This window comes from Crinia signifera, chromosome 2 (genome assembly GCF_055691185.1).
Source record: "Crinia signifera chromosome 2, ASM5569118v1, whole genome shotgun sequence".
In the NCBI taxonomy this organism is placed as follows: Eukaryota; Metazoa; Chordata; class Amphibia; order Anura; family Myobatrachidae; genus Crinia; species Crinia signifera.
Window position 1 is genome coordinate 194,979,840 of NC_139218.1, and position 69,415 is coordinate 195,049,254.

The window sequence follows — 69,415 nt, forward strand, 5'->3', positions numbered from 1 at the left end:
TCCCGAAAACTGGGTAGCACTCCCAGCCAACGAAAGTAGGCAAGTCTCTTACATCATGCTCCCCCCACCAGCATCTCCCCCTATTCCACCAGCTAAAACCACGGCTTTATTGGCCAAATGGCTTTATCATATAATAGCTTCATCATAGCACTGCCCCCCACATTACTATGCCGGTAATGTGATCATTGTAAGATGGGGGCAGGGCTACAATGAGTAAATTGCATCTCAATGCCCCCTCCTGTGCAAGAGGGAGCATCCTTGAAGTAGGGAACCATGCTCCACACTTCTCAGTCTCTCAGGTAACTGCTACATTCTAAAGCATTGTCTTTACCTTCAAGTAATTGGACAAAATATACTACAACTACGTCTCAGTCGTATTCTGTATACGACTGTGGAGTATTTAATTTACATTTTTATATTCTGGAGCATAATTTACAAAGGTGTCATATTTTTCAATGTCATATGGAGTCGTATTTTTTTACAACTTGTACTAGGATATGCCTAGTATACGTTCGTATTTTGAAATACAACTTGAAAGTAAATTTCAAAATGAGTAAATTACAAAAATACGAACAGGTGCCTGAATACGAACGCACCAATTCCTACCGTATTTTGCTTACTAAATTTCCTCCATTGTGCGGTAACAAGCCTAAATAGAACTAGTTAAAAGCACATCAAAAAGATGGTTTCTACAATGTACTTTCACTTTGAGCTGTGTGTTTTTAGCCCACAAACTCTCCACCCCATACCCAGTCCCCATGTGCTCCAATCTCTGTCTTTACAAATCCCCATCTCCATATCCAGCAAGTGAGAAACAGCTTTCACTTTGTTAGCACACAAAGGAGTAATTTGGTGCATTGAGTGACCTCTAGTGGTCAGTGGCGGTACTTCACCTCAGAGGTGAGGAGTCGTTAGCAGATAGATAATGGATACACAGGTCTGATTTGGCCTGTTTTCATCAGATTTTGACGGATCGGGCTGATGGGTGAATTGAAAACTGCCCAACTGATGCGTTTTGACGTCCATTTGGATGAGCAACGCCGTGTGCACCGGATCCAAAAGATATTTGCTGCTCAAGGTGGGGTGTCAAATAATTATGTATTGCCACCTTTAGAGTAACTGGCCAATAAGGATAGCGAGGTGCTTAAGCTTTATAATTGTATTGGTTCTGGTCTATGTGGGAAGATAGATGCTGGACAAGTTGAGAGATCTACTTGTATTCCTCAGGAGCCTTTTTTGTACAATAATTTCCTGTATGCTTTCATTAGCAAGCCACTGGGAAGGATTTTCTCTGCCTGACATACGACTAACATTCTCCTTAGCCAATATTCTTCCAATCAAGGTAAAGTGAAGCCTGGACTAGAACTTAATACACATAAAATTGTAAAAATGACAAACACAATTTTTGTACTTTTTTTAAAGCAGTAATTAACCATCTAAAGAATCAAAACAGAAAAGATGCTGTAAAAAGTTTTTTATATAGTTTCGCAGCAATGATAGGATCTCAAATTTAAAACACTGATGTTTAGATATAGCGTATTAGAGTGTTATATCCCAGCATTCATTAACCCTAAACCATAAATACTGAACCACACATCGTGAGTTTAACAGTCTGTGCTAATCTGTATTAAATTAATGAGATGTTAAGAGAATTAGGCAGCAGTTATAATGTACGTTTTTCACTGCAAACTGTGGGGAAGTGGGACTCTTGTGAATTAACCAATTATTATCTGCATTTTCTCTTCATAGCTTTAGGACTAAAGGTCACACACTAGGCGATATTAGTAACATCTTTCAGCAAGGGCTTTTTGAGTGATATTGTGAATATCGGCCAGTGTGTACTCTGTGCATTGTTAGCAAACCCTCCCTCATCCAACATGTTCGGACGAGAGATAATCTCTAACAAAGTCCATGCTACAATGGCAATGTGGCCGTCACTCCCACACCTCGGTCGCCCCCTCGTGTGCAGCATCGGCAAGTGTGTATGCATGGCTGCTCTACAATTCCCTAAGTCTGTTACATGCTACTGCTCTATTCCCCCCCTTTCTCTGCACATGTTGCGGATTCTCTATTCTCACCCCTCCCCCTGGTCTGCTGTATGGCTGATTCTCTCTTTACCCTCTGCCCTATGATTTTATGTGGTCTTCCACTTTGTGCCAAAGTTGCCGTTGTTCCTAAATGCTTTCACTATCAATTTCAGGGATGAAATGTCACAGTCTTATTACAAAGACGGCATGTCTTCTTAGAGTTAGTTGAATTTAGTGACCTTAATTGTCCATCTGTACTGTGAATCGCTGTCCAATAACCAAAGTAAACTTAATACAACTGCAACATAATATTGGAAGATATCCAGCATTTGGAAATATCCATGGGAGGAGGCACATGACAGTTGTAAACTGGACATGTTAAGGGCCCCATACATCAGCAATTAATTGTGACAATTTTCAGATATGGAGATGATTGCCACAATTAATTTTAGATGTGTGGGCTCCCCCTTTTGGCAATCCCAATCACAATCGCCAATCGATTGCTTAATCAGGTTTTTAAACATGTTTAATAATCTGGTATTATCTGCAGATCTTTTTTATATGTGTGGGCATTCCCAATTCGTTTTCTTCATCTATTTACATTATGAACAGCTGAAATGACAATCGATTGGGGCAATTTCCAGATATGAAGATGCAATCTTTAGATGGAAAAATCTGCCGATCACTGAAAAAAACTGTAATGTGTGGGCAAAGTCAGATAGATCTGAAAATCCATTTATCTGGCCAAAATATCCCAATATCTGAAAATCCTTAAATTGTGATTGCTGATGTATGGGGCCCATTAGTATTTGTAATGGGTTCTTTTATGTATCATAGACCTTAAAGCCAACTGTAAAATTTACAGTACACAACACCATGGTGTTTGATTTATAACCAAAGTATGATCTGTGCTATTGAAGTCCACATAATTGCTTTTTTTAATGATCACTTCTATATGCTATAAATTGTAAAATAGTAACCAGATTACAATTTATACTTTTACAGGAATGGGCATTTCTATTACATATTGGTTGATAAGGGACTGCTCAGACAGGCTCTGTAAAGTATAAAGAAGATCAGATATGTTCTAGTCTTCTAGCTGAATTGTTTTATACAGTCAATTTTTTTTTATTTACAAGAAGAAAAAAAATGACATTTCGAGTTCGTATTGTTTATTCGGCTACTCCCCATGCATGTTACACACATACAAAACTTTTGCCGTAACAAATCGTCTTCATGGCATATTTTAGGGATATTAACTTTATTTGGAAAGCAGAAATAAACACTTGTTTAGTTCTGTGTAAATTACATGATGTTGATGAAAATTTTGAGAATGCAGCCTACTATTTAATTGGGTTATATATAACTTATTAATGGGTCTGTAATGCTGTTGATTTTTCTCTTGATGCAAGATCTAAAATTATACTTTTCATAACTATATTATGTTACAGTTCTAATTCTGAAAAACACTGACTTGCTGGTCAATGTTACCATACTATATTTGCCTATCAATTGTTTAGCTGAAGCTCCCTCTAGTGGCCTTTCAAAAAAAAAATAAAAAAAAATAAACATAAATGGACAAAACACAAATAACTTTATTTTAAAAAAATCACAAAGATACTTTCTTTACAATAATTTACATATATTTTACACAAGAATACACATTTGCAGACATAAAATACATTAGATAAATATCCCTTAAGAAAACTTTATGAAAAGAATACAGAAAATCAAACCTAAGATAGCGCATTTGTCTTGAGGTCGACACTTACACGGTGTACAAGGAGTATGTCTCTGTTATAGAAGAATGGCAGGTTTGATCATGCAGGGTAGCTATTTAACAGGACCAATAGTAAACTACCAGCATATTATTGGTGGAGAAAATATTTCATAACAACTGAAATACAAGCGAAAATGAACTGAACACAAAAATAAATAAATAGAATCTGCAAGACAGAGTGGTAACTAGAGATCAGTTTTAAGATGATCACCACATTAACTTAAATTCAGAGACTAACAAAATAGTAGAAACGCACAAACTATGCAGTTTATCCTCACATTTTGCTACCATACCGGACCCATTCATTTCAGCTTTTACAGACCAAACTGCAAGACAAAGACTGGCCCTTAAAATATACATACATGGAGCATTATGACAAACTATTTCACAGACACTTATATCACAAGGCATAAAATATCTACAACATAAAATGGTTTAAATATGTACATAGAAATGCAATAAAGTATATGAAAAGACAACATCTTGATGTAAAAAAATATATATCACATTCAAGTAAAATTCAGCACTGTTCCCTGTAGACATCCATGAAGTGCATGGGCATTGTCTGAACATCCACAGCTTTATACGTTCTAGCCTCCTCCATCATCTCTTAGTAAATAATCACCAGTAAATAAAGTGCAGTACTCTAGTTCTCTAGGAAAGGGAAAATACTGCGATTCTTGCTGTTCGTAGAGTATTTATCAGTCTTTAAACGCTTAGGAGAAGGTGTGGCAATAGCGATGTTCTTTCTAACCTGCAGGGAAAATAAGCAGATCAGTCCAAACAGCTCATAGGCTTATGAAGCACAAATGAAATAATTACTTACACAGAACCATGTTAACCAGGTTTAGAAACTGTAGGCTGAATACGTAGCATGGAGGGGATGCATTTGCCATTCCAATAATCAAGATGCTGGTGTTGGAAGACTGGCACCAGAACCCAACACTGCTCAGAACCCAATCAGCCAGCATCCCAAATGCAGGTATGACTGGGAAGATTAGAGCTAGGCACTAAGAGTAGGGGAGGGTTAGAGTTTAGGCTGCAAATAGGAAAGGGTATGGAGATGGGTTAGCATACTTTCTAAAATGTGTTGGGATTTCTAGCATCTGGATGCGGCTGTCAGTATACAGAATTGGGAAAGTTACAAGGAAAGGTGGTTGTTTCTTCAGAATGGTTTCCATTGATCTGATTTATCCCCATTCCTTGTAACACAACTCTATAATACAGTGTGAGGCTTTGTACACAGTAACTACAAAATATACCCTTTCCCTAAGTGCAGCTTCGCAAAATTACCAAGATTCTTTAAGTACGTGAAAAAATAAAAGATTTTTCTAGTTATGTTAAATCACTCAATTAAATAACTGAAGAAATAATAATAATAATTAAAAAAAGTTCTAAAATTATGTAAATCCTTTTACATTTCAATTAGAGTAAGCATGCGGATCTGTAGTTTATGTACCCAAGAATAACTACAGCAGATACGGTATATTACCTTTGAGGTAGGTTTCTCTGTAGTGACTTCTTTCTTTTTTGGAGACAGAGTTTGAAAAACAAAATTCCTGGAGTTTCTTGGTGCATTGGGATTCAGTTGTGACATTGTAGCCAGTTTTTGAAGTACAGCCATTGGCTTGTTTAACAGAGAACCAGTCTTCATCTGCAACAAAAAGGTGCAAGGTGATTAGGTAAATCTGGCATGCAAATACTGTCATGGGCCATATGACATTGTATATTATGAATAGTTTTGCAGCTGCAGTCACAAATACTTTATGTAGCAAACAAGAGCATATTATAACATTAATGTCAACACAACAAATGGTTATATTGTTATTTTGTAATATATTCAATTGAGGACACTAGGGTCATCAACTACAGGCACAATTTATCTTCAAAATTACAGAATGACATACATTGTTAAAAAAAAAAAAAAAAAAGCACACAAAATCACTGGATTTATTTTACTGTGAAGTGGGTGCCACGTGCACCTTGCAAATGTATAGTTAACTTAAGGTTGGTAAACAATGTAGACATGTTCAACCTTTGCATTTTTAATGTGACAATTATATTCAGAGGTACTTGTTTCCTAAACACCCTATGGCAGTCATTTAATGGGTTACTCCCTTTCCAGATTATACAAGCAGTTTAAAGATACCACCAGTGATGGTATAAAAGAAAGCGCCTCAGTTTCCTCAGGTAAGAGTGCCTTCCAAAGCCACCTCTATCATCTTAAGAAACTACATAGGTGAGAACCCTGGCTACAAAAGGGGCATTTCAAAAAAGACAATGAATTATTGGAAATATTCTGTTATTTTCCTTATTTGTGTACTTTATCTAGAGTTCCCTCTAGGCTTCTTTTGCAGGGAGCTGCACCCTGCCCATTTTCTAGGCTTCTAAATGCACCCTGCCCTTTTGTGTGCGCCCCCAGTCACGCTTACATGCCACTGTCAGTTCAGCTCTTCTCCCTGCTGCCTCACTGCCTCTCTGCTGAGAGCAGTGTGTCACCAGCTCACCGGCTGCTGGGAGACTGACCTGGAGGAGTTGGTGGCACGGAGCGGCAGAGCAACGGCTGCCCGCAAAGATGCCTCTGCTCATTCTGGAGCACTTTTCCTTGCCTAGCCTGCAGACGCAAACTGCCCTGCTGCTGGGCCTCTGGAGCATGAGCGGGGAGCCCAAGGAGGGTGGCCTTGGGGCAGGAGATAGGTAGCTGGAGGTGACATTGTTAAGCAGTGTTCAGGCAGGTACACCACTCTTTGTATGCATGTGTTGTGGAGAATGAACATATTATATCTATCTATATCTATCTATATATCTATCTAATATCAAGAAAGGGTTCAGAGTGCGCTAAACCTTAAGGTACACAAACAGAATACATTTAAATATTATTTAATAAAAAATGCCTTCAGGGCATAATACTGTGCACATAGGTTTTTCAATAAGTCAGTGACTCAGATAAACAGAGTTTAAAACATCCTCTTATCGAGTAAACAACAACGATCAGTCATTTAGTTGGCCCAACACGTTTCATCAACATGTTGACTTCATCAAGGGCAGACTGTGTACATCAGTTGTATAAGTTGACCATACAATATTCTTAGGGGAAATAGTGTTCTGCAAAGATAAATACATGGTGCAGATGCACACTCCATATTATTAATCAATAATAGAGGCTCTTGGTATATTAATTGGCCAAGAAATATTTGCCCACCAACCAGCTTCATGGTGGCCTCATTTCTGGTGGGTCCCTAATACTAAGTTTGAATCTGGGGCGCAGAACCACAAAAAGGTTGGCATAGGCCAGTCACCCCAGGGCAGCACACAAGTGAAAAACTAAGCTATAAGTGTATTTAATAAGAAAGAAGCGGGAGCTAGAGGTTAAAAAGTGAAGTGCTAGAAAGTAGAATATATTAGTGGAAAATAAATAGTGCTAAATAAATGTTAGGGTGTGCCACCCTGAAAGCAACTCAGCCACACCAACCCAAGGGGAGCCGCGCCCCAAATCCATCCCCAAGACTAGCAATTAAGCTTCAAAAGTGATAAAATCCAGAGTGATAAACAGCCAGCCAATCAGCTCCTACCTGCCATGTCCCAGACTGTGTTTGAAAAATGTCAGGGAAGAGCTAATTGGCTGGCTGTTTATCACTTTCTATTTTATCTCTTTTGAAGTTTATAGAATCTGGCCCAATATCACTTCACCAAGCTTGATAAATCTAGCCCTGAATCTCCAGATCTTTTGCTGCACTCCTACCTCGATTTGGCAATCTTCTGTCAGAAGTGTTCACGCACTAATCTGTGGACATTATGGGCGGTATTCAATGAGAATACCTGCGAGGTGCAGCGAATCCTTTTTAGGATTCGCTGCACATTCGCCACGTTCCGGAGCCTCGCCGGCTCCGGTATTCAACGAGTCAGGGGCTCGCTGCCCCTGACTGGCGAATATGAGCTCCTGCGGCGAACGCCGCAGGGAGCCTGAGGACGGTGGCAGGCAGAGAGATGGAAGTCTCTCTGCCTGCCCCAGAACGTTTGTGGGGGTGGGGGGCTCCCCGGGTGCCAGGCAGCACAGGCTGCCCCCTGGGGGTGCCAGCAGGGGACCGTATATTCACTAGACCCGATGGTAACGATCGGGTGCAGTGAATATATGAATATGTAATGAGCGGCTCAGCTCCGGCGCCCCCTGCTGGCTGCTGTGTAAAAAATAAATAAAAAATATATATATATTTTTTTTAATTAAATATATATTCATGTGCTTACAGCACATGAATAAAAATAGCATGCCCCTCCTCAGAATAAAATTCCTGATTTTTTTACACCAAATGTAAAAAAACAAAACACTTTAAAAGTTCACATTCCACTTCTCCATAAAAAGATAGCGATTGCTACTCGGTGAATCATGGCGAAAAAAACCTTCAAATGTATTCGCCATGTGGTCATTGAATAGGGTGATTCACCGTTTTTGTCAAACAGCACAAATTCGCCATAAAAACATGGCGAATCAGGCTCATTGAATACCGCCCATAATGTGTAAGGGGTACTTACATCGTGTGAGCATAAATGAATAAGGGAATCTACCGTGTGGTGTAATATGAATGGAGTACTATGGTGGTGTAACTTGAATAAGGGACAGCACTGTAGTTAATCATACATAGGTGATTTGTTCTATTTTGGTGGGTCAGTAATGACCTCACCCATTTACACAGACAGATACTCAAAAGAAATGACCTGCTGGGAGTACCTGATGACTGAAGTGGAGAACCACTGCTCTATATTTAAAAAAAAAAAAAATAAACACATTTACTTCAGATATATTTTGTAAAAACACACCTTTGGAAGACTGAAAGGCCTGTTCACTTCAAACGGATCTCTGGAGACAGGCTTTTTTGGCTCGCTTGTTTCTACTGTAAAATAATAATAAAAAAAAAGCATGCCAGTTTTATTTTTATTTGAAAGTCTTAATTACCAGCAACATTTTTACATTTTCATGAATAATCTGAACAAAATCACGATCTAATCTCAAATCTCATCTGCCACCCATTAAGATACATTTCTCCACCTCATCCACAACCTCCATTTTTGAATAATCTCCCAGCCAAATACCGCCAATAGCATTAGAAGTCATGTAAAGCAGAACCATACATATTAAACCAGTGGTCCATGCTCCCTCACCAGTTTAGAAAAAGATAAAATTAAACAAATATTCATAAAAAAAAAAAAAAAATGATAAGTCATTTATGGTTCAAAGTTTGATATTAATGCAACTCACCTCTTTTTTTAAAAGCCTTTTCAGTAGCTTTTTTTGCCAGCTTCATAAACTGACTATCCTCTCCAATCTCCTCCTCTTCTTCCTTGTTAATTTTACCACTTTCAGACTGGAGTACCACCACAAAAAAAAAGGAAAAAAAAAGTAATTCACAAACGCGAATGAAAGAAATAAATGACAAGTTTAACTGCAGCAGACCGGCAGTGTTCAGTGACATGTATTAAATATTGTTTCTAACCACAAAACACCAGTGCTGGCTCCAGGCCTACTAGCACCCTGAACAAGAATACTTCAAAACCAAAAAAACACAACCCCCCCCCCCCCAAGTGCTCTTGGAAAAGCGGGCTTGGCCTCAAAACTTTATACCAAACTGCCAAGCCCCCAGTAATGCACATACAGTACTGCTCACTGTTGCTGTGTGTGAGGAGAAAAGCGCAGAGCACTCTCCTTCCCCTCACTCCAGCGTCCTGCTTCTACTGGCGGCTGACTTAAAATTGTAGCCAACTGTCACCCTTAGGAGTCGGCGCTCAGCACAGCCGCTCCTAAGGAACGAGCCACGAGCCGGCCCTACTTAGCACAATGCCTGCACAACCTATGAACAACCACCCAGATCAGTTTTACACTAAACCATGCAATAAAATAATTTATAAAAAGTATGCCCAGCTGCCATATAGCACTTGAAATACAATTTCCAAGACATCGCTTCCTCTCCATGTATTAATACAGCATTGAGTTTCGAGGGACAGGGGTGAATATCTAAAGCAGTGATTTTCAACCTTTTTACCTTTGCGGCACACTAAATAAGACTTTAAAATTGCCAAGGCACACCATGAGATCCCCACAGGGCAAAACACATTGGCCACCACAGGAAAAAAACAAACCTATCGGGCCCCCACATTAAAAACAATCACACTGGTCCCCACAGGTAACAAAAATAAGATACATTGGCCCTTTACATGAAAAGAAGAGACCAGTAAATAACATTTGAACTGATGGTGACTGTAAACTGGTTTGCGCATCTCTAGATGTGGGGGCACACTTGAGAACAGCTCAAGGCACACTAGTGTGCCACGGCACACTGGTTGAAAAACACTTATCTAAAGGATAGCACACCCATATGCATGGCAATGTATAAACAGGGTAATGCGCTGACCGCCCTGACACCTGCAGGCGTTGTTGCCCTATACATTTACCCCATTGTGCTTTACCTGCTGGCGGAGCCACTGCTCTCGTTCAAATCTTTCCTTCCTTCTTATGGCTTCCGTCTCATCAATCTCGTCGTTTTCTCCCTCTTGATCTTCAAGCTCTGAATCTCTGCGGAACATGTCCAATTGAGAAGCATCATCTGTAAATAATAATTCATTATTAAAAACTTACAAGGCTTAAGATTTGTTTGTTTTTTTACAAGGTTCATTCAAGCATTATATAGCTGAATATTGTGAATACAAAACTCTCTCATTCTTGGGGAATGGCATTACGGCTCAGTATTCACATAGAGCAGTGGCTGCTATAACCAGTATTTTTTTTTTTTTATTGAAACAGTTATGAAAGTTAGATTTAATAAAACTAGGCACTCACACACAAAAAAAAAAAAACCTGTTCATAAAAGCCTTTTAGTGTGAATCCATGCGCAAGTACCATAGAGAATGCGTGTAATGTTTAGTACTATGCACACAGTGTCGGTATAGCACCTTAGTTCAGCCAGATCGACTGAATCAGCCTCTTCTATTGCATTCTCCATGAAAAGTCTCCCAGGGAAGGGAAGCAGGGGTTGGTGTGGGCCGAATACAGTACAGTCAACACTAATCCACAATGGGAGTGTCTGAGACCCTGTAGCGTATCTTGTTCCTGGAACAGCGCTATGGCTGCCTCTGAATGGGAGCACTCTCTACATACACACCACCAAGTGGCGTAGTCTAGTGGACAACTGCACCACTCTACACACTTGAAACTAGTGTTCGATTACAGTCATTTATTTATTTTAACACATTTATGAAAGCTACATTCAATAAAACTAGGCACACTTTTTTTTTTTTTTTTTTTATATACATAAAAGCTTTTTGTGCAACTCCATGCAGCACGAACCACAGCATTTGTTACAGAGGCGGTAACATTGGTGTAAAAGCATGCTAACATAGCATTGCTAAAGCTTAACCCTATGGATAAATTAAAATTAGCTTAAAGCTTAATTTCTCTGGTTTCGGTGGTCCAATGGGCTCAGAACTTGGTTCGTATGGAAGAGGAGACATTTAGCTACCAGGGAATATGAACCTCAAGTTTCTGAGACCCCCAAAATGCTAACTGCAATCGTCAGATCCCATAGTGAGAGTCTGAATTAACAGGTCCATTCTAGTCAATGGGAAAAAATGTGTCCACTTTGCACCCGGATATCTCCAGTTCTGTGTGTCCTAGAGACTGGAACCATAATAGGAGACTCTTGGCTTTCAGAGCAGACTAACTAGTAGTTTATATCATATCAACAAGGGAAGCGGCAAGCAATCGTATGTCGGGTACCCTCCAATTGTCCACCTAGCTTGCAGGGGTTCTGGCTTCCCCTGCAGCGAGGGAGCCATCACTGGAATGCGGGGAGGGGACAGTGAGGAATCCTGCTCTCTAGTGGGTCAGCTTCTACTTGGTACTCAGCTCCCTTTTTCACATCAGGTGCACACAAACCTGGGCAGCGGTGTGGGAAGAGGATCGGAGCTGCGTGTTCAGCATTGCAGCATCTGTGCCTTTGTCAGCAGCCCATTTGTTTAAATAGTGTAATGAGATGCACCTTCAGCATTTCCCTTGGACATGTAAACTCTATGCCGTTGCCCGCTGCATAGATGTTGACTTCCATAAAGCACTGGTTCATGCTCAGAAGCCATTTTGTTAACCCGCTCTGTGCTTGAGTCTGGCCTGCCTGTACAGTATGTCATTGAAACTGTAGCGCAGTGGTTTCCAAACTTGTTTTAAATCATGGCGCCCTAGAGTATCAAATTTTTCTTCACGGCACCCATAGGTCAAAAGTTTGAGAACTTTTGAAGAAAAAAAATAAAGTTAATTGTATTTAGAGGTCATCCTAAGATAGCTCCCATAGTTGTGGGCTCCCATGAAGCCCCGTCTGACACCCAGTAGCCATTTTGTTAACCCCCTCGGCTCTCGATTCTGGCCTGCTGGTACTGTATGACATTCCTACTGTAGTGTATCTGTGTTTAACCAGTGTAGCCAAATGAGATGCAGACAGCAGAGCCCTTATTCAAAGTCAAACCTAAAGTATGGATCTGCAGTTGTCTTTGCCGCTTTCCCACCACAGCAACCCATCTTGGCACACGGTTTGCTGAAAATGGGACGCACGAGCATCTCACATGCAGGCTTGCCCCATTCTCAGTGAAAGTACTGTATACTCACTCACTTATCCCCATAGCCTACTATAAATAGCATAATGAGACATGTCTATGCAAGAGTACTTTTAGAAAAAAGTGTCTATCTTAAATACTGAACGGTACAGTAAAGTAGTTCTTGCGCTATACTGCATTTCAATGGACAGTTCATGCACACGCAATCCGGATCCTTCCGCTATAGCTTTGCATTAGACACATGCGCAGTGGTGATTTTAAAAAGGGACATCTGGTGGATGATCCCTGGTATTGCATTCATCCGGTAACACCATCACCAAGTTGTGATTCTTATTGTGCTGCCTTGCGACTAAGCACACTGTGGTGGATCAATCACCATAGGCAGGCTAAACGAGAGCGGCTCCATCTGTCCAAAGAATGCGTTTCCTGATCTGATGCTGCCACGGCGCCGGGTGTAATGCAGTTGCCCATAGAAATTTGTTGTGGCCTGTCAGAGGGGGCATGGCCTAGCCAGTAATATTATTTGGGGCAGAACAGCACCCTGCTAAATCAGCCTAGCGTGAACACTAGAAGATATCTAGAATAACCTTCATATTTTCGTTATCACAAATGGTATAGAGGACACTGGATTTTGTGCTTACCAGTAAATCCTTTTCTCCGATTCCACAGGTGACACTGGAGTTCACAGTGGGGAATAGAAGGGCGACTATCAGGAGCATGGGAACTTTAAGAAATTAAAGAAGTGTGGCTAACTCCTCCCCTTCTACTTCCCCTTGCCAGGCAGTCTGAGTAATTGTGACTGGAGGGAACTGGAAGAAAACATACTTCCGAAGAGGAGGTTAAACAGCACACATCCTAACATACAAAAAAGAACAGGAAACCGTGAGATTAGAAATTATAAACAGAAGAACCACACACAAACGACAAGGAATTTCCAACAGACAACCGGAATCAACCCTGGCAGGACGCTTTAACTAATAGGAAGGTACCCTGAATGCACAGAAGCACTGGGTGGGCATCCAGTGTTACCTGTGGAATCGGAGAATAGGATTTAACGGTAAGTACAAAATCCCGTTTTCTTCTTCATCCACTAGGTGACACTAGATTTCACAGTGGGGACATCCCAGAGCTCCCATCATGGGCGGGATAGCACTGAGATCCTCCAAACACCGAGCAGCCAAACGGAGAAGCCTGTGCCGCAAATGTGTCAAAACGGTAAAACTTAATAAAAGGTTCTCAGACCATACCAAGTAGCAGCCCTACAGAGTTGTTGAGCAGACACCCCTCAGGCAGCTACCCAGGAAGGACCAACGGAGCACTTTGAATGTGCTGAAATAGGTGGCGGCACTTGCGAGGAAGCCACATATGCCTGCCGAATAACGAGGCGAAGTCACCTAGCCAAAGTCTGTTTAGATGCTAGCCAAGCAGGTTTTTCTAAATTGCACAGCCTCATAAATTCTGCCCTATCCTCCTGGAAAATTAAGAATGATGGACGACAGGATAGTGCACTTAAATCCAATATCCTTCTAGCCAAAGCTAGCGACAGGAGTAGTACAGTTTTCCAGGTAAGGTATTTGAGGTCTACTGATGGCAACGATTCAAACAATGGAGAATGTAAGAACAAAAGCACCAGATTCAAATCCCACAAGGCCGAAAGGGGGGTTGAAATCACATAACACCCTGAAGGAAAGTTTGCACTTAAGGGAGAGAAGAAGAAAAGAAACAAAATGGCAGACACCTGCACCTTTAAGTATCCCAGGCACAGACCCACAGTCCAGTCTGGAGAAAAAGAAAGAGGCAAGCCAATTTTAATGCCCCGAGTGAAACACGGCGACCCTTGCACCATGAAATATATGCTCTACACATATGGTAATAGTGAACAGAAGTCACCTCTCATGGCATGCAACATGGTGGGAATTATCGGCAAGGGGATACCCGCCATCCTGAGGATGGACCCTTCAGTAGCCAGGCCGTTAAATGAAGCACCCTAAATCCTGATAGACAAAGGGACCTTGGTACAGCAAGTCATCATGCAGTGGCAGAGGCCATGGCTCGTCCAGCAGAAGAGACGTTATGCTGGTGTACCAGGACAGGCGCGGCCAGTCTGATGCTATGAGAAGTACCGTCACTGCCTCTCTGCGAATGCGTAAAAGATCCCGTGGCAACATTGGAAAAGGTGGGAAGAGGTAGAATCTGGTAGCACCAAGAGATTGTGAATGGATCCCTATATGGTGAGGAGAGTCCAATCCCAAACTCTTAATATCTTCCCCTGTAGGAGCTTCCTGGAGTTGAGCCACCAAGCTAGGGTGAATCGAGCCCTTGGTGTAAGAGTGACTTTGAAGGGGCGTGAGATGAGAGCCCGACCACTGGTGACGCAAACAGAGCTGGAATGATTTGGATCGGAATCGAACATACTGGATTGTTTCGAACGCGGACACTATTTTTCCCAGAAGGCAGGTGTACAGGTGTACAATCACCATTCAATATTGCAAGACCAACCAAACTAACTGTTGGAGTGAGGTGATTTGGTTTGCCTATCTTTCTGTGAGGCTGATAATTCAGAGGATAAATGAGAAATTACCTCTGTAAATTGTGAGGCCCATGCAGGGACCTCCAGCTGGGGTGGTAGCACAAGAGGTTCTGTACAATTTTAACAGACAAGTGTATCTTCTGATTGAAGAGTAAATTTGGTGTTACATCTTTACCTTGTGAGGTGTTTTTGAGCTACCTCCTGCCATAGAACTCCCCTCACAATACCCTCAATAGAGGAGCAATAGGGTACAGAAAGAAGTTCAAGGACTGGACAGGAGAGGTAGAAAAAGTCAGTACTGCGCTATGGCATATAATACAGAAGTGCTAGGACTTACAATTTTCTACACAGCCTACTCTCCTGAAAATGATTTCAAGTCCACACTGTATAACGCACAGATCCTGGGGCTGTCTTGTGAAGTCAGCGACTAAGCAGACCCCCTCTGAGGCTAGTAACAACAGATTCAGGTCCTGTCCCCTGCACAGGCTTTGGAGCACATGCAGTGCTAATATGGCCGCCTGTGTGGGGAGGCTGGGAGCATGCAACGTGTCTCACAGCACTGAGGTCATGGGTTTGAATTTCACCATAGCCCTAACTCCGGAATTTGTATATTCTTCCCATGCTTGCATGGGTTTCCTCTAGGTACTCCCTGTTTCCTCTCAGAATCCAAAATAACACTTATATAGGTTAATTGGCTCCTAAACGATTAACCCTAAAAATGTCTGAATATAATTGTAATCGCCAATGGGGCAGGGACTGATGTGAATGTTTAAAAATTATTTGCACTGCGGAATGTGTGTGCTATAAATTGGTAAAAATAATATATTATATAATAACCATTGAAGATGGCAAAATATAGGATAGTGTTTGCTGAAGAGGGGAATGAAACTACCCCCTCCTGTGATACCTGATAGATGCCACACACTCAGTGCATCAGCCTAGTGCAACTGTGCTGCCTCCCCCTCCCAGATGGCTTCAGGCTGCATGCGAGATCTTACAAGGGCTCATGCATGCGTACTGGAAGATTGATGCCCGGCAGACATAGCAGCAACCACAGTGGTTGTGAATGAGCCGTCAGAACTGCCCACATCATTGCCACGCTCTTGAAGATAGCATTGCAAATAATGACAGGGGCCACAGAAATGCATGGTGAAGCGGTATCAGCATGCGTAGATACCAGGGCTATTTTTCAGCCGGAACGCCGTTCCTGAAGCTGAAATTAAAAATTATGTCATCAGGAACGGCGTTCCGGAACCTGCTCCAGGCCGCCCGGCATCGCCTGCCCACTCCCCAGCCCGCTGTTTATTTACGCACTCCAGGAGAGAGACGTGCTGCTACTGTATGTAACAATCACATCTCACGCTGGACCGCTAGCCAATGGGCGCTTGTGGTCCAGCAGCCAATCAACTGGTGGCTGCTGGACCGCGAGCACCTATTGGCTAGCGGTCCAGCGGGAGATATGAATAGCAGCACGTCTCTCTCCTGGACTGCTGAGAGACAGGAGAAGCAGCAGCACCCATACAGAGCAGCGTCTCTAGCACCCGCCTGTGTGCACATCACTGCCGAAGACGACGCCATGCCAATATGCACATATTAAATGTGGGCGTGACGCTGTGTGTGCCGGGTACGTGTCCGGTGTCGGAGTGTGTGGATGCCGGAGCGGCGGTGACAGTGTGAGGTTGGAACTGCTCCGCGCACAGGACCCTGAACCAGCGGCGACCACAGGTCAGAACGGGGGGGAACAGTTGTCACAGTGGGCAGCAGCACTCCCCTGTCCTCACATGTGTGTGTCTGCATGTGTGCCAGGGTGGGCTGCCCTATATGTGTACAGGGGGGGTGCAGAGTGTGTCCCGTGTACATAGGCAGCACCCACCTAGTCTGTGTGTAATACCGTAATGTGTCTGCTCATTGTATTGCTGGGTGATCTGTAATATGTGCATGTGTGTATCTATCTATCAATCAATCACATGTTATTGGTGATGATTATATATCTGTATAAGTCAATACCATCACAGACGTATGGGCTTGGCAAGTGTATGGTCATCATGAGACCGACCCATAGCTAAGATTGGAAACATCGATCCTATCTATTGGAAAACAATAAATGTTCCATTTGGTTGTGGAAATTGTGTTACTGTCTCCAGCACCCGCCTGTACTCTGTGTATGTGCACATCGCTGCAGCAGCTGCGGGCGACATAGTAGCATCCTCTCTTATAGACTGACCTGCTGGCATAAGCAGCGAGGCTCCATCTGCAGCTAGGCTTGGGGTGGTAGCAGGGTCCTGGATCGTCTCCTGCCCTCTCAGCACGGTACCTGGAAATATGCTGGCCCTATTTAACAAGCTATTGGACTGGTTCAAGACTCTGTTCTGGAAGGAGGAAATGGAGATGACCCTGGTGGGGCTGCAGTACTCCGGGAAGACCACCTTTGTGAAGGTGATTGCGGTGAGAGATGGGGGCAGCAGGAGGCCCGTGCGGGATGCTGGGAGACGGAGTGACAGCCCAGAGCTGGGTTACAGTGACAGCGCCTTGGACAGTGTGTGTGGCATATGTATAATGGGCATCTCTGTGTGTGGCATATGTATAATGGCCATCACGGTGTATGGCATATGTATAATGAGCATTACGGAGTGGGGCACATGTACAATGGGCATCACGGTGTGTGGCATATGTATAATGGGAATCTCTGTGTGTGGCATATGTGTAATGAGCGTTACGGAGTGGGGCATATGTATTATGTGCCAATTCTCGGCGTGTAGGTTGTAAAACTGCGGTATAAAGTAGTATTTTCCTGCAATGCTGTGCCCCTTGCAGTGAGGCTACACCCTTGCGCGCCTAAGGCGCGCACATATTCTCCACTTTGCTGCTGGAGATTGTTATGTTACTGCCACTGTTGGGAGGAATTATATTTTTTTTAATGGGATGCCCCGCCCCTTTGTAGCTCCTCCCATATCACCGCCCACTTTCTGCCCCGCCCACAGTTCCTGAACCTATTTTCCTACAAAAATAGCACTGGTAGATACTATAATGACAGATAATATAAATCTACCACTCCATTCAAAAGAACATGATTAAGCAACTAAATTCCACTAAAAATAGAACCTATAAAAAAAAAAAAAGAAGAGGATCCTCTGGAGGGAGTACTACCCGCAAGTATGGTTTTACCCCATCATTATCTAACGGTTACCAAAGTTAAAGAAGAATTCCCCCAATATGGATGCTTTAAAAATTTAAATATATATCTCTACTTAACATGAATTATTTCGATACAGTCATATGATATATTCCATACATACCAAGGTTCTTCCACCTGAATTTCCTCTCCCTCCCTGGCCCATCACTATGGAGATCCCCATCAGCTAAATAAAGCTCCTGGTAAAGCCGCAGTTGGCGCTTGTCTTCATCCATGGTAACCTTCCTGTAATTAAATAAAGGAGAACTCAAATATTAGGGTTAGGGTAAAACATCAATTGTGTAGGCTTCTTGTAGATATACGGACCTGTGGATTTTGTTAACTTGGTCATACAGCTCATCATCTGAAGGAAGCTCTTCATCTATTGCTTCTTCTTCATATTCATTATCACCATCACCTTCCTCTTCATCACCACTCCCAAGATCACTTCCTGAAAGCTCTGCTTCATCTTCCATAAAGTCCCGAAGTTTACTACAATAGAAATACAACCATTTAAAACAGAAGGATAAGTTATTCAATAGTTAAATCAGTGACTAAGTAGTAGTCCTGTTATGAACATTTAGTGCCTTTTTATACACGAGAAAACATAAGCTTAGGTGACTAATGACCTAGTATGGCACTTTGTTACAGTAGGTGATACGGTAGTTCAAACTCCTGTATTTAAACTTAAGTGTATACAGCTTGGCTTCACAAGAGCAATCCTTCAGTGATCATATTAAAATGTTGAAAGAAGGATTGCCATCATCACTTGTTTATTGTAGTAAAGCAATACTTTATTATGAATCCATCACTAATTAGTATTACCACAAATTAAGTGTGGAATTCAATTAGCAGTGGTAAATTACAATTACTAATTAGGGATATTCAACTAGCCCGGAAGCAAGGAATTACCAGGGATATTTTTTTTTTCACTTATTGGCTCAGAAAAAAATCCTTCCTAACTAGCAGGTTAATAGGGGCCTTGGATCCTACCTTAATGTGCAGTAACAAGGGTGCAGAATAATAAAGGGAGTGCAATTGAGTAACCACGGGTGATAAAGTCTGAGACTACCTCCTCTATCTGTGAAATGTTTTTTTCAATGGGTTTATTAAATTCTCCCCCTAAATGGTGACCGATTACTAAAACATTAAATTAGTGGATTGAAAGGCATTAAGACTCTGGTATTTAAATGTCCTGTATGTAGTGATCGCGCAGAATAAAAACATGTGCATCCTACTTCACGGTTTCTGATGTAGAGTGTATCACCTACTGCTGAGGCAGTACTAGAGCAAGGAGGCAGATGGAACACAGTACTGAAGGTAGGCAGAGGGTATGGGTAGATAGCAGCGGAGAAAATACTGTATTCAAAAAGCAGAGCACTGGAGGGCAGGGAGGAAAGCAGTTGAAGGTGAATAGCAGGAAGACACTGCAGTGGCTGCAGCACAAGGGCACACAGCCAGGTCATAGAAGGTCCTGCTGGACAGTCTCATTTGCAAAAAATGAAACATAGGCTGCCATTACAGGGTGCAGTGCGTATTTACAATCATGAATACGCGGGGGTGAGTTAGCTTTGTTACATTTTAGCAAGGATGTGCTACTGGATATGGTCCTGAGCTGTAATATGGGTCTTAATTAACATTTAGAACGTTTAGACAGTGTTTGCCTTTTGGAACTCCTACTAATATTACTTACAGCTTTCTCTTCTTTCCCTGCACTTTTCTCTGAACTTCCTCTTCATCATCCTCCTCAACAAAGTCTTCATTTTCTTCATCAATCTGACTTCCTTCTTCCTCCTAGATTACAAGAAATCAAATTAGCACATAAACGAGTAAAAAGCACATACTTTTGCTTTTAAGAGCATGAGCTCTTAAATAAATATATCGCTTGTCAATCAAAGCCTGGGTAGATGAATTGATAGTAATTACAAATATTGTGTTTATTGTGTTTTTTGCCCCATTACACCAGCAATGGATTGGGTCATTCCCTAGTTTCCATAACTTTTGCATTGGCAGGTCTGTGGATCATGCAGCCTAATCTATGGGCACCTTAAGGACTGATATTGACACCTGGTAGTAGATAGTAGTGGTGAGCAATGGTGGTTAGTCCACAGGACAGAAACATAACCAAGGAAATGGTCGATTTAATAGACGGTTAAAGGAGAATACAAGGATAATGGTAATGCAGTCACTGGGGGCGGACACTAAGAATTATAATCAGGGAGGACTGCTCCTCCATCTATATAACCCTTCTACTAGTCTTCAGAACGGTGCGTGTGGTGGAGAGCTGGGAAACAATGAAAGAAGGAGAGCATGAAAACACACAAGACTAAAAGAAAATAGAATTTGAAAGATAGATAAGATTTTTTTTAGGTACTTATGTATTATCTGGGCTCCCATGTTAAATGCACCCTATTTTTTCATACCCCTACTATCCAACTACGAGTTGATTTTATATAGTGTGGCGAGCGCAGCGAGCCACCGTGCCCGAAGCGTGGCGAGCCCCGCGAGGGGACGCGGTCTCATAAGAAAAACGGGAGCCCAGATATTACATAAGTACCTTTTTTTTTTTTAAACAGATATCATGTAACACCAAGGCAGGAAGGAACAGCAACAGGTGGGCATCCGGTGTCCCCTGTGGATTCAGAGAACAGGATTTACCGGTAAGTACCAAAATCATGTTCGGTCTTTCATCCAGTAGGAGACACTGGAGTGGTACTTACAATGGGGATGTCCCAGAGCTTCCAACCAGGACAGATAGAGCTCTGAAAACCCTGCAGAAGTACACAGCCAAATTGCGCTGCAGAAGCTGCATTGGTGTCAAAACTGAAAAACATCAAAAAGTATGGCGGTTTGACCACCTAGCCGCTCGACACGTTGGTCCATGAAGACCCCATGATGATCCCACTGAGCAAGTGGAGTGACCTTGCACTACATGAGGAACTTTGGATGCGGCCAGGTAAGCCTGTCTAATTGTAAGACTAATCCAACGTGCTAGAGTCTGCTCGAAAGCCAGCCAGCCAGCCTGGATGAGCAACACCATACCGGACAAACAGCGAATCCAACTTACACATAGGAGCAGTTATGTCCACATAAAAAAAAAAATGACCACCATTTGGAAACCTTGAAGAACAATCCTGAGAAGACAGGACCCACAATAGTCGGATTTATATGGAAGTTGGAATGACTTTTGAAAGAAAAGACTTCCTAGTACACCGTTCCGCTCTCTCAGGATGAAATATTACATATGGAGGATGGTAAGACAGAGCTAGATGCAGGACAATCATCCAAGATAAACATTTGAACACAGACTCTAGAATATTCAAAAACACAATTGTAAGAAAGAAAGAATCAAATCCCAATTTAACGGAGCAGTGAGAGAAGGAAACAATGGTTGCCGCCGAATTACGTCCTGAAAGTAGGTTTGCGATTCTGTCAACTGCAGAAACCTCCAAGAAAAAAAAAAATAGAAAGGGTGGAAATTTGTACCTTAATGAGCCAAAATGCAAACCAGCAATTAAACTTGCATGCAGGAAAAAGGAGAAGAAATGTTTTGAAGGTTAGTAGAAAAACCTCTACTTTCACACCAGGAAAGGTAATTTTTCCAAATACGGCGGGACGTAACCTCCTTACATGCAGTAAGCATTGTAGGGATGACGACAGATGGAAGACCTCTCTTCCTTTAGGAGAGCCTGCTCAACAACAAACAGCATCAAATGAAGATGCTTTAAGTCTGGAAAAAGACAAAAAACTTCCCTGCTACAACCGATCTTCCCTCAGAAGGGACTATGGTTTGTACAACAGCAGACTGTGAAGACTGGAGTACCAAGCCCTGCTGGGGCCAGTCAGGAGCCATCAAGAAAACCCAGAGTGGCTCCCTCCCTCTACTCACTGAAGACAAGGAAACAGACATCCACTGTCACTGTGTTGGGATCCCAAGAGCAGGATAGATACATGGGAAGCTTGCGATTGTTCCTGGAGGCCATGAGGTTGACCCCATCTGCGAGCCAATAACCAAAAGAATTTCCTGGTTCACCGTCCTGCCGACTGAGATAGTCGGCATCCCAATTCCCTAGAATGAAAATCCTGGAGACTTCTCGCATGGCCATGCGACTCGTCATGGCTCCATGGCGATTGATGTATGCCACGGCAGTTTCGTTTTTAGACTGGTCTCAAATTGCACCACCTTGCAGAAGATGAGTGCTGGAAAGCCAAAAGGATCTCTCAACTTCAAGATATTTATTAGTAACTGCACCTCACGCGGAGCGCAAAGACTTTGGAAGTGCTTCCCACACGACACCACACTTCAGCCAAGTCTCCCTCATGCAGAAGGTGGCGGGAATCCAACCACCAAAGGAGAGACAGCCATGTCACTATCTAGTGAAGAAAAAGAGGTAAGCCCGACCACTGTGACATAAGGTCGAGCTGGAACATCCTGAAATAAAAAAACAGCCACAAGCTAGTGCCTCGAAGGCCGCCACTATCCGGCCCAGCAATCTAATGCAGAGATGCACAGAAACATGTAGATAAGGAATCACTTATTTCTTGCAATGTCATCATTACCACCCAGACCTTTGTAAACTTCCTGGCCACCATAGACAGGCTGAAGGGCAAGGCTCAAGGCTTTGAACTGGTAATGTTGTTGCTTCAACGTGAACCACAGATACTGCTGATGAGGAAGGTAGATGGGAATGTGTAACTACGCATCCAATCTATGCATCCTTGAAACTCGTGCCTTTCCAACCCTGCAATGAATGTTTAAAAGGATTCCATCTTGAATTTGTATCTTAGCAAGAAAGGATGGAGATCCTTTAAGAATAGGGCTTACAATGCTATTCAAATCCAGCACTGATGAAAACGGGACACTGAGCAATACTGTATATTGCTCCGTGTGTACAGAGCTCAACGGGAATACATGTCTCACAGAATAGGGAGTTATTAGATTTTTCCCGAGGAAACTTTGCAGCTCTTAAACAAGGGCTTTTGCTTTCGAGCCCTTTCCATCCATGGTGCAAAACCACTAAACAATATAGGATAGTAAGAGATGAGGCGTTTAACCAGAAAGACAGGAGAGAGGGGCGGAAAAACCACACTTTTTGCTATAACCACGTTATATTGCAGTGCTAAAAACTCAAAGCACAATATACAGTAAGTGAAAGTAACATGTGCTCCAAACTCTCCTGGCAAGCTATACACCTCTCTATTTACTACTCTGGTGCAGCTTGCATCAGCTGCTGAAGAAAATGGCAGCAGGCCAGGCTCCAGGTACTATAGCTGCCTGTGCTGGCCAGAGAGGTCTGCGATTACTGCAGTGGTGTCCTGGTACCCCAAGACTGTGGTCCAGTTTCCAAAGACAACTGCGCAAAGCACAGTGGCTGAGGTGGTCTCCCTGGCAGCTCCACGATGTCGACAAGCAGGGCAGCAGCTGATAGCAGATTTCCAATAACAAATGCCTCAAGAGGAGCCCAGAAAAAAACAACCAGCTTCCGAGGGCACTAATCTAAGAATGGCTTGTAGGAGGGGTATAGAGGGGCAGGAACAAACTCACAGATTAAAATACTGAAAGCGTCAGCTCCCAGGGGTTACCAATCTATACCCATTTTGGAGTATCACTCCAGTGTCCCCTGCTGGAAAGAAAAAAAAAAAAAAACACATTAGTAAACATCAGGAAAAAAAATGGGTGAGTTTTTCACACCCAATTTTTAATGATAAATAGGATTTCCTTGGAAATGGTTACACTGAATTTTGAGGCATATTGCTTACAGCATTTGTGATAAGATGTATAAAAATAAATAAAACCAGCACCATGTAGTATGTTAAATTCAGATCAATTGCTAATTGCTCACCCTTCCCGAAGCTAATCAGGTCTGCCAATAGGCATGCTATAATTTTGTCTGGCAGCTCCCTATGCTGGTGAGCAGTATGGTGCAAAAAGTAACCCATTAGGTTGTCCAAACTACACTTTGTGCATCACGCTCATCACTTTAGTCTGAATTAGTGGCTATACATGGCACTTACCAGGCGCAATCAGTGCAATAAAACAATGGTGGACTAGTACACCGTGGAGACCAGCTTGGCAACAATGAAAAGCTGAGTGAAGTAACACCAAGTAGTGGAGGAAACTGTGACAAGATAGAACAAAGTACCCCCTGCAAGGAGCTGGGGCCCTCACAAGTACTTAAAATTTTGCATGCAGATACAAACCGAATAGACTTTTCAAAAACTTTGGAATACAATATTTTAAACAGTTTCTGTCATTCTCTACCTACAGGACTGAATATAGATCACTGGACCAAGTTCATTTCAGAATATGGTTGCGTTTAAAATGGGAATTTGTCAAAATAGGTGTAAAAATTGGCAAGCAAACCTTTTTATTCATCATAATGACCTGCAAGGTTTACCGTGTATAGCAAATCTTTTTTTTTTTTTTTTTTTCATTTTTTATTGGTATCCGGACTCATGATAGATTGGCATATATTCAATGCCGCGAGCGGTGACTGCGAGCAGGACTTTTTGCTCGCAGTCACCGCTCACCCTGTCAGTATTCAACTGACCCACCTCATACGCAAATTCCCCCTCGCTCCGTTTTTTGAGCGAGGGAGAATTGGCGTATGTGCCTCCAAAAGCTGCGAGAATCGAGGCTAATTACAGCGAGTTTGCTGCACTAGCCGCGGCTCTCACAGTTTAGGGGAATCCTCGCAGTTCTGTGACGGCGAGGATTCCCCCGGAACGTTGCATAGTGCGAGTGGCCGGCGCGGGGGTTAAACTGCGAGGATCACTAGTTTTCTGCGATCCTCGCAGTTTAACCCACTCACACCGGCATTGAATACATGCCATTGACTCAAGGTCGATAAGGAAAACATTTTTATAAAAAAAAAAAAAAAAAAAAATTCAGTGACATACTGTATTTCATGCCCTATCATCCACTACAGTTTGTAGGAAGAATAGTTTGCCCAAAGCATTGCAAGCGCAGTGAGCCATGCGAGGGGAAACTGTATGCTTAGCTAGTGTCCATACCGACCTATGTCGACATAGATCCAAAAAAAACCCATAATAAACTCATGTCGATCTTTTGAACCGGTCTACCTTATGACTGTAGACATTGTAGAGCTAAATAACATAACCCTTTTCTTTGAATTCATATAACAAATGTAAGCAGCGCTGGCCTTTTTGGCTTATATTTTGCACAAGTCTCACAGATGTTGGCACTCAAAGGGTTAAGGTAGCAGAAAAAAGGGGATTTTGGTCCTACCTGTAAAATCCTTTTTTCTGAATCCATGGTGGACACTGGGACAGTGGGGTGTGGGTGGAGCTTCAGCTACAGGCACCAAGGAGAATAGAGTTCTTCGAGTGCAGCCCAGGCTCCTCCTCCTTCACGACCCTACAGGCTTTAGTTTGTTCAACAGCTTACCCGTAAGGTACAGGAAAAGGAAGAGAGACAGGAAAGAAACCAGCAACCCGAAGGAAGAATAAGTTTCAGGAAGGTGTAAGCCGCCCCCCATTACTGTAGATCAGTGTGAGAGGGCGGGCGCCCAGTGTCCACCATGGATTCAGAAAAAAGGATTTTACAGGTAGGACCAAAATCCCCTTTTTTCGTTCATGCCAATGGTGGTCACTGGGACAGTGGGACGTCCCAAAGCTGTCCCTTTTTTACGGGAGGGAACGCACCGGAGCTGCACTAATGACGCGTTGCCCAAAAGCAGCATCTGCCCTGGCGAACGTGTCAAATTGGTAAAATTTTAGAAAAGTGTGTGGAGAAGACCAAGTGGCCGTGTGACACAACTGCTCTGCTGAGGCTCCCTGATGAGCCGCCCAAGAGGCCGCTACCGAACGCGTGGAGTGGGCTCTAATGGAAGATGGAACTGGCTTATTGGAAGACACATAAGCCTGCTTTATAGTTAACCGTAACCATCGAGCCAGTGTCTGCTTCGTTGCAGGCCAGCCTCTCGTTTGCATCATAGAGCACGAAAAGGGCCTCTGTCTTGCGAATTGCTTGGGTTCTAGTAACGTAGGCCTTTAAAGCTCTTGTAACATCTAAAGAGCGTAACTCTGGGGAGTCCTCCAACGGGGAAAATGCAGGAACAACAATATCCTGGTTCATGTGAAAACTGGAAATAACTTTGGGTAGGAACTCCTTTCTAGTTCTCAAGACTGCCCTGTCTGAGTGGAACACCAGATATGGAGTGGAACACCAGATATGGAGAGACACTGGACAAGGCTGACAGGTCCGAAACCCTTCTGGCTGAAGAAATAGCCAGTAGAAACACTGTTTTCCACGTTAGCCATCTGAGTTCTGAGGATTCTGGAGGCTCGAACGGTGATCTTTGTAGTGCTGAGAGCACCAATGTGAGGTCCCAAGGTTGAATTGGGGGTACAAAGGGAGGCTGTATGTGAAGGACCCCCTGCAAAAAGGTCTGTATTGCCATCCTCTTTGCCAACTTCCGCTGAAACAAAATAGAAAGAGCGGAAACTTGGACCTTTAATGAGGACAACCTTAGGCCCAAATCCAGGCCTGCTTGCAAGGCCAGGATCCTGGATAACCGAAACTCCCTAGGCGGAAAGCTCTTCTTCGCACACCAGGTGAAGAAAGCATTCCAGATTCGATAGTAGATCCGGGAAGAAACAGGTTTCCTTGCTGCTATCATGGTCTTTATGACTGGCAATGAAAAACCATTTTCTCTTAAAACTTCCGTTTCAAGAGCCACGCCGTCAAAGCTAGTCCGTGCAGATTCGGTTGAAGGCATGGTCCTTGTACTAGCAAGTCCGGACGAGCTGGCAGCCTCCAAGGTGGCTGCAGGGACATCTCCCGAAGGTCCGTGTACCAGGCTCTTTGGGGCCAGTCTGGAGCCAGGAGGATTGCTGTGGTCCTCTCTTGTTTGAGGCGCCTGAGGACTCTCGGAAGCAGAGCCACTGGAGGAAAGATGTAGACCAGGGAGAATGGCCATGGAGCTGACAGAGCATCTACCAGATACGCTTGTGGGTCCCTGGAGCGAGCCCCGTAACAGGGTAACTTTTTGTTTACGCTTGAGGCCATTAGGTCTATTTGCGGGAGTCCCCATCTGTTGACCAGTTCCTGGAACACGTCCTCGTGGAGTCCCCATTCGCCTGACTGTACGTCCTGGCGGCTCAGAAAGTCGGCCTCCCAGTTCTGAACCCCTGGGATGTGAACTGCCGACAAAGCTAACAGGTGATGCTCTGCCCACTGCAGGATCGATGTTACCTCCTTCATGGCTGCCAAGCTCCTGGTCCCCCCCTGGTGGTTGACGTATGCCACTGCCGTGGCATTGTCCGATTGTATTTTCACCGGCTTGGAGTAGACCAGAGGGCCTGCCGACTTGAGGGCTAGCAGGATGAATCTTAGCTCCAATATGTTTATTGGGAGCAGCGCCTCCTCCCTTGACCATCGGCCCTGGAAGGAATGTTCTGCTAGTACGGCTCCCCACCCTCGGAGGCTGGCGTCCGTTGTCAATATTATCCACTGAGGAATGACAAACTGGCGCCATTTTTGAAGGTTTAGAGGACTGAGCCACCATGTGAGCGACAGACGGGTCTGCCTGGACAGAACAAAGGTCTGTGCTTTCAGACTTGGCTGGGAACGGTTCCAGTGACGCAGCATTTCCCTCTGCAGGGGCCTGGAATGGAACTGCGCAAATTCCGCCATGTCGTAGCAAGAGACCATCTTGCCTAGGACCTTCATGCATAGGTGCACGGAGACTCTGTGTTGCTTCAGGAAGACCTTTAGGAGGTCTCTGAGGGGTATCCATTTGTCCTCTGGCAGGAAAACCCTTAGGGTTTTTGTGTCTATCAAGGCTCCTAGATGCACCATCCGCTGTGATGGGGTTGTTGAGGATTTTTTTCAATTTATGAGCCAGCCGTGGGTCTGCAGAAGGGATACCGTCAGCTCCAGATGCCTCTGGAGTGTCTGGGAGGATTGTGCCAATATCAGGAGGTCGTCTAGATATGGTAGCAGACGAACGCCCTGAGCCCTTAGGGCAGCCGCCATGGTGGCCATAATCTTTGTGAAGATTCGTGGCGCGGTCGACAGCCCGAAGGGAAGGGCTATGAACTGGTAGTGGTTGCTTCTGATCGCAAACCTGAGGTAGCACTGGCTGTCCGATCGAATTGGTACATGGAGGTAGGCATCCTGGATGTTCAGGGATGCCATGAAGTCCTCCGGTTCCAGAGCTTGCAGGATAGACCTGAGGGACACAGAGATGTTTGTTTAGGCCCTTCAAATTGAGGATGGGTCGGTATGACCCGTCCGGCTTTGTCACCAGGAACAGGCTCGAGTAGAAACCTGCTCCTTGCTGAGAAAGTGGGACAGGAACTATGACCCCTGCTGCTAGTAGGGAGTGAATGGAGCTGGTCAGAGCAGCCGCTCTGTCCTTCTCCCGGGGCATGCTTGTTGTGAAAAACCGAGATGGTGGACGCCCCGCCCCTGAAAGGAGAGGGAATAGCCCTGGGCCACTATGGTGTTTACCCACTTGTCGGTGGTAGTGGCTTGCCATACCTCGGCAAATGACTACAGGCGACCGCCCACCTGATGTGCTTGGTGGGCCGCCTGATCCTCATGTTGAGGCCTTGTCGGCCTGTTTTGGGGCCTGACGGCGACCCGCCCAGTACTGCTTGGTCTTGGGAGCGGATGGGCGCCTTGTGGAGACCTGGGCCCTCGAAGAAGGCTGGCCTCTGGGTCTCCCCTGTGGGCGGAAGGACCGAAAGGACTGAGATCTGGGTTTAGCCGGGGCCGAAGGCAGAAAGGCTGTTTTGGACGTCGCAATGGTGGCTTCAATTTTGTCCAGCTCAGAGCCGAACAGTACCTCCCCTGAGAACGGAAGAGCCTCTAACGCTTTCTTGGAATCAGAGTCTGCGTTCCAAGTACGCAACCAAAGCGCACGACGGGCAGCAATTGAAGATGCTGATATTTTTGAGGAGAGAGCTGCGGCATCTATCGCTGCCTCTTCCAGATATGTGGCCCCTTCCCTAATGAGGTCCACTGTCGACAATAATTCTGAACGACGTGTACCTGAGGTAATCTGCTCTTGCAGAGAGTCCGCCCAAGTAGCAATCGCTTTTGCTACCCAGGCTGAGGCCATGGCTGGCCTTGCTGACACGCCTGCATTGGAAAACACTGCTTTTAGGCAGTGTTCAATTTTCCTATCAGTAGGATCTTTAAGAGATGCCACTGTAGGAATAGGAAGGGTAGTAGCCTTAACCAGGCGGGCTACATGAGCATCAACTTGTGGAGGCTCCTCCCATTTTTTACGGTCCGCTGTAGCGAACGGGAAGAAGGAAATAAGGCGTTTAGACACTAAAAACTTTTTGTTAGGGTGTTGCCACGCCTCAGATAAGACCTCCTCTAAGTCTGAGTTAGAGGGAAAAAGTGCCAACTCCTTTTTCTTTTTAAAAAGAAGTGTCAGGTGTTGTGGTTTGGGTGTCCTGTATATTAAGAGACATCCTAACAGCCTTAACTAAGGAGTCTACCCTGGACTGGGTCATCCTTTCCTCCTTATCAGGTTCGTCTATGTCGACATCATCATATGTGTCGACCAGCACCTGGTCGTCCAAGTCATCCCCAGTATCTGACTGATTAGAGACTAAAGGAGCTTGTGCTTTGCGTTTAGGTGGAGCCCTCAATGCAGACTGCAGAGAAGCAGACACCTGGACTAAATCCTGAACAGAGGTGGACAAACCCTGTACCCAGGCCGGCTCTGATGCAGCAGCAGCAGGCTGCACCGGCAATGGCTGCACAGCAGACTCTCTGGTTGCAGCTAACTGAGTAGCTAACTCCTTCATGGCCGCTGAGAGAGTGGATGCCCAACTGGGTTCCTCCTGCGTTGGGTCTGAAGGGCCCCCCAGGGAGCCTTGTGCAGAACAGCGTTCACACAAACCAGCTTGGTCTTGTATGGAGGAATAATTCTCCTTACAGTTAGTGCATGTGTAAGCATGCAGCTTAGGTGAATCCCTTACTGGCTTTGGTCTGGGGTTTTTCTGTGACATGATTAACACAGACAGGCCCTGTATGCACTGTTAACAATAATACAGTGGACAGTAACACCCTCTGAAACTATAAAGGTATACAGATGGATGAAAAGAAAGAAAGACACTATCCTCTCTGACACTCAGCTAAATACTGAGGTGCAGAGGGCTGCTGAAAAACCTGTTCCCATAGCGTGTAGAGGAGCAGGGATTCCGGTGCACTTCTCCCACAGTGAGTCCCGCGTAATGGCGTCTTCAGTACGCTGCTGGGGCGTGGGGAAGCTAAGCTCAGGCGGGAAACAAGCGGGAAACGGCGCCCTGGTGGTCTAGTGGCCGCGCAGAAAAGACTGGGTGCCACTGCCAGGGTCACCCGGGCTGCACCCGCCCGGGTGACTCGACCGCTTGCGGTGCGCGCTGTTAACAGCGCGCGTCACCTCACATGGAGGACCCGCTTACCTGTGGTGGAGCGCGGCGTCCTCCTTGTCATGAGGAGAGCGGCGGGTCTGGCTATGAAAGTCAGCGTGCCGCTGCCAGCCACAGGGGAGCAGCGTTGCGCTGTCTCCGTAGTATATAGTTTAAAAAAAAAAAAAATTGAAGATTTCAGACAGGGCACGGAGCCTTGAGGCACCAAGAAACAACTGAAGCCTGTAGGGGTGTGGAGGAGGAGGAGCCTGGGCTGCACTCGAAGAACTCTATTCTCCTTGGTGCCTGTAGCTGAAGCTCCACCCACACCCCACTGTCCCAGTGACCACCATTGGCATGAACAAAAAATTAGAATTTGATCACTTCTGTAAATAAAGGTTAGAGAGTAGGATTATTTTACATCTGAACTTGCTCTGGAACCACTAGTTAAATGTAGGACAGTACATATTATAGGATATGAATATATACAGCCAAAAAAAAAAAAATCTATAAAATAGTATTAGATTCCACAGCAGCTTATCAATTTGCTATACTGTGGAAGGAGATGAAAGGAACAACTTTTTTTGTTTGCTCCTCACCCTCCAACTGTTTTTTAGTATTGTATGGGGCAATAGGGTCTTATTGAAGGTTTGTGTATAAACATGATAATACTGATAACATTGCAATTTCTCTCACTATACAGAGATGAAAGTACAGAGCAGTGAATTCTCAGTAACCACAGTAGGACTTCACTAACCTCTTCACTGCCCGATTCATCACAAGGCATTAGCTGAAAATCACCAAACTCCTCTTCCTCCTCATTTTCGCTATGGAGAGCAGGAAGTTAAAATTAGATCTAGCTTATGTCACAATACAAACAAAAAAAAAAAGGGGGACTATAAAAATAAATAAAAAAAAAAAGAGAAACAAAACCAATTTTTTTTTTTATATTAAATGGAACTACATTTCATGTCAGATATATCTCAATTGTGTTCCATGGATATATCTGAAAGACTTCAAGGTGATCCACAGCAGTTATACAGAACAATGCATAGTTAAATGCCAGCTGTAATACTGCTACATTAAATGTAATAAAAACAAAACCTACTATAAGTGAAAAAAATAAAGATACATATTGAATGAAAGTCCCTCATATACACAACCCCAAAATGGAAACAAAGTGCAAATTTGAGCTATTTAGAAACTATTTTTCTGACAGAATCTATACAAACATATGCTGCAATCTGTACTATTAATTACCCATTTGTATTGAAGGAATCTGGCTTAACAGCAGCCACTTCAGACATGAAATCATCCCTCTCAGTTTCTAGAGGAGCACTGACTGATCCCAAGTCATCATGAGTTGAACAGTCATCTGGAAAAAATACAAGACCTAGTTACACTAAACAAATCTTGCACACCAAAAAGGGACATTGAAGTAGTATTTTTGGATTTTATATTTTCTCTAAATACGATTGAGGACACTGGCATAGTGAGGGTACAGATTGGGAACTTTAAATTTGCCAACACCACTTGTCCTCTACGTCCTCCCAAGTAAGTAATTGTAGAACCACCAAATCCAAATGTTCGATAAATTCAGGCATCAGATTGAGATCCCATGGCTCTGATGAATTAAATGGAGCCACAGCACTCTCCAAATCCATTGGAAGCATCACAGGGGCCGTCAATAACAATTGAAACAAAATTTCTTCATTTGAAAAATTGAAGCGAATATGGATTCAGTCTGGAAGCGCTCTTATATTTAAGGAACTTACGTTTTCTAATCACCATATTTGGCTGTGCATAACACATGCACCAAGGCAGTTGAAAACTATATTGATGGGATTCTAACAGTTGCTAATAACTAAATGATTGATTTTACCAGGTATACATACGCAACTATTTAGACAACCTAACAAGTTTTGCACTTGTGAAGCTACATGACCTAATCTGTCGCTCGCGAGCTACCGGTAGCTCGTCTAAGCAATCAGGGTTACTCAATCACTGATCTTCGCCCATCCGCCTTCCCCTGCCCGCTACTTTCTCTGCTGCCTTCCCCCTCAGGCCCTCACTCCTTGCTTCGGTGGAGACAGATGCTAGAAGTCATATTTGACCTCTAGCGTCTGACAGGGAGCACCGCGCTAAGCACTCCCAACACTTCCGGGTAACGCTGCAGCGATGTGCTCCCCGTCAGACTATAGAAGTCAAATATGACATCTAGCATCTGTCTCCTTCAAGGTGTGGGGGAAGACTACGGAGGTGGGCAAGCAGTGACCCATTAGCCACGAGCACTGACCCCTGATAATAAGCAGGTACTTTAGATTTTGTTAGAAGCCTTACTGTGGGACAGAGTGTGCAGAATCTTGTGTCAGGGTCATTGTGGTATGTGGCATAATGCGTCAGAGCATTACGGTGTGCAGCATAGTATCATAGGCATTGTGTTGTGCAGTATAATGGGTCATAGGAATAGCAGTGTGGCATAATGTGTCAGAGGCATTATAGTGTGCAGCATAGTATCAGGGGCATTTTAGTAGCTCTTCAGGATGTTTATTTCATCTCACGTAGCTCATGCTCAATTAAGGTTGGAGACCACTGATCTAGGGGAATAAAGGAACATAGCATTGCTTCGGGTTACGGATGGCTTCAACTTTTCACTGCATTCATCACAGTAAATTTTTGTTGACCAACTTTTTCTTTAATCACTGGAATATGAGGAAAGCTTATTTTTGTCTATCTGCGTGCATGTATCACAAAAGGGATTTTTACAATAAAGTTCCTCATATTCATATTTTTGGGTACAAATTTGAGGAGGTGTGTAGAAGCAATATTGCTTCCAGATACACCCCAGATCGGCGATCGGCCAAACACGTGAACATATATATGGTTTACTACATGCAAATTTAAAGCATCTCCTGTGAGTTGCTTACCTAGGGGGCAATCCCAACAATATTAAGGATAAAGCGGCATATTGTGACTGACAGCTTCCTGACTGCCACTCTATTTCCTAGATTAAAAAGTGTACTATTTGCCTTTTTTTTTATCAAATCGCTATTATCTACTTATATTCAATTTGATGCATTTTTGGTGATGCATTATATAGGCTTCTTAAAACCCTTTCACACCACTGCTCTGTTTCTGTGTTTAGTGGGGTATGATAATGGGGGTATGAAAAGGTCGGAGGAAGAGTACTGCCGCCCCTCGCGGGCTCGCCACACTTCAGGTTGGCGCTGATATTGGGGGGTGGCGTTGACAATGGGGGTTCATTTAACATTGTTAGCACCCATCAGGGAGCTTGTACAATTAAAAATCACAACGCATGCCATTTGCTGGCATGCAATGCTATGCGATATTTCATTGTACAAGCACTCCTGTTAATTTAACATGAATATCGCATACCACTAAGTATGGTATGCGATGGGCGCCATGCTAGGAAACAAGTACCGATCTATCTATATATATAAAATATACACACACGTTCCAGTCGCAACATTGAATGCGAGCAGTGCCGATTGCTCGCCGTCAGAGTATTCAATGGCATCCCCTTCACTCACTGTTTCCACCTCGCCTGTTGCAAGTGCAGCCATCAAAACAGCGAACCCTCGTTGTCCTCTGACAGTGAGGATTTTGCCAGAACACAGAATACAGTGAGCGGCCAGCTAGTGGGTATGACAGAGTATGGCTTGTTTTCGGCGACAAAAACAAGCCACTCTAGCCGTAAAACGGTACTGAATACACCCGTCTGATAATACAGACAGGTCCAATTTGAGCTACGTTAGATGCATGCCTATAGAGCTCAGAGATTCAGAATATTGAGAAAGAGCTATCGCTACCTAAAAGAGAGATGGACACTTTAAAAAGAAAAAAAAAAAAGCCACTTGATTAATGATCCGCAAAGCACCCTTCCAATGTGCCTAGTTTTGAGGCTGAAAACGTTAAAAGCCCACATTTAAAAATATATATATATATTATTAATAATAAGCAACAGAGTTGATTCTGAAGAAACAATCCATCAAAGTGCATATTTGGTCCTCAATAAAAAGGAGAAAAGGCCAAAAAACTGTACTATACTAAATTACACTAACGCAATCCAAGAGATGAAGTTATGAGGAAAGCATTGAGAAGGCAGCATTTAAGACTGCCATAACACTTTAAACCAATAATATCAAAAGTCCTGGAAGACACCAACTTCTTTATTTATTGATTGTCGGATTGCTATTTTATCAAGTCCACCGGTCAACTAAATTCATACGAATCTATATCTATCTATATCTCATCGCCATTATCTATAGTTTTCAAACAAAAATATTTCTTTAGACATTTTTCTAAACCAGGTTCAATAGATTCATAGGAGTTAAAAGATCAGTTTACCTTGTGACACAAATTTCCCAGAGCAAAGTCCCAAAAGCTCGTCCATGGTTTCTTTCTTGGAATCATCTGGTTGGCTGGAGTGTGAAGGGGAGCCTTTGAATTGTTGCGAGACAAATTTTCCAGAGCAAAGTCCCAAAAGCTCGTCCATGGTTTCTTTCTTGGAATCATTTGGCTGACTGGAGTCTGAAGGGGAGCCTTTGAATTGTCCAGAGCAGAGATCCAGCAACTCTCCCATATTGGCATCCATAGCATTCTCATCCATTGTATCCAGCACCAACCTTTGTTTGGCAGAGCTGTACTTGTTTCTGTTGTGGCCTACATTTAGGAAGCTTTGGAGACAAAGAATAACCATTACTTTTTGCTGCAATTATAAATGATGGTATATGGTCAGTGTGTTAATCACATGCCAATCTTACCCATCAGCATCCAGTAGTTGGCTCTGTGTGTCATCTTCCAAAGAAAACTGGAATTGAGAATCCACACCAGTACAGAGATATGAGGCTTTAGGTTCAGGGGAGGCATTGTAAAGATCCTGTGAGTCTTCCACAGGAAGAGATGGTTCAGACATCTTTCCAGAACTCTGAGAAAATGAACACAAGTAGTTTTAACCCTTTGAGTACCAAGTTAATTTGTTAAAATGAGTGTGAAAATTGGCAAGCATTTTTATTAATCATAAAAAAAAAAAAAAAAGGGAAAATTAGTTTTATTTATTCAGTCAAACCCAAGCGCTGTATATTTGTTTTCTTGATTTATTCATCATAATGACCTGTAATGTTTACCTTGTTTAGGAAATAGTTTTTTTTTCATGTTTTTTTATTTTAATTTATATAACAAATTTAAAGAGACACTGGCAGTTTTAGCACATAGATAGATAGATAGATAGATAGATAGATCTCTCAGAGCTGTTGGCATTCATATTTTGCACATCTCAGGGATGTTGGCATTTTTAGGGGATATTTTTGCTTCATTTTACCTTTGATGCAGAGCTGAGAAAGTTCGCTTTGAATTGAACTGGGGAGGGGGAACGGAATCCACCAATACCGGGATGCAGCGATCCTCGCCCAATCTTGCTTAATGGCTGGTAAGAAGGAATCATAGAACCAATAAGCTCAAAGCTGCTGTTGTGACTGCTGTCCTTTATCAGGGGTAAAAGGAAATCATCTTCCTCTATAGGAAAAACAAAAATATGCTTGCTTTTATTGAAAGCATATAAAATTGTAACTTTGTTACTAAAATCAGAGTTCAATTACATGAAATGAAACCTATATAAGAAGAATATCTGAAATTACCAAGCTTGTCACCCTCCTTGCATCCATCATGCTCCATCTTATCAGGAATGGAGTCACTGCAAAAAAAATATATATATTGGTCTAAAAAATGTTTTGAAAAAAATAATAATAATGATCACACCACAAACAGGAAACGTTTATGATATTTTGATAACCACATTCTGTAGTACATATAAATGTATTCAATTTATATATGGATGCCAGAAAAAAAGCTAAGCACAAGGCTGGTAAGTGCGGTATAGGGGAGAGGGAGCCTGAGCTGCCAGGGAAAATTTTTACCAGTTGGCGTTTAGACTCATGTTTACCAGTCTATACCCAGCATTATCCCTGTGCTCACTAAAAGGAGGAAGGTATTGGAATATATGCCTGGAATAAAAAAAAAAATAATTAAGAATTGCCAACAGTCCAATACCCAGTCCTCATTTAAAACTAACACACTAATGATTTTACATGAAACTTTATCAACATCCACTGGAGCCACAAAAAGGACTGATCAAGTGTCTTCAGGGACAGGATGAGTTGGCCTAGATATTGTAAGTGACATCAGAAAAACCTGCAAGTCTCTCGTCCGAGAGAACATGTGCACCACTTTCAGAGACATCATCATGTAAATTTGTATTACGCTACCAGTTTACTCCGTTATTAAAAAGATCTCTGGAAATAGTGACCATACACTTGGGTGAAGGAATTGTACGCTTTCCAGTTTTGGAAACATACAGGTGGAACATTGTGCTCCACATAACATATAATCATGCTAGTCTCTGCCATGACCCGAGCAAGACTTGTGTATGACCCCTGTCTGTCACCCCCGGTTTGTCTGCCCCTCACCTTAGAATGAAAGCTCTCATGAGCAGGGCCCTCTTCCCTCATGTACTTTCCTTCTCTTAGTTAAACTATAATTTTTCTGCCACACTGATACTTATTCCAGTGTCCTCTGCTGATGCAGCTATGGTTATGTACCCTGTATTGTCTACGTTAACCTATTGTCTACGTTAGATCCCATTTGAGATTGTTACCTCTCAACTATGGAGGGAAATGACTCAAACCACTGTGGATAGTCTGAAGCGCCAATTGTTTAAGTGCCTGTGACACTTGGTCCATTTAGAAAAAAAACTTATTCCATCTGGAATGCCTATTAATGAAGTGAAGAGGGTTCACACAATTTCTCCCTAGCCCTTCATGAAAATATGATATCTGTCCGTTTCCTACTATTAGAAGGGGTGATATTACCATATACACTAATTGAACCAGCACTGGTATAAAGCTTTCCAATTTTCATGTTTTGTGTACATAGACACAATTAACTCATACAGTTCAATTGCTGCTGATGGCTATCCATAGAAATTCCATTATAAACATGGCCAGCCTCAAACGTACATTAAGGAATTTCAGGTTAATGTGTTAAAAAGAACCATCTGAATAAGAAAGATTTGCGTAAAACCCCCACATCTTTCTGTTTCAGAAAATCAGAAGGAACTCCATGGAGGCAAAAGAAGTTTTAGCACCTACTAATCCTATATTCATGGCAATTTACATCACATGTACAAAGGCCACAGGGATATGCTTAATTAGCTGCAGGAAATCCAGTCTGTCAAAATCAAACCACCTCTCTGGACCTTATAGATGCTGGGTCAAAGGGAATCACCAACCACTGTTTAGAATCTTGAGACCTAACACTTCCTATCCATGCTATCCCATAAGGTAGTAGTGTTTACAAATGGAATGTGGTCTAACGCTTGGTACATATTAGATGCATACATACTGTGCAATCTTAGAAAATATGTATTCATTGGCCACATACAAGAGTATGTGCTCTTTAACAATAAATACAGGTCTTCCTTTAATTTCAAAATAACAGTAGAAGCGACAAACTACCAGCAGGCTTGTGACACAGCGTACACATTGGACTATTTACAGTCAGTATTGTCAACATTGTTTAAAATGTAGTGTAATATGTATGCAGCTTGAAAGATGAATGAGCCAACTACAATTTAAGTTAGCATAAAACGGGCACAATAATATGCCCAGTGGTTAAAATCGTGTGATTCCTTAAGACAAATCCTAGTGCAATGCTTACCCCATCTTTGTAGAACTGTCTTTGAACAACATCAAAGTAGATTCCGTAGCCATTGGTCTTGGCACAGAAACAGTTACTCCTTTTATACCACTTTTCTTTATTTTCTTATCTTCAGACTGATCTTTACTTTCATCTTCAGCAAAGTCATACACCAAAGACTACGGAAAACCGAATAAAAAATAAAACTGGAGTACAAAACTATATAAAACTGTAAATAATTAACTTATCCCAGATTAATTCTAGCATTTCTGTACTAGCACCACTTCTGAGTTTTATATTAAGACATTTCAACCCTTAACACCTAGAATTCCTGAAAGTATTTAAATACCCATTTGTGAAATGGCTTTCTAGGATTAGCTTTATACATTTGGTTCTACGTTTAATATTACCTTTGTATTATCCTCCTCTTCATCAGACTCAGTCATATTTTCCTCCTCCTCTTCCTCCTCATCTTCATAGCCATCTTCGTTGTCCAGATTATACAAGGCCTGGCGCTTTTGCCGCTCTTCAGTGCGCCGCTGCTTCATTGCTTCCTGCAGTTTTGCTTTTAGTACATGAAGTTTCTCACCTGGAAGACAGACATTTTACAATGGAGGGAGTACATAAGAATATACTGTATATGACCCTGAATGTGTAATACATTTTTCAAAATTACCTGGCTTTCCATTAGCTTGCTCTTCAAGGTTTTCTACATCAACAGTGACTGGTACAACATCTGCTTTTAGCTCTTCTTTACCATCAGCGTTTGTTTCTTTGCGAATAATATTGAGGTTAACTTTTCGCTCAGTCACTGCCTTCGCTTTATGCAAACTGTGTTTCAGAAACCGCTCCTTAAAAGCTTCAAGCTCTGATTCAATACAAACCCAAAAAAAAAGGATAATGTTTAAAAATGTTTACTATAGTTTTTAAAGACTAACATTTACTCCTAATAGGCCTTAAAGTACTTTATGATACTGCAGAGTAAGGCAGCAATCTTCAGAACATCTAGCTGTTCTACATTTAAAAACAACCTACCTGGGATGTGTAGTTTAACAGCAGGAAGGCCAAGGTTCCCCATCACTGTTCTAGACAGATAGGCTTCCTAGTCTTAAGAATTATCTTAACATGGTCAGGGAAGCCTGTGGCTTTAAAGGTGCATGGCTTCCACTGAATCCTTAACAGGTCCTGTTTTGAGGATAACATACAAATACACATCCCCGATATCCACAGAAACCATGAACTAATTTTTCTCCATACTGAACCAATCCAGCCTAAAGCTGTGTGTGTAGGAACCTTGGGTTCAAAACATGTTGGAAGTGCAGCACTACTCAAGAGAAATAAACAGGCTCCCAACCATACATGCACTGTAGTGATTAGATTGCTAATAATACTGGCAGTCTTTGAGGATTGATGCTGATTGCTTAGCAAACAAGCCCAATGCCCACTTAGCGGGTACTCTTAAAAATTGTCTTAGCTACCCAATAGCATACAGATACCACAGAATGAGCAGCTTTAATGTAGAAGAGGACCAATGCTATACATAGTGTCAACTGCATAAATGTAGAGCATTTCAAACAGTAAATATCCTTAAAAAATATAAATACCTTTATTTGGTTTTGGATCTTCCAAATTGACAAAAGAACCATCATCTGCACAGAGGCGAGGTTTTATTGACAGGTCAACTCCTAGTGCTCGCAGCTTCTCTATTTTTTTTAACTTTGGTTTTGCTTGTGTCACAGTAGAATTTGTACAGCTCTTCCCACTGGGCTGATTATGCCCACAGCTTGCATCCTTGAGCTCTGGTTCTGGGATATCCCGCAGCATTTCATTGTTCACTTTAGGAATGGCTTCTTCACTTTCATGAAAGGAAACAGTCTGACTTGAGTGCACGTCAGAGGTGTATTCTGGATTGCATGTGCTGTTCACTTTGTGCTCTATATTAGCAGGTTGACATTCTCCACCATCAGTTGTCTCTACTATAACATCATCCAATACAGCAGGCTGTGTAACCTGGGTGTTCTGAAGGCAAACTTCTGAATTGGTCTTACATTCTGGTGTTGACTCACAAGCTGTATGATCTGTGGATTTTGCTGCAGGCTGAATATGGTCTTCTGTACTTAAATGATGATACTTTGAGGATCTACAAATAAATATGAAGTGAAAATAAATATTTAAAGCTCCATTAATGAAAGTGAATAGCCTGTTTTACAGATTTTTTTCTTCCCTAAAATACAGATCACTATATGTAGAAACAATCAAAGAAAAACATTACTGGAATAACCAAAGGCAAGGTTATCTAATAGTGTGTACGCATGGATTGATCTGGCAGGGTGCCTAAATCGGGAGGTCGGAGAGGGGGAGCGGTGACTATGCTGCATTGGGCAGCATGGAACTCGTTACCATAAAATAGTGCTGCACAATCTATTTCTACTTTCAATTCCGACGCAGCAGGATCGGATGTAGCTAAACAGTGCGTTTTGAACTAACTTGCTTTATTGAATATGATAGCCAAAAATCACACACAAAGGAATGAATGAGAGGTAGGGGGGGGGGGGGGGGGAGCAGGGGGGCAAAGACAAGGGATGGACAAGATATTAGCAATGAAATAAACGTTGTTATGGAATCCGAGACCGCCATACAAAAATGAACTGACATCAGAATGAAGTATGGTACATTTCTTAAAGCCAGGAGGGAATTTCAAATACTTGCATGATTTTGCACTGTGCAGAGGAATCTTCGGTTCTTATGTATTATCTGGGCGCCCGATTTTTTCATTGCATGCCACTACTTAAGGCATGCGATGCGATTTTTCATTGTATAGTCACCCATGGGTGATTTCATACCCCCACTATCCAACTACGCATGGAGTTGACTTTATATAGGTGTGGCGAGCGCAGCGAGCCCCGCGAGGCGACACGGATTACTTTAAATGTATTCTGCGTCCGCTCGCCACGCTTCAGGCTCGGTGGCTCTCCACACTATATAAAACAGGGCTGGGCAACACCAGCCCTCCAGATGTTGATGAACTACACATCCCAGCATGCCTTGCATCAGTTTCAGCATGGCCACATAGCAAAACTAATGCAAAGCATCCTGGGATGTGCAGTTCATTAACATCTGGAGGGCCGGTGTTGCCCAGCCCTGATATAAAATCAACTCCATGCGTAGTTGGATAGTGGGGGTATAAAATCACCCATGGGTGACTATACAATTAAAAAATCGGGTCTTTACAATGAAAAATCGCATCGCATGAATTGTATGCCACTATATTGCATGCGATGGAAAAAAAAAATCGGGCGCCCAGATATTACATAAGTACCGAATCTACTGACTATGTATGGGCCCCATTTTTTTTCATAGTAAGAATACCTGTTTCCAAGGCTGGAATAATACAGAGTTGAACGGATGATACCAATTTAGAGAGGGGTGTATGTAGAGAAATCAAGATTTCTCTAGCGGTGCAAATACTACTCAAATTCCGCTCCTCGTACAATAGAGTGAGGAGGGTGGATTAGAGGAATGGAAACTTCTTATTTACATACTGTTTCCCAATTTAATTTCGCGATCAGAAGATGGCACAATGTGCTGAAAAATATATCTGTGGAGGGAGAGGAGCAGTCAAGTTAACTTTCTGTTGGTTCTCCATTGCCCTGCTGCTTATGTCCAGCATCTATCCTGTGACGTGAGCAGATGACGACATACAATGCGCACATGTAGTCTGAAGACATTTCAGCATCTCAGTAACTGCGTTGCTTGCCGGGATGAGAGGGGCTTACTTATTGGAGGACATTAAGGGAAGTTTTCCCTGAATATAGCAGATCAATATGATGCAATATATAGTGACATTCTGCTGTAGCCACTTTATTTTCTACAGAGATCAAAAGTGAACTTTAAAAGAAATACTTAAATATCACACTATTTTCCCATAAGCTTACTGAAGGCTAAATGGAAGTACTATATGCAGCACCAATAAAGTTATCTATATTGGCGTGCCGAAAAAAACACAACAACTCATGAGTAAGCACTGAATGATACAGTTAACTATATCTTTCAGAGCTGTCACCAGGGCCACTGCCGAATATGCAGCCACTGACTTTATCATCAGATTGGATTGTATGTTCAGACAAAATAAGGAGGATAGTTACCGATATGTCGGAATAGAAACATAGAATTTGACGGCAGATAAGAACCACTTGGACCATCTAGTCTGCCCCTTTTAAATAGTGGGTACGCACTGAACAATATGCACACTGATTTAGTTAATATGGTTCTTGTTTAGTTTCACGGCGGCAGCATGGCCAGCCGCTACTTCCGGGTTCGGCGCTTGGCAAACTTTCTAAAATAAAGTCCATGCCATTGTGAATAGTTCACTATCCACGTTTGCATGGAGTTGATTTTAGATAGCGTGGCGAGCCACCGAGCCCATAGCGTGGGCGAGCCCTGCAAGGGGACACAGACGCTGCGACAGACACTGTGCCGTGAAACTAAACAAGTACCGTTAATATCAATAACAGGCATTTCGTTCATACAGATCAGATAATGTAGGCAGCTAATTACGGTCCCCTGAAGCAAACCCATGTTCCAGTGTGCCCAAATTGGATGAAAGTTTAAATGAAGACAGTATTAAAGATCTATTAATTTTAATTAAAATGTAGCAAATTAGGTTATACACAGGTTTATATGCATAAAACTATAAATTGTGTTATACCTGAATAAAATTTGAATATACCATGGTTTTTTTTGTTTTTTTTACAGCCAACATGCTTTTTATAATTGGTCAAAAATACTTTTTCTATGTATTATTTTTTTCATTTCATTTGTATTAAAGAAATATATATTACACATATATGACTGCCATTATTTTTATACAAAAAGTATATTTCTTCTAAACCTGAAGCTGGTAGCTGTCCAAATATCAGCATTAGGTTCCAGTCTCACCGTACTTACTTAATAAGTTGCATTGCATTGCCTTGACAAACTGGTCTTGACCGTCGTTTGAAAAAGTCATGGATAGTTTTGGGTTCAGGTAAGTGATATGGCAGAGATACAGCAGACACTAAGAAAGAAAATCATTGCTCAATTACAACACATTGGAGAAAATGCTTTTCTGGGAAATACAGCAAGAGTTCTAAACAAGTAGCACACGACCATCTCCCAAGCTCACCTCTCAGCAGTCTTTGTGTTTCACTGTGCAACTGCTTTATGGCTTCTTTACCCAATCGTGCTGCTTTTCTCTCCTTTAAAATGAAGGAAGTTACCATGAGAAACAATACAGAGGAGTCAAATTTACAACTTTGTTCACTCTATAACCTAAACAATAGGATAAGAGTAGGTACACAGCTAAGGGTGGCAGCAGAGGGTATTGACGATAGTGAACTGCTAGTTTTGTATTTCAGATATGGATAAAATAGAAAGATGTACAGCTCTGCCATGAGCGAGATACCCCAATTTTGGTATGGGGTTGCTCATCTCTTCTCTGAAGTTCTTAATGTACCAAGTCATCTTGGTCTTTTTCAATGTGCTGCCCATTGGAAGGATTTAATGAATTTGCTGACACTTTGAATGCAAGTCTGGACTGCGACTAGAACCTTAATTGATGTTTACTGTATGTGCCCAGATCCTACCTCCTGCTTACTATACCTGAATAAAATATTGAATCTGGAATCAATGGAGAAAATGGATGACTATTACCACAAATTCCTCCGGTGTCTGGCTTATATTTAACCAAGTCAAATCCTAGTGTGGGAGGAGGTGGCAAAAGTAAGACTCTCTGGTAAGGTGATGAGAGGGAAGAGCCAAGACCATTTATTCCTTAAAGCGACCAGGCTTCAACAAACATCTCAGTATTCTATGGTTCCAATTTACGCCAGTAGATGCAAGTAAACCAATTCGTTTTGAAATAATCAGTATGACAGAAGCTTCATATCCACTGTTGTGGTAGTGTAGATTTCCATATGAAGACAAGACTGAAATGCATCATCATTTAAAATTTAAAAAAAATCCCTGCTTGCCACACAATAAGCATATGGCTCTGGGTATAGAGACATTTGTCACTTGTATGCATTAAAGAAATAGCTGTTTCACACTGACAGTCTCCAGAGTGCCACTGCTTCCCCACAAGTACTACCTGCACCGTCGCAGACGCCCAATAGTGCTGGACCACAGTAGCTAGATCTATACACACACACATATATAAGCAGTTATAGAAATCGTGTACATTTACCGCAAAACAGTTCAGATGTTTAACATACCTTTTTCTCAGATTTTTTCACACTCCCTTCAAAGTCTTCTTCACATTGTGGGATATCCTCATCAAATTTCGACTGGTGAAAAAGAAATGAGGAATTCATAGATCATTTTAGAGGGGTAAAAAGACAAGCAATTCACAACAAATATTCTTGGGATAGAAGTAGGAAAGCCAAAATCATGAGAATAATGCAATACCATATATACTCGAGTATAAGCCTACTTTTTCAGAACATTTTTTGTGCTGAAAAAGGCCCCCTCGGCTTATACTCGAGTGAGGGTCCCACTTGAGTCAATAAGTTTTCCCAGTTTTTTTGTTGTAAAATTAGGTGCCTCGGCTTATATTCGAGTATATACGGTAGGTGGAAATTAATCCAAAGGCTCTTTAAAATGTAACAGATAACTATAGATGGGCATACAAGTACAGAAAAAAGTATTTATTTTTATCTGGCAGCCAACAATCAACATTTACATACATTAAGCTATCTTAGTTCCTCACCATAAAGGAACAGGGGAAATATCCAATGATCGGCCATAGCAGGGCATAAAAGAACACCCTATGTGGCCGATATGCAACTTAGATAATATGACATAATGCAGGACAATCCAGCATACCCAAATGATCAACAATTTGGGTGACTTGTGCAGTGGTCATTTTGTGCTGGTTACATTTCAACAAAATTATTAAAGGACTTTATGCAGTGCCCTCAAAGGGGGTTATTTTGATTCACCCTAACTAATTCCTTCTTAGATGGACAAAACAATGTGCACAGCAGGTGGGGCAGATGTTACTTGTGCAGAGAGAATTCGATTTGGTTGGGGTTTTACTTCAAAGTGAGATCTATATTGCACTGTAAAGCTAAAACAGTCAGTATTTTCCCTTCACCAAAAACAAAATAACTCACCCAAATCTAATTCTCTCTGCACATTTTACATCTGCCCCCCTGCAGTGCACATGGTTTTGTCCAATTAAGAATGATTTTGTCAGAAAGAGTGAACCAAAATAACCCCCAAAATGAGGTTAAACTGCATTTAACAAAAAGGAGGGTCCAGAGCGGTTTAGAGAAGTAGTAGGCTTAGCCAAGGCAATTTCCTGCAAAACTTGCCAGGCTACAGATCAGACCTCAAGTAGCAAGCCCTCGTCATAACCAGCGCGGCATGCCTTTCCCAAGCGTTAGCAGAATTTACAGCTCTTTGTTCTACATCTCTTCCTCATCAGCAAGCAAGCTCTCAGACTTTTCAGAGTTTGGTCCAAGTGTCTACCTCCCGTTTCTCATGCCCAGGACAGGATTGTTTAAACCTCTTATTATGCTGTAACTACAGGCAGGGCACTAGGACTTAAAAATGACATAATCCCTCTGTTATTATTCCACATTCTTCTTACAGTATATGATCAACACTATTAGGGTCGACATACATTGGGTCAACCACTGAGAGTCGACATAACAGGTGGTATTTCCTGCCCTACAATCCTCTAGGGCTGGGGTAGCCAACCCTTGTCCTCGAGATCTACCAACAGTGCATGTTTTGCAGGTCTCCTCACAGAATCACAAGTGAGCTAATTAGCTCCACCTGTGGATCTTTTAAAATGTGTCAGTGATTAATGAGTGCAGCAGCTAGGTTGTCTGGAAAATGTGAACTGTTGGTAGCTCTCGAGGGTTAGGGTTGGCTACCACTGCTCTAGGGTGTAGATGGAGAACAGAATAGTGTGCCAAGCGCAGCGGGACAAAAAGAAAAAAAGTGAAAAACTCATGTTGAGCTTTTGACTGTTGACCTTATGCTTCAATCGATCTTTTGACCCTGTCAACACAATGCATGTCAACCTTACATTTGGTCGAAACCAATGACCCATACCCTTTATTAAGAGTGGTCCCCATTTCAGTGCACTGAATCAATGCAGTAAACTCTAACAGAATTTGATGGCAGAAAAGAAGCACTTGGTCCATCTAGTCTGCCCCATTGTAACCTTTTGGTAACCTAACCCTATTTGATCCTTAGTTTTTTGTAAAGATATTCTTCGGTCTATCCTAAACATGTTTAAATTGCTTTACTAGCCAGTTGTGCCAACTATCCACTACCCTTTCTGTAAAGCAAGTGCTTCAAGTTTCATGCATGTGTCCTTGTGTTCTATTACTCTTTGAAAAATCTCTACTGCCTTAAGGTGCCCATACATGGAGTAATGTGCTCCGTACTTTTTGTACTAGATTGCATCGAATCTAGTACAAAAAGTATGCGATGTGCTACAGCAGCGTGCTTTTTGTACTAGATGCGATGCGGTCTGGCTGCACATACTTTTTGTGCTGTGCGTGGGAACATGTGGGAAAATGCTCCATGTACGGGCACCATTATACATTAAAGCCTTTGATATATTAAAATACAACAAATACAACAAATAATGCGAGGGTGACCCAAGATCCGTGATGTACTAAATCTGCCTAGAATCAGCTAAGCCTGTACAAACTCCTCGCCTAACACTTCTTTAGTATGGGAGAAAAACTACAAATAGACAACATTTTTGGTGTAAATGGGTAAACAACTCCAATACCTTAAAAAAGTGCCAAACATAGAAAGAAACACTTCACGGTTTTCAAACCCTTCAGTCTTATTGCAAAGTTTCTGAGCGTACTTTGTTTTAATATGTTTATAGGTTTTGCTACGTAGTCTTTCAAATTTAATAGGAATAAATAATATGTTGGAAAATGTAACAATCCAACGTTATTAGGTTTTTGCCTTTATATTATGTTAGAAAGCTGGTTTACTTAGTAATGTTTCCAGTGCAGCAGCCAGGAAGGTAAAAAGTAGACAAGTAGGGGGGGGGTACCTCCTCACTGAAGCGGAGGTCTGGAAAGCAGCAATGACAACATTGGTGGGGTCACACTTCCTCCTGAGCCAGCAGTAACCGTACTGCCCTACCAGCACCTGTCTCCATTAGCAGGAACATTAAGGGGTAAATGTACTAAGTGAGTTTTTGGAAGGTTGACCATTGCAACCAGATAGGCTAAATGTAAGAGGACACATGTAAGAGGACACATCTGTAGGTTCCACACTCAGCTGGCAGTGTTGAAATCACTGAGCTGTAGGGTACTGTCATTTCAAGTCACTACCCATTTATGCACAAATACTGATCTGTATGGTGGCTGCGATTCACTTGTTCATTAACAACTTTACAAGAAATTGATGTTAATTTGACAGCTTATTATAAACTGGTTTAGGCTGCACAGCAATTATGTGACCACCAATGAAACAAAGTTCTTTCATAATTAGAATCTTGTTCTCGTCAAGTTTTCAAACACTTAATTATGTCAGTTATTTTTCTCTAAAGTTCAGTTGGTTTCCAAATTTACAAGCAAATGGAGTTCTCCTGTTCTGGTAGTACCATTAAACTATGTTTTACAAAATAAAGTAACCAAAACTATATATGCAATATTGCATTATATCCTGTTCAGTAATACTTACATTAGTCTTAAATTTGTCTTTCACGCTGGCACGAATTATATCTAAGGACTCCTCTTCAGCATCATCACTTTCCGAATCCTTATCAAAGAGATCCCCATCTGCTAGTAGACAGCCACTGTCATTAAAATGAGGTAACTTTTCCATCTAGGTATAATAGAGAAGAAAAAAAAAAAACAGCATAAACAGTTTTGTAGAAGAACATTGTGTTCAGTAACTGTTTTTTGCTAACGTCTTCTAGCTCTTTACTGGAAAAAAATAGTTTTACAATAATTAATCCAACGAACAAAGGATTGGGTGCAGGGTGCTAGAATGACAAAAAGTATTTTAAAGGCTATACAATTGGGCACAATAAAACATTAAGTTCACTAGGCTTTTAGAAATTCAGTATTTTAGTGCGATTGGTAGAAAGAGCCTTGATAAGGAATAAATACATACAAGCTAACAAAAGACAAACATGCACACCAACATCATGTAGTTACTTATATACTAGGAATTTGACATATAGAAAATGGCATGGTGTTCTATTTACATCTATACAAGCTGCTGCATTGAAAAATACAGGGCAGTTAAGCACCTCTTAAGCATTTAAAGCAATACACTGTCTGCAGATCTGACATTACTTCCCTTTAAAAAAAAAATCTAATATGATTTGGGAACAATTTGCTATGACTATATATAATATTTTTGAACTGTTATTATAGATCTGTCCACATACACCTGTTTTCAAACCATGCCAAGTAGCTCTGTTGAGAACACCACACTGAGGTTTGAAACAAGGGGAACCCCCTTATAAAAAAAAAAAAAAAGATTAAAAGCTGATAGAGGCTGGAGAGTTATTTTTCTCTATGTTGTCACAGTGGCCTAACTGGGGCCAAATAAGTATACAGTGCATATACTACCATTAGAAAACACTATGGGGGAAATATACTAAGATGGGAGCTGTATTTAACATGGGATGTTGCTATGGGCAACCAATCAGAATCCACTTCTTATTTAGCACCTGCTAGAAGATGAGTATCTGATTGGTTTCCCATAGCAACATCCCATTTGAAATACAACTCTAATCTTCATAAATTTCACCCCGTTTATATTTGATGTGCACCCACTCATTTTCACCATGAGAATTGGTCTACTTATGTTTTGAGGTACTGTAGCAAGAATAGTCAATGGTTCTCTGGAGGAATTTGAAGAGAATTCATTATCCTTTTTGGGACTGTTCTCTTTTTAATAAACTTTATACAAAAAATAAATAAATAAAATACATAACTTGGTATTTGATTGGTTTATCCCAATTGGTAGTGTATATACTTTCTTCTTATGTGTACTTGTTTAGTGATTGACTGAGAATTAAGCTGCACCTGTTTGAAACGCATGAGATCATAATTTTCTGTATACTAATCACAATTTAGTACACAATAAAATAACTAAAATGTAAATTGAGATGACCGTAGCACAGTTAGACAGGTAACAGACATGTCCAATACTAGCAAGCCTCGCCATGAATCATTCTGGTTACATTTGCAACTTTCTACCAACTCCATTGCTACCATTGTGTAGAACGAGTCTTACGTTCGCAGCACTCAAATCGCAGACTCTGGCAGGTGGTGTCTTTCCCAGAAACCTCCTGATTCATTAGAACATTAGTTGTATGGTATTGCGCAGCAGTTTTCCTGCACAATAGCGTACATACTAGGATAAGGCTGTATATGCAAACAAAGACAAAACTGCAGAGAAAGAAGCAACATAGAAGAAAAAATATGCAGTCTGTGCAAGGCAAGACTTACTCATGCAACGTCTTTATGCTTTATTTGCAATTCTACACTAGTCCCTTAACAGAAAGAGTTATGTACACTATTTGCATACTAAACCAAAATTAAGGAAAGGGGAAAAAATAAACATTGAGGAAAGCATGCAGCACAGGGATAGCAACAGATGTCTTGCGCCATACAGCTCAAACATAATAGGTGTATGAGTACACATTTGTAAAAAACAAATTCCTTTAAATCTTTTCAAAATGAACTGAAATACATACTGGTGACTTCTGCTGTGTGCCATTTTTTGGATTTTCAGTTGATCCGAGTTTATTTTTCGCTGTTCTCCGTTTTGCTTTACCCCGGTCCATTTCTTCCTGACGGACCAGTTTTCTTGAAGACTCATTACTCTTTTGCTTGATGTTTTTCTGTGGGTGGACATTATCAAAAGTAGGTCCATCAAGGTTCAATTCATGAGAATTTGCCATAAGGCCTTCATCGAGCTCCTTATCACTGTCATCACTATCAAGCAGAGCTAGACGTATCCTTCGAGGCTTCCCTCTTTCTGTTCTTTTCTCCTGGTCATCTTCATCACTGTCAGGATTCAGCTCAGTGTCAACAGTAGCAGCACATGTATTCCCCTCGCAATCACTGTCACTTTCTTCAAAAACTCTCTTAGGCTTAGATTTCTTAATTACCAAGATTTCATCATCAGATTCTAAAAATACAATATAAAACAGAATTGATTTAAACTTTGATATAAGATAAAGAGGAAAACAGGAAAGTTGAATTGATATTATAGCAAAAACTCAACATAACAGACAATTTGTCCAGCCTATTTAGCAAATACTTTCCACATATTATTAAGACATGCAAACAGAGGCTAATCAACCATCATTTCATGTACATATGGAGATCTCGCACGCATGCCCATTAGACCCGGCCCGGGGGAAAAGGGAGATTGTGCATGCGCAGGGTCATCGATAAGGAGAGCCATTAATGTTGGGCATAATGGTTCTCCATATCGGCTGGGGGGGGGGGGGGTGGTTTAATACATCTGGCAGTAACGGGTGCCCGCTTATGCAGGACCTATTATTTTTAAAACGTCAACAGCATTTTAATACATTTCTTAAGGTGCACATACACTGAGTGAAGATCTCTGTACTTTTTGTACTAGATGGCAACGCATCTAGTGCAAAAAAGCGTGCGATGTGCAACAGCAGCGTGCTTTTTGTACTATATGCAATGTGATGTGCATCGCACGAACAGAACGCACTGTGTGTGGGCACCTATAGTGTCAGAAAAATCTGATATTTTGCAATTTGGAACAAACCAAAACATTACATTGGACACTAAAACAATTACAGTACCTATCTTAAAATGTAACGATTATTTTGGTACAGCCAGATTGCAAATGAAGAAAGTGATTGAGGGCAAAAGATGCAGTCACAGAAATTTTTGTTTACGGAGTCAAAAAATAATATAAATGAAAGTATTAGAAAGACTGTACAGAAAGTACAGTCAGTACCCCGAATAAGACGCAGTTAAGAAAAATCGCTGTCAATGGTAGCAGTATCCCGGCCCTATAATAAAATACATTTTACTGTGCAGGGATTATAACTTTAAAATGTCCGTATTCTAACCATGTTCACAGAACACTGTAAAAATACAGTGTCAGGATCCTGCCACCAGCATTCTTCTATTGTCACTGTTAACAAAAGTGACCATCGAGCCAACATGTTTATTCCTCTATACCCTTTTCACATCAGAAATTTTGAAGTTTGATGAATGGAGAGAATATATATATATATATATATATATATATATATATATATATATATATATATATATATATATATATTATATATATATCTATCTATCTCTTAAAAGCTGTGTACACTTAAGATGACCTTGCAAACAATAAGATATCACTTATGATTCCTATTACACTGCCAATAAGTCCTAGAAAAAATTGATTTAGTGAATAACAGTTTTAAAAATATCATTAAAAATATTGTTTAGTGGCCACATCCAGGAGCGTGCTGTTGATATAGTCAGAATTTTATTGCATATGCAGATGACAACAGGGTCGATAACTATACAAGGGGGAACACAACGTCAACAATCTGAATGAAAAATGTTAACGATATTGGAGCAGATGTATTAACTAGCATTAAGTGCATATCCGCACTTAAGGCTAGTTAACTGGAGTAGGGGAATTAAGTTTTTTAAGATGTACTATCAGTGCACCAACTAGCCCTGCTGCTGGCTCCAGGTTGCGCACAAGATCTCTCGATAATAGCAAGATCTTGCGCATGCCCAGAGAGCAGGACAGAGGGAGGGGGGAGAGAAGGGATATTTAAAATGCGCATGGCCGCTGAGACAGGAAATAACAGCTCTTCTTATCGGCTGCACCCTGCATAATACATTGCAGTGATACGGGTGCCCGCTTCTCCAGGTTATGCAAGAGAACGGAACACGTTATTTTTAAAACGCAAAAGGGATTTTTAATACATCTGCCCCATTGTTACCGATAATGGATAATATGTATCCAGCTTTAGTGGTTATAATTAATATTTCTTTAAAACAGACCCCAACAATGTAAAATACCTCCATTTTCCATGAAATCCATTCCATCCCGATGGTCTCTTGAGCCCATTTCACAGCTCCCTTGACCACTGTCTGAATCACTTTCCAAGACTTTATTTTCGAGATTTTTGTCTTGCGTCTCCAAATAATCCTTAAGTAAAAAAAAAATCTATTTACAACAAAAAACACACACATATATATATCTCTGCACAAATATTTGCATGAGCATGACAAACTAGAATACAATGACTGTCTTTATTATCATCATTGATTCACACAATGCAAAATGACATATCACTATGGTAAGTAATCAAATGACTGCATGTTCAATATTTGGTTGCATTTATTAATTTCACATTTTAAATTTGAGCAACAAATCCCCGTTGGTTCTTCTATTAACTTGCAGCACACAAACTCATTACCACAATGTTCTTCCAATAGAAAACAGTATTTATTTAAAAATAATAATTCATAGTAACTAAGTGATGATATTTGTGGTATATAATCCAGTATAGCAATAACATCACCCTGGGGATCCACTTCATTTACAAGAAAGTATGTGTATAGGGCAGAACCTGGGGAACACCGATGCCATCATCTGGTCATACAACAATTTTTTAATCCGAAATAAAAACCCTTTCTTATCACCCGCCACAATATCGCTATCTTCAACCTCCTAGTAGTACATACTGATTACGTGCACGTACCCCCAGTCCCTGCAGCGGTATACACACAGCACAAAGCTACAGTACAGCACACAAATAAGAAGCATTCAAATGTCTGCATCAACCACACTATAAGACCCCCCCCCCCCCCCCTCGCCCGTGCACGCACATAACACAGGTCGCAGCAGGGTACGAGACCGGCACACATATAAAGGGGTAACTACTCCCGTGCTCACCCGTGAATCAGTGCCCGCAGCAGCCATTTCGTCTGTCGGTGACAGCTCCCGCCAATACCCCTCCAGCAGCCGTCGCCTCGGAATTCGCGCCCTGGCGAAGAGGCGGGGCATACAGCGCATCCACCAATCAGCGTGTATGAGTGTGTGTCTCTGCAGCAGCAGGAGGGACTCGGAGTGGATTGCGACATTGCGTGTGGCCCGCCCACACTGTGCCTGTCACTTCCGCCTAATTGTCCACTGAGCAGCACTCCACTGAGCTCTCTTCTTGTCCCACTGACTGAGTAGTGACAGCTAGAGATGGCCAAAACGGATCATTAAGCTGAGTCGGGATCCGACGGATCACACAGTTAAAATAGATATAGGTCTTTTAGGCGGATCCTCGGCTCGCTTTAAAAAAAAAAAAGGGAATATACATGACCAAGTAAAAACACTGATCGATGGCTGGGTGCAGAATCACCATCGATGGCGTCTGCACCGATGGCAATCCCTGGCAGCAGCAGCTAATCTTTCTATCCAGGGCCGGCGCCACCACTAGGCAAATCTAGGCATTTGCCTAGGGCGCCGGCCACTGGAGGGCGGCATTTTGTGCCGCCCGGGTACCTGTCCTACGGCGCTGTCTATTTAAATCTGGCGGCGGAGGCAGCGGGGGTCCCTGCAGCCCATTAAAAATCACGAGCGCTATACGCCGGGCTATGCGGAAGCGCTTCTAGTGTGAAAACTCTGGCAGCACGGCGCACGCTGATCTCAGCCAATCAGCGTGCTGCCAGTGTTTTCACACTAGAAGCGCTTCCGCATAGCCCGGCGGATAGCGCTCGTGATTTTTAATGGACTGCAGGGACCCCCGCTGCCTCCGCCGCCAGATTTAAATAGACAGCGCCGAACGACAGGTACCCCCCCCCCCCCGCACCGGGGCGCCCCCAGCCCGACTCGCCTGGGGCGCTCCGGTGCCTTGCACCGGCCCTGTTTCTATCACTTGTAGTCACAGCACTGTACTCAGTCTACAGAGGTAGTACATCTCAGCTGCCACAGGTGGCAGCACTGAGATCAGGGAAATGCACAGTAAAGTGAAACGATCACCTTTTTGGGATCGGCGGCTCATTCGTTCTTGAATGGGGACCGTTCAAAAGATCCGGTTCGTTCGCGATCGACCCATCTCTAGTGACAGCCCCTAGATCTCTGCTGATGTCATGTTATTGCCCAAGAAGCAGATGTTCGAAACACAGGAGGCTGCTCTGCCATTAATTTGAACCTTTTTTTTTTAAACATGTCTTATATAATGTCTGTCAGACCAGCAAACCTTTTATCGGACCGCCTGAAACCAGCAGATTAACGCTATGAGATATTCTCTTAGTGTATGGCCACATGATATCTGGGTTCCTTTCCTGTAGAGAGAACATTTCCCCATGCTTCCCTTGTAGCAGAACAGGTGAAATGATGGGTGGTCAGTTTGGCATGTTGTCACATTTCTCATGCCCGACAGTCCGATCATCCCTTATCACTGCTTCATACTGTACATCTACCCCTGAGCAGTTTGCCATGGATGAGTCCAATTTGCAAGCAATCTCTCAGTGTCAATATACACTTGCTATCTCAATTTACCCACATTCCAGTTTCCATGGGGAAACCTTGTTAGCTGTGCAGAACAATCAATAACATATTCTGAATATTTGCTTACTGATTTGTGATCACCCGTCACCGTGGCAGCGCCTGACCATAGCCTGGTGACTTATACTGCTTTCACATTGCAAAAACCTGCTTTCAACCCGATTTCAACGTGTCTTAAAACTGGTCAAAAGCCAGTTAAACCCCTTTCATATTGCATGATGTAAAGGTATATTGCAGTTTAAATACCGTTTTGTACCTTTGTACCTTTCAGATTCAACCCGTTTCACCCATAGAAAGCCATACAATGTCATTTTAAATGTTTTTTTCCTGCTTGTGGGTGGGGATCAAGTGTGGTTATCATTTATAGCAAATACCGTTTCTGAGCTGTTCAGACTGCAGGGAAAACGGCTCTGAAACGTGTAGGATCCTGCTTTTAACACGTGTCAAAATACCGGTTTTCTGTAACCGGTAAATTGACAATGTAGCTTTCACATTGCAGTTGGAACCGTTTTAAAGCACTAAAAAAACGGCAATATACCGTGTTACAGCTGCAATGTGAAAGGGGTATAACTTGGTTATCCAGTAAGTGAGGCCAAATATCTGTAAAGTTATGTGCTAAATCAGGCTAAATCAGAGAACAAAAAATTTAGTGACAGCAGATACAGACCGATATATAGGGCCTTACCTGTCCATGAGTCGGTCCACTTAGTATAGCCGTAAGTACATGCTTAGCAGCTTTATATGACTGCTGTGAGGCATGGAAGTAAAGCTACTAGATGATAACACAAGTCAGTGTATAGCTATGTACGTACTGGACAAAGGGGTTTATTCTGCTTGGTACGGTGGGACCGTATACGGGCGGATCAGGGTTTTTTTTCATCTGCGCATGTGTAGCTTTCACTATGCGCATGTGCGGCGACCTCACACCGCTTACAGACAGGTCTCTCCGTGTGAAAAAACCTGTCCGCAAGAGTACGGTCATTGTGGGTGGCATGGGGGCGTTTTTAGGGGAGCGGCGGGAATAATTAGGAAAACTGGGGGTGTGCACCAAAAATGTACAGTGCTACAACCGCCTCAATCGGCGAACGTGCCGTGCATTTTGGCTCAAAAGCAGGGGGACGCCAAAGATAGCTCCAGACCACCCCTAGAGATACCGCATGAGAGCGGACGCCTGGGTCTGCTAATTTACGCTGATTACTACACAAACACATTCACCTGAATGCAATAAGCAATGCTGCAGTCTATTAAGTGAAAACCATTATTTCACTACCTGCAAGCCACACACAGCACTCAAACACATTGGAAGCTTATCTTTCTACACTTCAACATGTAAAGGTTGGTTTCATTTTAGGTAAGAATCATTCAAAGACCTGCTTATATATGTCAAGGTAGTTAGTTTATAACCATCTACACCCATTCAGAAAGTGTTTTTGTATACTTTAAAAAGCAGGACACTCAATTCACAGAAGTCGACATGTGTCAACTTTTTCACTGTAACACCCACATAACTATTTAAAAGTAAAACAAATGTGGGGACACATAGGTAGTGATTAAAATGCCACATTAGAACATAATAAATTTACATGTAATGAGGGTTAAAATGTTGTTTTATTAGGGTCTTTATTAAGGTAGACAATTGAGTTAATAGAAAACAATTATTGAATAACAGTTAGAATAATTAATTAATTGTCTTAATTATAGTTGAAAGGCAAGATTTGCAGTGCCATATATGTGAAGGGTATGCCACCGTGCACGGACGTACGCTCACTCTCACGATTGGTGACAGACGCTGAGTTTTCCATTGAAAAAAGGCGAGACCCGTCCGTGCACTGTGGCGTATGCTCAGATATACGGAAGATGTTGGTGTGAAAACTGACGAGACCCGTCCGTTTACGGTGGCGTATGCTCTGTTGTACGCCAGTTAACGTGTCTAAGAGGAGACCCATCCGTATACGGTGGCATACGCTCAAGTGTACGCCACTCCCCATTGTCAGTGTTTGTGACGTCCGTATGCATCTGTTCTGTGGGCGGACTTTCGCTCAACGTCCGCGTACGGGAAACGTACGGTGAAACGGACCGTACATACGTTTCACCGACCTAACCAGAATAAGGCCCAAAGTGTGTACCCAGCGGCATCTTCTAATACAGGACCCAGTGGGACGTGGGGGAGCAGGGTCCATGCTATATTTGTTGCTGACAAGTCATGTGAGGGCACATCATCAGCAATATTGTGCGTACACACTAGACTATATTTTATAAATGGATTGAAATTCTGATGCGCAATTTAAAGTGCTGCTGGCCTCCTCTACCAGAAGTTATCAATCTGGTCATACAAAGGCATGTATAACAGAGAATATTTTGGGAGGACAGCGCTCTACTGTGGGTAATATTGACAAATGAAAAAAAGGTTGTGTTTTACCAGCTGGAAATCCTGGACTGTATCTTTTCCAGAATTATTTCATATGATAACGTGAATAAAAACAGAAAAAACACACAATTTGTGTAGTAGTCCACAAACATATAGTGAAGTCTATATATATATATGGGGGTTCCTGCGGAGCTAGATGAATTGATGGATTCCTCTGTCACCAACGTGAAAATTAGTGGGCTTCTTTTAGGGGATCACCTCGTGCCTCGATAGGATATTACAACAGCTTACACTCTGCTTACATGAAAAGGGTTAGGACCCCTTATATAAAGGTTTCTTTTTATTGAATCTCTTTATGCCAATCAGTAAAGGGTACTTACTTGTAGCTTACATGTAAGGGGATGATGGAACTCTCATCAAGGTTTCTTTGCACACACGTGTCTCCAACTTCATTCAGTAAAACAATTTTCTTTTTATCATAAAAAATGACATAAAAACCGGTGCCAGATGGAATACAAATCCAGAAACACAGAAGTGGCCAGATGGAAGAACCCAGGGAGCACACTCATGGTTTGCTGGCATATATGGCAACTCGGTAACACAAGGACATCAAAAATAGTGGCACCCCACCAACGCGTTTCGACCTTTGGATAGTCTTTTTTAAGGTGGTGCCACTTCTATTACTCTATGGGTTTATATACCCTGGGTTGAAGGTGACTTGATTGGGGGGGGCGTGTTCCACTTAGACATAAATCAACTTATCTCCTGCATAAAATCCATTACAAACACAATATAGTACATAACAAACATAATCAAAATGTATACATTGATATAATCCTTTAAAAATATATATATGTGAACATTTGCGCTGTGGGTCAGCACTTAAAACTTAACCCGGAAATCCTTATATGGGCATGCGGGACTTCAATACCCTCTGCACATCCTGCAGGTTGCTGGGAAGTGTGTAACCCCAAACAGGGTCCCTGTCTGGTGTGCGCCGCCACTGTGATACAACAGCTATTGTGTATAACCTAGCCATTGTATCACAGTGGTGGCGCACACCAGACAGGGACCCTGTTTGGGGTTACACACTTCCCAGCAACCTGCAGGATGTGCAGGGGGTATTGAAGTCCCGCATGCCCATATAAGGATTTCCGGGTTAAGTTTTAAGTGCTGACCCACAGCGCAAATGTTCACATATATATATATATATATATATATATGATACAGAGAAATACCAGCGCAAAAGTGATAATATCAATGGATCAGGTGATTTCTTGATGTGTGCAGCTTTTTAGGGGATCCTCACCACAGGATCCAATACAGTACTTATGGAAAACAGGAAAAAAGCGCACTAGTGAGTATAATAGTGGTATAAAATATACTCAAGTACATATGCTCACATACATCGAGATAAAGGACAATCAGCTTGCCAGCAATACGGGGTACATCAACCGATAAGATGGATCAGGTCGGGGAATGCCAGATGATATCAGGAACCAGCATCCAAGGCAGACCGCTCTCACCACCGCACTTGCACGCTTGTATCCAGGGACGTTTCACCGCAGGACCTCGGGACCTCTCACTCGTTGCTGGAAGCAAATAGCCACAGACGTCAACCACGTCAGGAGTCTTAGCCACGCCCAATGCGTTTCATCACCGTTGGACTTCGTCAGGGGGTGTGTCCAGACCTCTCCTTGTCAGATATATATACAGCTGTCAATTACCCTATCCAGGTGACATACATCATACAATCCAAAGCAATTTACACATATACAAGGTTCACGTTTAGATATCTATAAGCATATGCTACAAGTGACAGTTCATCCGTGTATCTTTATTAAATCGGATAAAACCATGGTAAAAAAATGTATATAAAAACTATAATTAATATATATCACAAAAGAAAAGAAAGATATATGGTTATAAATATAGATAAATATAAAACAGTATATATGTATATCAAACACATACAGATTGTAAGCTTGCGAGCAGGGCCCTCCTACATTTTGACTGTCTGTAAATACCCTGTTTTGTTGTATCACTGTCCCCTTTGTAAAGCGCAACGGAATAAGCTGCGCTATATAAGAAACTGTTAATAAATAAATAAATAAAATACATATATAAATATATAAAAAATGTTTACAACATATCCATATATGAAAGTAAAAATATATCATATAGATTATTCCGGAGGAAATGTCAGCGAGGTAGCAGCAACCTGTAGATTTACAGACAGGGCAAAGAAACAACAATAATTAATGACAATAAATTAATTGGAGCGTCATAATTTGTGGGTATATAATCAGACATAATCATAAAAGAATCACAAAGAAATCAGAAGTAAGAGACTCCACATCACTACTACACATTATTACGCGCATAGCCAGACCTCTATGATACGCAGGTGGAGCACAGCTCAACAACACCGGAGCATTAAGGTCAAGCCCGCAGCAGTAACAATTTTAGTGCAGGAAAGGTGTGATGTCGCATCCCTCGTTTAGACCTGCGGGTGACAATGTACCCAAAGTATATATCCAAAAGGTCTCTCTCATACTTAATTTCTGACTGACATGCTCTATGGCTCTAAAAGTGAAGTTATTAAGAGTCACCCCCTGTACCGCTACAATTACTAACATTGGATAAATTGCTCACTATGGCCTTTATTCCGATCTGATCGCAGCACAGATTTGTTTGGAAAATGGGCAAAACCACATGCACTGCAGGTGGGGCAGATGTAACATGTGCAGAGAGAGTTAAATTTGTGTTATTTTGTTTCTGTGCAGGGTAAATACTGGCTGCATTATTTTTACACTGCAATTTAGATTTCCGTTTCAACACACCCCACCCAAGTGTAACTCTCTCTCTCTGCACATTTTACATCTGCCCCACCTGCAGTGCAAATACTTGCATTTGCACCCCCCAGCAAGTAGTAGCAAACCCTACCCTCCCTTCCCCTTTGTTTGAGGTCGGCGGGGGTCCCCCCCCCCCCCCCCCCCCCCACACACACACACACACATGGAGCAGTTCAGCTCAAACATACTGGAGCGAAAAGGCACAATTAGGAGCAAATACATCCCTCCTCCATGTTTGCACAAAACTGTAACTGTGCCTGGGGCGCCGAGATGCCTTGCACCGGCCCTGCTCCTACTACCACTGTTACAGGAAATAACACAGATGGGTCCATGGACCTAATATTCCTTTTTACTATTTGAGCTGTACCGGCCAGTACATGTGTGACTGTTTATATTTTTTATTATAATATATTCATTTATTAACCCCTTCCCGACATTTGACGTACATTTACGTCATGGCCGGGATGTACTTCCCGACACATGGCATAAATGTACGTCATGCCATTTAACTGTCACCGCGTCTATAGACGCGGTGACAGTTTAAACATGTCTGCTGTCCCTGACAGCAGACATGTCCCTGCATGCCCAGGGGGGGTGGCGATGCCTCCCCCCCGTCGGCGATCGCTGTGATTGGCTGTTCAAATGTGAACAGCCAATTACAGCGTTTTCTGTGTACCGGCGAATAACGTTCGCCGGTGACACAGGGATTGGTGGTGATTGGTGCTGTAAAGTACAGCACCAATCACCACGGGGTGTAAGGGTGACACTGGTGTCACCCCACCCGCCCCCAAAGGCCGTGATTGGTTCGCCGGACCGACGGACCAATCACAGCCATGGAGGGTGATTTAAACTAACGGTGACTGCACTGCAGATGCCATTCCGGTCTGGAATTGCGTGCAGTGCGGTCACCGTACCTATCTGCCGTGATATACTGACCTGATCCTTGCAAAATACTTACCTGATCACCTGATCACTGCTTGTAGCGTGCTGGATGCTTCCTGGATCTGACTTCTTGTGACTTCCTGCTGCTGCTGCAGTGTGATAGAGTTATAGATAGAGAGATAGAGAGAGATAGAGAGAGATAGAGAGAGATAGAGAAAGATAGTGACAGAGTGTGCTATATTTTGTGTCTGCTACCCCCCCTTTTTGGGGGTGCAGGTTTTTTTTATATATATATAACTGTCAGTGCTGCTGCTGCAGTGTCATAGAGTGATAGATAGTGATAGATAGTGAGAGATAGAGAGAGATAGTGATAGAGAGTGCTATATTTTGTGTCTGCTACCCCCCCTTTTTGGGGGTGCAGGTTTTTTTTATATATATATATATATATATATATATCTGTCAGTGCTGCTGCTGCAGTGTCATAGAGTGATATATAGTGAGAGATAGAGAGATAGTGACAGAGAGTGATAGAGAGTGCTATATTTTGTGTCTGCTACCCCCCCTTTTTGGGGGTGCAGGTTTTTTTTTTATATATATATATAACTGTCAGTGCTGCTGCTGCAGTGTCATAGAGTGATAGATAGTGATAGATAGTGAGAGATAGAGAGATAGAGAGAGATAGTGACAGAGAGTGATAGAGAGTGCTATATTTTGTGTCTGCTACCCCCCCTTTTGTGCTGATCAGTATATCTGTGCTGATCAGCAACTTTTTGGGGGTGCAGGTTTTTTTTTTTTATATATATATACCTGTCAGTTGCTGCCAGTTGCACTGTCAGTTGCACCAAAGGTTGTGCACCTGCTGCCCCTCACTGGTAATCAGTGTCGCATCACTGATCACCTTTTTTTTTTTTTTTTTGAGGGTGCTGTGGGGTCTTTTTTTAAATTTTTTTTTTACACACACTGTGATTTTGTGGGTGTCCTGTGGCCACTGTGCGCTGATCAGTGACGTACATCACTGATCAGCTTTTTCGGCACAGGGTTGATCTATTTTTTTTTTTATCAAATTCCTGTTGCCTTTGAGCGCTGTTCAGTGACGGACGTTACTGACCAACATCTGTGCTCAATTTTTGGCGCAGGACCTTTTTTTTTTTTTTTTTAACCCCTTCAATTTTTTTTTTTTTTATTGGGATCAAATTCCTGTATAAAGTATTTTTTTTTCTCCACTACATACACACTACACACTACATACCCCCCGTGTTGAAATAAAGTTTGTACCCCCCCTACACTATACACGTGTTGAAACATTTCACTACCAGAAACACAAAAATAAAAATGGCATCCCAAATGTCATCCCAAATGTCATCCCAGTCATCCAGAAGAATGTATTCAGCGGAGGAGGCATATGCCATGCTTGCCTCTGACTCTGACACAGCCAGTGAGGCAAGCGGGGAATTTGAAGGATTCATCTTAAGCTCCTCTTCCTCCTCTAGTGATGAGGGACCCCCTCAAAGACGCCCCCGTAGAGCAGCTGAGACCCCCCCCCCCCAATAATTGATCTCGTATGGACCCCACCACCAGACAATTTTGAGCCCCAGGTTCCTGAGTTTTTGGCCATCCCAGGAATCCAATTTGATTCCACAGGTCTCAGAGAAATTGACTTTTTCAAATTATTTTTCTCTGATGATTTTATAAATTTAATGGTGGACCAAACTAATTTATATGCCCAGCAGTTTATTGCTCAAAACCCCACGTCATCATTTGCTAGGTGGACCCCTGTAGATGCAGTAGAGATGATGACGTTTTGGGGTCTGGTGTTTCATATGGGCATAGTAAAAAAGCCAGAAATTAGGCAATATTGGAGTACAGATGTTCTGTACAGCACCCCACTTTACCGTATGGCCATGACCCGGACTCGTTTTGAGTTAATCCTTAAATTTTTGCATTACAACGATAATGCACAGTGCCCACCCAGAGATGATCCCACCTTTGACCGGCTATTCAAAGTCAGGCCGGTCATTGATCATTTCAGTGCCAAATTTGAAGAGAAGTACATCCCAGATAAATTCATTTGCATAGACGAGTCCCTTATACATTTTAAAGGAAGGGTTAAATTCCGCCAGTACCTTCCCAATAAGAGGGCAAGGTATGGCATAAAAATGTATAAGCTGTGTGAAAGCACCTCAGGGTACACTCACAGGTTTAGGGTATATGAAGGGAAGGATTCAAGAATTGAACCGCCAGAATGCCCCCCCTCCCTCGTAGGTGTTAGTGGAAAAATTGTCTGGGATTTAGTGCACCCCTTCCTGGATAAAGGTTATCACCTCTATGTGGATAACTTTTACACTAGCATCCCCCTGTTTAAGGCCCTTGGTTCAAGAGGTACAGCAGCTTGCGGTACTGTGCGCAAGAACCAAAGAGGCCTCCCAAAAACGCACATTGCCCAAGTAATGAGAAGGGGTGAAAGCAGGGCACAATCCACCGAAAATATGTTGTTGGTCAAATATAAGGACAAGAGGGATGTCCTTATACTGACAACAATTCACGGAGACAGTACCACCTCCGTCCCTGTACGAGGTACCAGTACCCACACCTCAAAACCTAATTGTATCCTGGATTACAATAAGTACATGGGCGGAGTGGATCTTTCAGATCAGGTACTGAAGCCGTACAGTGCCCTGCGGAAAACAAAAATCTGGTACAAGAAGCTGGCCGTGTATATCATCCAGATGGCACTGTATAACGCTTACGTGCTATTCCGTTCTACCAGCCAGAGGGGGACATTTATGCACTTTCAAGAGGAAGTCATAAAGAGCCTAATATTTGGGAACCAGCAGGCAGAGGGCCCCAGTACTTCTAGTACTGGCCCCCGTATTGTACCAGGGCAGCATTTTCCTGATGAAATCCCCTCCACTGGAAAAAAGGGCAGGACACAAAAAAGGTGCAAAGTTTGCTATAAAAAGGGAATAAGAAAGCAAACTATTTTCCAGTGTGACACTTGCCCCGACAAACCCGGCCTATGTATAAAGGAGTGTTTTAAAATATACCACACATCTATGGATTATTAGGTTCATCATTTCACCGTGCTTCGGGGGTCTTGCTAATGCCACATAGCACCCACCATTCATTCCACCAGAATCTGAGCCGCAAAATCCCAAAATCACTCCTTCCCTTCTGAGTCCTGCCATGCACCCAACTGGTATTTTTTGGTCACATGTGAGGCATTGCCGTACTCGGGAGAAATTGGGGCACAGACTTTGGGGTGCTTTTTCTCCTTCATACCTTATGAAAATGAAAAATTTTGAGCCAGAACTGCATTTTTGTGTAAAAAAATGTAATTTTTCATTTGCACAGCCCAGTTGTATCAAAATTGGTGAAACCCCTGGGGGTTTGAAATGTACACTATACCCCTAGATGAATTCCCTGAGGGGTGTAGTTTGCAAAATGGGGTCACTTGTGGGGGGGTTCCACTGTATTGGTGCTTTGGGGGTCTTGCTAATGCGACATAGCACCCACCAACATTCCACCAGAATCTGTGCTGTAAAATCCAAATATCACTCCTTCCCTTCTGAGTCCTGCCATTTTTTGGTCACACATGAAGCATTGCCGTACTCGGGAGAAATTGGGGCACAGATTTTGGGGTGCTTTGTCTCCTTCATTCCTTGTGAAAATGAAAAATTTTGAGCCAGAACTGCATTTTTGTGTAAAAAAATTAATTTTTCATTTTCACTGCCCAGTTGTACCACAATTGGTGAAACCCCTGGGGGTTTGAAATGTACATTATACCCCTAGATGAATTCCCAGAGGGGTGTAGTTTGCAAAATGGGGTCACTTGTGGGGGGCTTCCACTGTATTGGTGCTTTGGGGGTCTTGCTAATGCGACATAGCACCCACCAAAATTCCACCAGAATCTGAGCTGCAAAATACAAAAATCACTCCTTCCCTTCTGAGTCCTGCCATGCACCCAAATGGTATTTTTTGGTCACATGTGAGGCATTGCCGTACTCGGGAGAAATTGGGGCACAGATTTTGGGGTGCTTTGTCTCCTTCATTCCTTGTGAAAATGAAAATTTTGAGCCAGAACTGCATTTTTGTGTAAAAAAATGTAATTTTTCATTTGCACAGCCCAGTTGTATCAAAATTGGTGAAACCCCTGGGGGTTTGAAATGTACACTATACCCCTAGATGAATTCCCTGAGGGGTTTAGTTTGCAAAATGGGGTCACTTGTGGGGGGCTTCCACTGTATTGGTGCTTTGGGGGTCTTGCTAATGCGACATAGCACCCACCAAAATTCCACCAGAATCTGAGCTGCAAAATACAAAAATCACTCCTTCCCTTCTGAGTCCTGCCATGCACCCAAATGGTATTTTTTGGTCACATGTGAGGCATTGCCGTACTCGGGAGAAATTGGGGCACATATTTTGGGGTGCTTTGTCTCCTTCATTCCTTGTGAAAATGAAAAATTTTGAGCCAGAACTGCATTTTTGTGTAAAAAATTTAATTTTTCATTTTCACTGCCCAGTTGTACCACAATTGGTGAAACCCCTGGGGGTTTGAAATGTACATTATACCCCTAGATGAATTCCCAGAGGGGTGTAGTTTGCAAAATGGGGTCACTTGTGGGGGGCTTCCACTGTATTGGTGCTTTGGGGGTCTTGCTAATGCGACATAGCACCCACCAAAATTCCACCAGAATCTGAGCTGCAAAATACAAAAATCACTCCTTCCCTTCTGAGTCCTGCCATGCACCCAAATGGTATTTTTTGGTCACATGTGAGGCATTGCCGTACTCGGGAGAAATTGGGGCACAGATTTTGGGGTGCTTTGTCTCCTTCATTCCTTGTGAAAATGAAAAATTTTGAGCCAGAACTGCATTTTTGTGTAAAAAAAATGTAATTTTTCATTTGCACAGCCCAGTTGTATCAAAATTGGTGAAACCCCGGGGGGTTTGAAATGTACACTATACCCCTAGATGAATTCCCTGAGGGGTGTAGTTTGCAAAATGGGGTCACTTGTGGGGGGCTTCCACTGTATTGGTGCTTTGGGAGTCTTGCTAATGCGACATAGCACCCACCAAAATTCCACCAGAATCTGAGCTGCAAAATACAAAAATCACTCCTTCCCTTCTGAGTCCTGCCATGCACCCAAATGGTATTTTTTGGTCACATGTGAGGCATTGCCATACTCGGGAGAAATTGGTGCACAGATTTTGGGGTGCTTTTTCTCCTTCATACCTTATGAAAATGAAAAATTTTGAGCCAGAACTGCATTTTTGTGTAAAAAAATGTAATTTTTCATTTGCACAGCCCAGTTGTATAAAAATTGGTGAAACCCCTGGGGGTTTGAAATGTACACTATACCCCTAGATGAATTCCCTGAGGGGTGTAGTTTGCAAAATGGGGTCACTTGTGGGGGGCTTCCACTGTATTGGTGCTTCGGGGGTCTTGCTAATGCGACATAGCACCCACCAAAATTCCACCAGAATCTGAGCTGCAAAATACAAAAATCACTCCTTCCCTTCTGAGTCCTGCCATGCACCCAAATGGTATTTTTTGGTCACATGTGAGGCATTGCCATACTCGGGAGAAATTGGTGCACAGATTTTGGGGTGCTTTTTTTCCTTCATACCTTATGAAAATGAAAAATTTTGAGCCAGAACTGCATTTTTGTGTAAAAAAATGTAATTTTTCATTTGCACAGCCCAGTTGTATAAAAATTGGTGAAACCCCTGGGGGTTTGAAATGTACACTATACCCCTAGATGAATTCCCTGAGGGGTGTAGTTTGCAAAATGGGGTCACTTGTGGTGGGCTTCCACTGTATTGGTGCTTTGGGGGTCTTGCTAATGCGACATAGCACCCACCAAAATTCCACCAGAATCTGAGCTGCAAAATACAAAAATCACTCCTTCCCTTCTGAGTCCTGCCATGCACCCAAATGGTATTTTTTGGTCACATGTGAGGCATTGCCGTACTCGGGAGAAATTGGGGCACAGATTTTGGGGTGCTTTGTCTCCTTCATTCCTTGTGAAAATTTTGAGCCAGAACTGCATTTTTGTGTAAAAAATTTAATTTTTCATTTTCACTGCCCAGTTGTACCACAATTGGTGAAACCCCTGGGGGTTTGAAATGTACATTATACCCCTAGATGAATTCCCAGAGGGGTGTAGTTTGCAAAATGGTGTCACTTGTGGGGGGTTCCTAACTTTTAGCATCTTATGGTGCCTAGAAACCTACATGGTGCCTAAAAAATAATCTCATAAAAAGGAGGCTCCAAAATCAAGTAGGTGCTCCTTCTATTATGAAGCCTGTGGTTTGGTCAACGTGCACACTAGGGCCACATATAGGATATTTATGAAAACAAAAGAATTGGGGGAATCAATTTTTAGTCACATTTCTCTAGTAAAATCTACTGTGTTCCTTAGAAAAATGTATTAAAATTGCAAATCTGCAAAAAAAATGAAATTTTGAAATTTCACCTACACATTGTTTTAATTCCTGTGAAACACCTAAAGGGTTAACAAACTTCCAAAATGCTGTTTTGAATACTGTGAGGGGTGCAGTTTTTGAAATGGCATCATTTATGGGGGTGTCTCACATACAAGTCCCTCAAAGTCACATCAGAACTGAACTGGTCCCTAAAAAAATCAGTGTTTGAAATTTTCTTGAAAATTTTAGAATTTGCTATTCATATTTTAAGCCTCCTAGTGTCCAAAAAAAATAAAAGGAGGTTGAAATAATGATGGCAACATAAAGTAGACATATGGTCTATGTTAGTTATTAACTATTTTGAGTGGTATGATTATTTGTCTCACAAGCAGAAAATTTAACATTTAGAAAATTGCAAAATTTTCCATTTTTTTACGACATTTTGGTATTTTTCACAAAAAAACACAGACTGTATCGACGAAAATTTACCACTAACTTGAAGTACAATGTGTCACGAGAAAACAATCTCAAAATCACTGGGATAAGTAAAAGCAAAAAAAAGTTATCCCCACTTAAGTGATACATGTCAGATTTGAAAAAAAGGGCTCTGTCAGGAAGGCAAAAACTGGCTGCGGCGGGAAGGGGTTAAAAGTATCATTTATTTTAATTTTAATAATTTTTGTCATGTGGCTTGTTTTTATACTTTTCCTAGAGGTGCCTTGGTTCTTTTCTTGGTTGTTTTCACTGGGAGCGAGTTGACCCATTTAGAGGGTTATTGTGATTTAATCAGTCCCCCACGCGTTCGCACAGGGGACCGATATTTATTGTCTGCACATGTGCAGACACTTGGTGCGAGCAGACACGGCAAACTGCTCGCAGCTAGCAGTGCAGATGTGGGTGTGGGGTGGCGGTGGGGTTCACAGGCCATGGGAATGCCCAGCGTTTCATGGGCGTTCCCATGAAAATGCTGGGCATTCCCATGGTAATGGCCTAGCGGCGCTGGTGCGGGGGGCGGGCAGCTGACATTAGCTGCCCGTCTGCTTCCTGCACAGGGTGCTTGGATATCTGAGACACCACAGAGGTGTCTCAGATCTGCGACTGCTTGAGAAATCCGACCATCAAATGATTTCTCTTATGCAAATCATCCATTCGCAGCCCTGCAGGGGATCGCGGCATGCCAGGGAGGAGCGGGTGACCATGTGGGCGTGCGGCAGGATAAGGTCCTTAGACAGCAGCTGAAGTGGTATTACCCTACTACCGCTCAATTTATATTTGTTGTTTCTTATATACTGAGTAGTGCACTTTTAAAGTGTTCCAGATTGCAGCTCCATAGAAACCAAGATGCTGATACTTGGTATTTAATAAAAAAAAAAGAGAAAAAAAACTAAATGGAGCACTGTCCATACAAATTTTTTTTATTGATCCAATATTTTATTTTGGTACTCTTTACCTAGCACGGCGCCCACGATTTTAATCGTGGGCATCGCAGGAAAAAAAATCGCGGGCATCGCGGGCATTGAATGCACTAAAAATCGGGTGCGACGCGACCGACGCGATGCCCGCGATTTCCCATAGGGAACTATGTTAAATGTCTCAATTGACCCGATTTTCATGTTCAATGCCTCAATTGACCCGATTTTTCCATAGGAAACAATGTTAAATGGTCCACAGAGGCCAAATAGCCACCCTCAAGTGTGAAATGGCCCCCACAATTGTTAACGCCACCCCACGATCAACGTGAACCCGAAGCGTGGCGAGCGCAGCGAGCCCGCGAGGGGCGGCGGTATGCCTCCTACGACCTTTTCATACCCCCACTATCCACGTCGGCGTGGAGTTGAGAATAGAATAGTGTGGCGAGCGCAGCGAGCCACCGAGCCCGAAGCGTGGCGAGCGGAGCGTGCCCCGCGAGGGGACGCGGATACCTTCACAGGTAAACGCGTCCCTTCGCGGGCTTCACAGGTATCCGCGTCCCATCGCGGGGCTCGCTGCGCTCGCCACACTATTCTATTCTCAACTCCACGCCGACGTGGATAGTGGGGGTATGAAAAGGTCGTAGGAGGCGTACCGCCGCCCCTCGCGGGCTCGCTGCGCTCGCCACGCTTCGGGTTCACGTTGATCGTGGGGTGGCGTTAACAATTGTGGGGGCCA

At 42.5% G+C, this 69,415-nt stretch overlaps 1 protein-coding gene across 3 annotated transcripts; it reads right to left on the minus strand.

Moving 5' to 3' along the window:
* Positions 1-3,602: 3,602 nt before the first annotated feature.
* On the minus strand, positions 3,603-53,274 carry CLSPN (claspin). 3 transcript variants are annotated; one of them, XM_083173497.1, is made up of 25 exons: positions 53,133-53,274; positions 52,253-52,382; positions 49,924-50,360; positions 47,892-48,035; positions 44,441-44,512; positions 43,354-43,426; positions 43,137-43,245; positions 39,794-40,329; positions 38,866-39,057; positions 38,600-38,778; positions 38,211-38,368; positions 36,134-36,189; positions 35,818-36,011; positions 35,261-35,424; positions 34,845-35,173; positions 31,737-31,851; positions 31,234-31,303; positions 19,795-19,895; positions 18,429-18,593; positions 18,226-18,347; positions 10,267-10,403; positions 9,062-9,167; positions 8,623-8,696; positions 5,300-5,461; positions 3,603-4,561 (listed from the first exon to the last, which is right to left on the minus strand). In XM_083173497.1, exons 1-25 carry the CDS (start codon positions 53,250-53,252, stop codon positions 4,454-4,456), a joined length of 4,053 nt encoding a protein of 1,350 aa, XP_083029623.1. In that variant the 5' UTR covers positions 53,253-53,274; the 3' UTR covers positions 3,603-4,453. The 3 variants fall into 3 exon arrangements, with proteins under 3 accessions (XP_083029623.1, XP_083029624.1, XP_083029625.1); XM_083173498.1 differs by lacking the exon at positions 53,133-53,274 and adding an exon at positions 53,066-53,127; XM_083173499.1 differs by lacking the exon at positions 53,133-53,274 and adding an exon at positions 52,939-53,037.
* Between the last annotated feature and the right edge of the window lie 16,141 nt (positions 53,275-69,415).

Excerpts from the sequence above, each read along its gene's own strand:
- CLSPN (XM_083173497.1), bottom strand. The coding sequence starts at position 53,252 with ATGCGCTGTATGCCCCGCCTCTTCGCCAGGGCGCGAATTCCGAGGCGA. Across the intron at positions 52,383-53,132 it reads CTGCGGGCACTGATTCACGG|GATTATTTGGAGACGCAAGA; the intron begins GTGAGCACGGGA and ends TTTTTACTTAAG. Across the intron at positions 19,896-31,233 it reads ATGAATCGGGCAGTGAAGAG|GAGGAAGAAGGAAGTCAGAT; the intron begins GTTAGTGAAGTC and ends CTTGTAATCTAG.